The 72,089-nt window shown below is 37.0% G+C and overlaps 2 protein-coding genes across 3 annotated transcripts in view; both read left to right on the top strand.

The window, feature by feature from the left end:
* MICU3 (mitochondrial calcium uptake family member 3) overlaps positions 1-837 on the top strand; it is an 89,590-nt gene extending 88,753 nt beyond the window's left edge. The window contains exon 16 of the mRNA XM_072406190.1: positions 1-837. This exon is cut by the window's left edge and continues 5,090 nt beyond it. The gene's annotated coding sequence lies outside the window, so the exon portion shown is untranslated.
* Positions 838-12,131: 11,294 nt separating this feature from the next.
* ZDHHC2 (zDHHC palmitoyltransferase 2) lies at positions 12,132-66,396 on the top strand. Of its 2 annotated transcripts, XR_011919969.1 has the most exons (14): positions 12,132-12,358; positions 27,697-27,723; positions 32,832-32,926; positions 39,175-39,295; positions 40,281-40,350; positions 41,835-41,867; positions 44,507-44,627; positions 49,306-49,438; positions 54,821-54,947; positions 56,504-56,596; positions 57,961-58,064; positions 63,394-63,465; positions 65,193-65,248; positions 65,909-66,396. XR_011919969.1 is itself a non-coding variant. In XM_072406189.1 (13 exons), exons 1-12 carry the CDS (start codon positions 12,232-12,234, stop codon positions 63,432-63,434), a joined length of 1,092 nt encoding a protein of 363 aa, XP_072262290.1. In that variant the 5' UTR covers positions 12,133-12,231; the 3' UTR covers positions 63,435-63,465; positions 65,909-66,396. The 2 variants fall into 2 exon arrangements, 1 of the variants encoding a protein (XP_072262290.1); XM_072406189.1 differs by lacking the exon at positions 65,193-65,248 and having other exon boundaries at positions 12,133-12,358.
* Positions 66,397-72,089: the final 5,693 nt, after the last annotated feature.

Below are 72,089 nucleotides of genomic sequence, written 5' to 3'. Positions count from 1 at the left end.
AAGTCAGTCAGATGAAATGGGTGGGCTAGATGATGCCAAAGGTCTTTATTAAGGAAATGAGGAAGTGTTTATCTGACTGCAGTTTTTAAAGCATACTATGATAAGCTGACCATGCACAGTAAACAATTTCAGTACAGGAGAGAATCCCATACAACTCTGCAAGACTAAAAATAAGGCTGGAGTTTGGCTTAAAAGAAGTCTCCAGCAGGCAGTGATTGGGGATGTGTGGCAGCGAGTGGGTACATTCATCCATCCTCTATTCTGACCTAATCTGCTTAGCTAATGTTCAAGTACAAGGAAATTCCTGTGTCCATAGTCACTATCTCCTTTACAAGTCTTTAAAACTTTCGGCAAACTGAAAATTATTTAAACCAGTAATAGGGAGAGATAGATGGAAGGATCAATGCAATAAGATCAGAATGAATTACACAGCCCCAGCTTTACTGATCATTATCCACAATAGGTGCAGTTTCCTTTTTAAACACTTCACTCTAGTGACAATCTTTCAGGGTGGCCATACCAACAGGTCATATAAGAATTGATTTAACTTGCAATCATTATTTCTGAGACTACGGCTGGTCTCCATCTAATACCCACCACTTAGTGATTGTGTTAACTTACACACAGAATAGAATTAACAAATACACTACTGTACTGTACATATGCCATTTAAACATATAAGAATTTATGAATTTGTGTTCTCTGGGCTTTTTTTCCTGCATGATAACACTAAAATGACAGATATTCTGATTTATAAAATGTTTTTGATACACTTTATTGTGTTTTAAAATACTGCATGCCACATTAATATAAATAAAGCTAATGCTTTTAAATGCATTCCAAGTGTTGTTTGTTATTTATTGTTATTGTTTTTCTATATCTTGTAATATATATAGATTTATAGTCATGGCCAAAAATATTGGCACCCTTGCAGAAAATGCACCACTTCTCCCAGAATTGTTGCAATAACAAATGCTTTGGGATTGTCTTGTTAATTTCTTGTTTTGGCACTGGACAAACACAAAAAATCAGAGAAAAATAAATACTGAGACATTCCACGCAAAATGTCAAAATTGGCCTGGACCAAATTATTGGCACCCTCAACTTACTACTTGGTAGCACATCCCTTGGAAAAAAGAACTGATGTTAATCACTTTCTGTAACAATCAATGAGTCTTTTACATCTCTCTACTGAAAACTTGGACCCCTCTTCCTTTGCCAGTACCAGTACAGATCAGCGATTGAAATGGTAAGACCACTAACTAGTATTACCTAGTAAAACCTCTTATTGACATTAATGTCACACTCTTAATGATGTAGGTCAGACCTGTGTTGTTTTATATTATGCACATTGTTGCAATGTCTAAGTCGATCGGTCTGCTTTACATCATGTTGTATCAATTTTCTTACTATTCAGCCATGTCCACCAAATTAAAACTGTCCATCTACATTGTTATATAAAAAAGTTACTTTGTCAGTGCTTACACCCTCTACGTTTATATATTTGCAGTAAATGTAATTTTTTTTCAATTCTGCAAATGTTTTTTATGGCAACTGAGCACCAGGTTTGTCAAGAGAAATGGACAGACTAGGTGGGCCAAGCGATCCTTAGCCGGCCTTGGTGTCTTGTAACAGTGTCACTAAGATAGCATGTCATATTTGTAAGACAGACTGCTTTTGTTTGACAAGTTAATTCAGATACCGCAGCCCATAAGAATGCACACACTTGACAGGCTCATTCTTTGATTGCGGAATGTTGACATAGAGTATTGTAGTTTAAGTGACACACATGGGACAAAAATGCTGTAAAAGTAGGGTAGGCAAGCAAATACCCCTTTGATGGAGAGATATCATGGTCATTATTAGAAAGACTTGGTTCAGGAAGGTATTTTTATTCAGTCGTGAGGTGTTTAACTTCAGTACGTCAACAGAACTCCTAAGTCTTCAGAAATGTTGTTATGAGGAAGGGAAAGGTAAGAACAGTCACGCCATATGAGAAATTTATAAAAGTTACAAGGACGTGTGGGAATATGCTGCAGACATTGAGATCCAGAAGTTAGGAGCTGGAACAGTTTGCTTTCTAATGCCTATAGTAACTCTGGCTAAATAACAATCATTCTTGAACAAATAGATTTTTTATGAGTTGTGAGCTATAGAGGAGAAAGCAGAAATATGCTCAGAAATGAGCAGAAAAAGAGAAGCTCACGAAACCATAGGCTTTTAGACCTGCAGTAAACCCCATCAGTTTATCGCACACAACTGTGCTCCCATTCAATCATTTAAGTACAATTGTAAAACATTTTGTGTATGTGTTTGCACAAATGTGCAGCAAGTAGGAGCAAACTGAATAGGACGAGGAAGACCATTCCAGAGAGTTGGGGCAGCTCTAGAAAAGTCCTGGAGCTGTGCATGTGATGAGGTTATGAGTGAGGAAGTCATTAGTAGGTCATTGGAGGAGCGGAGAGAGCGGCTAGGTGAGTATTTATCAGGTCAGAAATGTAAGTAGGACAAGAACTGGCGAGGGATATGAAGGAAAAGCACAGGAGCTTAAATTTGACTTAAGGTGAAATGGAAGCCAGTGTAGAGATCTGCAGCGGAAGGATGGATGAGTCTGGCTGCAGCATTCATAATAGATTGTAGAGGAGAGAGTCGGGTTAGTGCAATACCAGAGAGGAGGAGGTTACAGTAGTCCAGACAAGAGATGATAAAAGCGTGTACAAGAAGTTTGGTGGTCCCTGGGGACAGGTAGGGGTGGATTTTGGAGATATTGTGCAGGTGAAAGTGGCAGAACTGGAAATGTTCTGTATGTGGGGGACCTGGAGAGGACAGAGTCAAAGGTAAGGCCAAAACAAAGTGCCTGATGGGAGGGATGAATAACAGTGTTATTACCAGCTAAATTACGATGGGTCCCATATGGTGTAGTGAACTACACCACAACCACACTAAAATGCATGACAAAGTGTTTGTCAAATGCTACAGTTGACCCTAAAAACTGGTCCTGGGTGCATAGAGGGGCATCCAGGAGCTAATAACCACACAGCTTTAGATCACATGTCTATAGGCCCCCATACAGTAGGTCAAATTGTCATGTGTTGAGTCTCCAGCTGAAAGCTGTCATTTGGGTGAAGATGGATAAAGTACTAACAGAAAAGTGCTATGTGGATAAAATGTTTAATAGCAATATTTCCTGTTTTCAGCGTTTGGCTGGAGGTCATCATATTAATGAGGAAGAACAGCAAGGAATAGACACACAAAAAGCACTAAATGAAAAAAAGTTACTTTGTTTTATATCAGTAAAACTTGTGTCTTCTTTTCCCATCACAGAAAGATTCCAATACATTGTCTGCTGGCTTTTCACAGTAGACAAAAAGTGGACAAAAAGATAATGTCTATAAAATCTCCAAATTAAAATGTTAATGCACTGAACAGATTACATATGCGGGGTCGCTGATAGACTGAAGCATTTATTAGAGATGAGAAAGCATTGCTTTTCTGCAGAATGACAGAATAATACAGAATACATTTTTTTTCCTTACAATAATTTAGATTAGAGAACACACACAAAACAAGAGCAGATGTTTCAATAGCAATGTCATCTGTGCAGTATTTTATCAGTAAAATAAATACCCATTTACAACTTAGCCGTTGTGTGATTAACACACAATGTACAAAAACACATTAAGCTACATACACACATCCAATGGTTCTCCCCCGTTATTCGGCTCAGGGCTGATATCGGATGAGAACCTGGCGTGTGTACAGCGCCTGTCATCCATCGTCCAAATGACCGTCCTGACATCCAAGGACGATGGTCGACGAACGATCCTAATGCAAGGAAAGGGGGAGAGCGCGCAGCAGGGTGCCACTTCAACGTTCTCCCCTCTCCATAGAGCAGAATGGTTCTGTATGTACAGAGCTTGTTTATGCATCGTGCAGTCCTGTTGGAAAGGATTGTGAAAGATCCTTTCCAATGACAATATTTGTACGTGTGTATGCAGCTTTATTCTTTAAGTCAGCCCATTCCTGTCACTGGATAGCCAAGGCATCCTAGTGCAGGGAAAATCAGATCTACAGCAACTATTTTGTTAAATAAGGAAACCGGAAGAAACCTTCTCCACCATTTCCCTGGAGTAAATTAAACCATGCTTTATAATGTTTTCTTTTTTTTTTTCTTTTTCTTCCTCTGGATCACCTGTGCATATATGGATTTATCTGGGATATGCTGGTTTTCCAGTATGTTTGTTTATTTCCCTAGTGGTTGAACTCGATGGACTTGTGGCTTTCTTCAACCTAACTATGTATAGTGGGGGAGAATTAAATCTTCTTCTCACCACTTGAATATAAAATTAGTAGAAGTAACTGGCAGTGGTACTAAAAAGCATTTTACTGCCTGTCTGCCCCTTTATTACAGGGATCTCACTACCCATTCTGACACCCCCAAATAAACAAAAAGATTTAAAATGTCAAATAAATAGGAAGTTGGGAAGAAATCCCCCAAATGGGGACACTCTTTACTGAATAAAACATAACAAGCCCATGTTTTTACTTATCTGTATTATGCTTATATAGCAGTAATAATCAATTCTTCAAACTTAAACAATAAATCATTGCTACAGGAACCCATTATCCCATAACAGCAAGGACACAAAGCCCTGTATAAGCTCAAAATTGTGTGGGGGAAGAGTAGTGAGTCACAAGCTCTTCAATGCATAAAAGTACCAGGAATGTCAATTTACTTTCCAAAGTTAGCAAGAATTAGAAAAGTTTAGAAAAGTACAGGATTTATCAATAATTTTAAACATGTTGCTTTGTCCTGCATTGGTAAAGCACGGATTCCCTTTAAAGTGGAGAATAGTCAAAATATCCTATCTTTTTTTTTTTTTTTTACATTTTAGGCCTGTAATTCTTAGGCATAACTCACCAAAATATGTCTAATATTTAATAAATGTAATTAATTTAAAAATAAACTTTAAATAAAAAAACACAAAAATCTGGTGTATAAATAAATAAAAAATACTGAAACCTGTAATATAACTGTCCAGTAGCATATAATATATATAAATAAATATATATAATATAATGATTACTTTGTATTGGATTCAATACAAACTCCTGTATTCAATCCAATACAAAATAATTCAAATTTCCCATTGCACTCGCATGCACCGACATCACCCAGAACTCCCGGTGCACTCGCCAGGGGACAGATCGGAGGAAGAGGCAGCCAAAGGATAAGGCAGGGACAAGGGGGCCAAAGGATAGGCAGGGACAGACAGGACACTGGAGGACGCCGATGGGACTAGGTAAGTGTTTATTTTTTATGTTTTTAGCTACCTCAAGTGTGGCTCAGGGTTACCGCTTTCAGCATGTTTTTTTACCCCGAGCCACACTCAGGATTACTGCTCAGCAGGTTAATGGAGGATGAACTGGCTTAAAGAGTGCCACTTTCATGCTAACACCGTGAGGGTAATGTTTCACTGATGTGAGAATAGATGAAGATAAGGGCAAAAAAGGGCAACAAACCAGGAACAATTTCTTTAACACATGAACTGCCAAAAAATGCCTAATTTCCTATATATAAAGCTCTTCATCTGAATAGGACATAAACTAACCACGCAATATGGCTGCTTCTAGCATTACTGTATCATTAGGATATTGTAACATACTAGATATTACATTTAGATAAAGGCAGGTAAAATATAAGAATGAGCAATAGGAAGCTGGGAGACAAGATTTTAGTGTATGTTATACCAGACTTTATTTCCAGTATATGTATACTTGTATGGCACATGTGCAACACAGAATATTATGTTTTATAAAGATATTACAATAGTCACCTTTTGACCTTCTTTTTTTCCCCCCCGAAGGCTGGTGCCATATTTGTTAAAGCGCTATTCAGAATCAAAATCTGCTTCCTGAACCCTAAATGATGTAATTACATAAACCATGGTGCCTGTGCAATGGCCTTTCCATCAAGCAGGATGTAAACCTATAAAGTTACATTGTACGGTAATACAGCAGACTTAGTTGGCCTCATTGTCCCAGCATACCTTTCCAGGCAACCTTGAGACATATGGTGGCAATTCCAAGGAAGCATTTACGTTTTTACTAAAACTTTCTCTAATTATAGCCAGCCTGTGTCTGGTTCACCCAGATTTTATGTGGACATATATCTTTTATTGGCTGGAACTGGAGGAATGGCCACATAATCTTTATGTGTCCCTAATACAACAAATGGCCACATGTGCTAAAGTGCAATTCCTTTACAGACACCCTTCAGATTGTCCCAGTTATGGATGTAAAGCTGGATTTTCTTACTACTTCCGCTTCGCAAAACAATATGGCAGCCTTGTTGTATGATAGCCTTGTTGGCTTAATTGGGACTGGTATTATCTACTAGTCATTGTCAATAATATAAATATACAAATGTCCTATTACTCTATACATTCAAAATTCCATTACCAGGTTTATTATGTGCATACACCTTCTTGAATATTGTTTGATCTACTTGATGAATTGATTAGGTAATATAATAATAATCTGAATCAGGGGCATGGTGCCCATTTACTGTACTTGTCATTATGGAGGCTTTCATCCTGTCTTTACAATAAAGTCAAATATTGACCTGGAACAAGAATAAAGTCAGCAAAGTCTAAAAACATTATTTCACACCAAACAGTGATCAGTGACAAACCCATATTTCTACCCTAAAAGTTTCCAATTATTATTGTCTGCAATATACTTTTTCACCACCAGAGGTCAACAAATGATGGGTTTAGTGCTGAGCTTCAATACATACAGAATGTGTGATTTCCCATCTTTTATTTTTTAAACAGGATTTATATAGCGCCAACATATTATGCAGTGCTGTACATTATGAGAGGTTGCAAATGACAGACAAATACAGACAGTGACATAGGGAGAGGAGAGAAGCCTGCCCAGAAAAGCTTACAATCTAGGAGGTGGGGGAAGTATCACATTTTGATTTGTATCAATTTATTGGCCTTATATAATATAAATATGTCCTATTCATTCAGTTCCAGTATCATGTATACTGTGCTTTATGTAAGAAAAGATTGAAAAAAAAACCTGGAATGTGGAACAATTAATAAAAATAAGCAGCAAAGCTATCAATCAATAGCAGAATAATACATTGATCACTTTGCTTGAGCTGTATACCAAAGGCTTCTCTTATAGTGCCTAATTTATTAAAGTTCTCCAAGATTGGGGAGGATATGCTTTCAACAGTTAACCTGGGTGAAACAGCAAACCTGAAAGGTCCAGAATTGAAAAAAAAATTGTAACTAGCAAATTTTTTTAAGAAATCCGTTTCAAGTTTGCTGGATCACCCAGGTTTACTGTATCCTCTCCATCCTTGGTGAGCTTTAATAATAAAAGTGATATTACGCCCATAGTGTCCCTGGTAGTATAATATAGTTTGTGTCACTGGTTCTTCCTTCTGACCTCTATGTCATTGCAGTGTACAATAGTGACATAGAGGTCAGAAAGAAACAATGGGAGCTGGAAAAGGCTAAGGAGATGGACACACCCCAGAAGTGTGGGTTTCCCAACAGACTTCCGAGGAACCTTTCTTAAAATTAAAGCAGCGTTCGGTGACATGACAAATATTAAAGGTTTAGTATTTATAGCCTTTTTTTACTGTAATGGCTTGCTCGAGTAACTTTTTTCATAATGACAGGGTCACATAAAGAAATTAGATTTCTCAAAACATTGTATTATTATTATTATTATTACAGGTAATGGGTGAGTCTTTTGTAGACAAGGCGTTCAAGAAGTTTGGAGACATATGGGAGAAGGGAGATGAGACGGATTATGCATGGTAAAGCATTTTAATTTGGAAGTAACAACAGGGCATGATGTAAAGCTGAGTAGCAGACAAGCATGAACACAAAGGGAGCAATTTATAAATGATTCCCTGTCAATCCCCTCAAATTTTGCTCATAATTTTAGTTTTTAAATATAGCATATTCTATTGTGATGGCTGTGCAAGTGACAAGTGACCACTAGGTGGCAGAACAAGTCATTGTTATAATAGGAACTGAAAGAAGAGATTTCACACTTCTCAGCGAATTTCAGATGAATTGACAGGGGAATGATTTATAAACAGAGTTCATGGGTTTGTAGAATTATATTATCATATTCCAATTACATAGGGTTTCTTTCATCTGAACAGTAAAAATACCCAAATTGATCTTTTTTATTTCTCAGCATAATTCAGGAAGAAGGAGGGTTTTAAGTATAAAGTAATCAAGGCTTTACGGATTTGCAGAACGCCTTGAACATGGTAAGACGAGAAGAGAACACAGAGGTCACCACACCAGCTAGTGCTGCCACACTTTCATTGTCCAATCAGCATGTGACGTGTGGGGGGTTTTGAATGATTTATTGGTAGTCATTTTTTGGTAAGTAAAACAGATCACTATAATATATATATATATATACAATGTGGACATACAATAATGTATATACATGTATCTGCTTGCTGAGAGTTAGACAATATCTGTTGAAAATACAGGTAGTCCTCAGGTTACATAGGAGATAGGGACTATAGGTTTGTTCTTAAGTTGAATTTGTATGTAAGTCGGAACAGGTACAATATTTTAATAAATGCAATTATTTTTGCACATTATTAGGCAGCATGGTGTCAGTTACTGTATAAAATCCTCACTGTGAGCTAATCAAAAACGTAGCAAAAAAAAAAAAAAAACTTTATAGAGCCTAGACATTCATTAGCTTCTGGAGCAAGCTGTGCTTTGATATGCAAAAAGAAACAACTGCAGAGTTTGTCTTGGTCAATAAAGAGTTACAAGAGGCTGCAGAAAGAGCTCAGCTCCCTAAGATCACCCACAACCTCAGCTGTGTTTAGCAAAAGATTTCTTCTGCAAGTCATACAGACCACCCCCTCCCCCCCTTCAAACCTCCGTTTGTATCTAGGAGTAGTCTGTATGTGGGATGTCCTTAACCCTGGGACTACCTGTATGGGTAAAATTAATAATCCACTTTGATAAACATGTTCATATTTCTGTAATGTGGGTAATAAACCCTGCCATTATTTTCTTGTGTACAGTATTTTATCCAATGATTTATTTCATACATACACTTAAATAGAGGTGCATTAGTGTTCTCTCTGAGAGCGTTAATCACCTGTTTCCACTTTGCTGGCGGCCTGGCAGCAGAGTCTTGTGGCGCTGGTTGCTTAGCAACCAAAAGCTTCAAGTCCAGATGTAAGCAGCGTATGCCGTAATCGGCCTCCTATTATATTCGGCCTCTTTGGCGGTAAGAACGCAAATTAACTTCTCTCCAAATAGAAAAGCTGAGAGCAATTGAAGGGAACGCAGCAATATAGGGACACAAATGGTAATAAAAACCTGACAGGTTCTAACCCTTCACTGCTCCATTCAAAAGAAAGGGTTTTAGCTGGAGGGGGCTTTATATTGGCAAATGAATTGCCTATGGACATTGTACTGTCCCATTAGGCAGCAAAGTGTAATATGGCAAGTGGATTTCTGGATAAATAACGTGACCTCTTCTTAAAGAGAAGCTCTGCAACTGGACTGTAATATACAAACATTATTAATATTATCTTGGTTTTATATACAGGAGTACCAACATCCAATCTATCACTATTTACATATAGTTTATTTTACATATATAGTTTGTAGTTTGTATGTTCTCTCTGTGTTTGTGTTGGTTCCCACCAGACACTCTGGTTCCCTTCCATATTCAAAAATACTGCTTTGGCCATAATAATTTGCCAGGCCAGAATGACATAACAGCCCTGGGTGTCCCCAGGTATCCCAAAGACTCACAACCAGCTGTGCCGACCTGAGCTATTCCCCATATAATAGAGGCATCATACACTATATTCCCAACATAATAGAGCCACATGATGGAGGCATCATACACTATATTCTCCACATGATGGAGGCATCATACACTATATTCCCCACATATTAGAGGTATCATACACTATATTCCCTACATAGTAGAGACATCATACACTATATTCCCCACATTATAGGGACATCATACATTATATTCTCCACATATTAGAGGTATCATACACTATATTCCCCATGTAATAGGGACATCATACACTATATTCCCCACATAATAGAGGTATCATACACTGTATTCCCCACATAGTAGAGACATCATACACTATATTTCCCACATGATGAAGGCATTATACAATATATTACTCCCATGATAGGGGTATCAAACACTATATTCCCCCGATGATGGAGACATCATACACCATATTCCCCACATGATGGAGGCATCATACACTATATTCCCCACATATTAGAGGCATTGTGCACCATATTCTCCACATAATAGAGGCATCATACACTTTAATCCCCACATGATGAAGACATCATACACTATATCATCGACATGATGGAGGCATCATACACTATATTCTCCACATGATGGAGGCATCATACACTATATTCTCCACATGGTGGAGGCATCATACACTATATTCTCCAGATAATAGAGGCATTATACACCATATTCCCCACATGATGGACACATCATACACTATATCATTGACATGATAGAGACATCATACACTATATTTCCCACATGATGGAGGCATCATACACTGTATTCCCCCACATAATAGAGGTATTGTACACTTTATTCCCAACATAACAGAGGCATCATACACTATATTCCCCACATGATTGAGGCAATATACGCTGTATTCCTTCCCTAATGAAGACATTATACATCATATTCCCCACATAATAGAGGCAATCTTACACTATATTCTCCCAATGATGAAGGTATCATACACAATATTTGCCACATTTGTTTTGCCTCTGAAAACCAAATTCCAAAGAATATTTTTATGCTGCCTTATCCTATCCAAAAAGGTTTCAAGCCTATTAAAGCAATGGTCGCCAACCGGTGGTTCATGACAAAGTTTTGGTGGTCAACGGCTCTGGCCGCCAGCTGGGGGGATGCACCGGCCAGAGCCACGAATCACGTTCCCATACAGATCCCAGGCTCAGGGAAGTTATGTCCAGAGACACAACCCGCCCACTCCCCCATCGCAGGCTCAGTTTCTTCAGTTTCGCAGGGAAGGTTCTTCCCCTTTGAGGGACATCTGGCTCCTGCCACATGCGCGGTCCAGAGCCGGTAAATTTAGTGGTCCGCCTATCCGAATAGGTTGGCAACCATTGTATTAAAAGGTCTGGTTTTATTATTGTAGGGAGGGGGGAAGGGGGGCATGCTGTATTTTTTTTATTATACCTAAGGCTTGGGGAATCTGGCCAGCAGACTATGACCATGTAATATTGTCTAAATTTGACTCTCTTATTGACTTCACTTGGATTTAAGTTTGGCTACAAATCATCTTTGAACACTGGGTCAAACTGTCAGCGAACCAACCAGAGGAAAACAAACCAGCACAAGTTCTGACAGCCCAGTCTGACATTGTCAGCAGCAGTTTATAAAAGTACTTTCTGCATAAAAGTCCATGAGAATTCCAGAAGTACATCCAACATGCATACAAAGATAAACTAAACCTATACTTTACAAAGTATGGCCACTAGATGGAGCTGTGCCCTAGTACCTATGCCTAGTGTCCAAACCGATAGAGGTGGCAGCTGTACACAAGTTTGTGACAGGTCCTCTTCTTTTTTTATTCAGCCTAATATTATCCATGGAAGAAGAGCTGGAAAATAACAGCAACTCACCCAGCATCTTTATATTTTACACCAATTTCTAGCCAACTCTTGACATGTTAAGTAATGGTGGTGCAGACTCAGAAAGATCAGAGGTAGATACATGTCTATTGTACATTGATATTAATCTGTGGGCAGGCAGGGGGGCACAGAAATTAGGATTTCTGATTGGCATGCATGATTTATCTGCTGCAACACAGACTTGTGTAATTGTGATCATTGTTTCAAAATCCCAGCAACTTGTTACAATGTAACATGAAGTTATTTTTGATATTGTGTGTGCACAGGAGAGGTGTCTTGGCAGAGGACGGGTCAGTGCTGGCAGTGCCCGCCTGGCATACATGAGCTGTTATTGAGTGCAGTGCCTGCTGCAGCCTGGTGTATGGGCGGTGCAGGGGGCGGGGCCACACAAACATACACTGCACTGCTCCCTCCTGCATTGCCCACACTGGGGGCAACACGACTGCTGCCACCGCTGCCCTTCTCCTGCCCATGAAGAGGCCCCGGCCGGATCATGGCGCCCTCCGGCCCCAGCAGTGTGAAGAGGAGGTGCAGGAGATGTCTGTACTGGATCCCGGTGCTGTTCATCACCATCATCGTGTGCTGGTCCTACTACGCCTATGTCATCCAGCTGTGTATAGGTAATATTGCTGCCCAACTTCATTGCCTGGCATCCTAAACCCATATAACATGTGCATGTCACTGGAGAAAAGTCAGCAGATAACTCTTGTCTATCATATACCTGTACCGATCACCTGCAGATCAATATCCTCTGATACTATTAGGGCAGACTAATCTGTGTATGCAGCTTTGCATTATTATTTCAGATCTTGCATATTGCTGCTATGTTGCAAATGAAAAATAATACAGAATGTCCCTGATCACCTGCAAAAATTATATTCTAAATGATTGCATGTATGTATTATTCTATATTAATCCATATTATTCTAAATGATTGCATGTATGTCTTATTCTATATTAATCCGTATTATTCTAAATAATTGCATGTATGTATTATTCTATATTAATTCATAATATTCTAAATGATTGCATACATTTCTTATTCTATATTATTCCAAATGATTGCATGTATATATAAGGTCCTCCTAACACTTGATCAGGTATATCCACTTAGGGTTGATCAGCTCATTCTGCATCAATATTAGTTGTCAGCCCCAGCTGAATGCAGTTTACTAGGTTCTCTCCTGTGTTTGTTTACTGATCTGTGCAGCATGCTTTTTTACATACAACCCACAATTGTTTTCTGTTTAGTATTTGTAACAAACTGGCAAATAAAAAATACTGTTGATTAGATTTCTTTATCACAGTAAATATTTTTATGCTATACAATTATAAATTACCTAGTACTGAATTGTGTTTTATAACATGGAGCAATCCATGGCAAAACACCAATCAGTTAGTGGTCTAGCCAGGATGAATGTGTAAATGCTAAAAGCAGGTTAGCAGAATTGAAATAGAACCCTGATTGTATATTTTTGGCTTTACAATGGATTTATAATGAAGAATAAATTCCTAAAGCATGCTTTTTTATTATGTTCTTTAGCTCTGTCACAGAAGTACCACTATCACTGTGGTGGTCTCTGTAAGCATTGGGACGCATCCACATGCTTTCTCAGGTGTCTGGGGCCATCTTTAGTTAGGGAGAATATGTTGGGACACATGGGGCTGGCACAAGCAGGAAAGGAAATAGAAAATGTAGCTTCATTTTACAACAAAAAACATGGAAGCTAGGGATGGGAAGAAAGGACACGAACAAGGCCTAGGAAATATAAAACCATAGTGCACTTTTTGAAATGAATATAGCAAAGGCATTTTATACATCATGATGTTTGTTTTTTTGTTTTTAGGATTCTAACCTGGGTTCCACTTTAAATGGTGCCCACTTTAAATTTTGGAGCTTTGAAGTTGCACTATGTAGTAGATGTTGAGATGAATAAAACATTTAAAGTAACTACATACCATATATACCAAAATGCTTTTAGCATCCAGATTTCATATTATAGTAAATGCATCAGAACAGTTTTTCTGCAGGAGTTAAAAAATGTGCAAACTATAGGAATCCATTAATTCTCAGACATCTCACCACTTTTCTTATTTGTTCGACATTATAATGAACATATTGGCACTTTATAGGGAGATAATCCTGCCTACTGTAAATGTATTATCTATTGAAATGTATCAGTAACAAGATCTGCATGTTTACTGGATAAATTGTTTGAATGCCTGTGAATAATAAAAGGAAATGAATATTGCATATTCCCTGAGCAGGGAATAATAGGGGAAATGGGACGTGCTGTAAGGAACACAAGCAGTGGTCATTTACTAGATGTAAAATGTATTTTTTAGGCTTCCTTGCACATACAGTTTGCTAAATTTATATCCAGGGGATATATGTGTGCCCTGAGTTTTGAGAACACATGTTCAGACCATCCAACTACATTTTTGGTAAACTGTTCTTTTTTGCAGTGTCAGGTATAACAAAAATGCTGGAAGCCTCAAAAAAAAGACTCAAAATCTGTTTGTGTCCCATTTGGGTATTGGATGCACTTCTCACCCCAGCCAAGTGTTTCAGACAACTAACAGTGCAATACAGTGGCCTGATCATCACATTACTGCTTTTTATAATGTATTATAGTTTATTACTAAGTATTACTTCTCCCATTAGGATGGTGTCAGCACACTGAGCACGGAGCAAGTCTTTATTCACTATATAGTAAAAAAATTACTACAATTATTACAAATTGGGATGTGGCATTGTGTAGCTATGATGGAAAAATTAAAGGAAAGTTTGACCATGTAATTTACATGAGTTGTAAAAGAATTTCTGTGAACACGTTTGTATTTTTATTATTTCTTTTTAAAGCTGTTTTTATGCCTGAAAATCTTCCACAAGGCGTATATATACTTTTTGAAAATTCTCTTACGTTAATGTAAACCATTATGCCTGAAAAGTTCCTTTATTTCTCTTCTCATTTGTGTATGATGTAGTAAAAAAATACACTACCAGCTTTTTTAAGCACATTTATTCCACTGCTTGTTAACACAAATATTTAATGCTATCTGTGTGTGCACGGTGGAGATTTTACCTGGATCATTCTACATGGACAGCTAGGAAAAGCTCTTATTGGTGTCAATGTTTTTCCCTACTGATAAACTCTTTATGTTTGAGCATCAAAAGGAGATCATATGTGCATGAATAAACCCGCATTCTGGTGCAGGCTTCCAGCGTTTGTAGGATTCTTGTTGATAAAGTTATGTAGGAGTGCTTTAGAAAGATGGGTCAGTGCTTTTCTTGGTGTCAGTGTCTTGGCATTGTTTCGGAAGACATTTTCTTTCTCTAGGTTACATATGACATTTTTGTAATTATTTAGAGGAAAATAGCTGCTTTTTATTTCCTTCAAAATGATCAAGAAAAAAAAATATATTTTAGTCAGAATAAATAATAAAAGTATTTTTCAGTACTCTGCAAACACAGAAGCTGTAGCTTTTTGTTCCTTTCACAAATATTTTACTTTCTTGTGATGTCCTGCTGTAAAAGGCCTGCTGTTCACAGAACACAGAGAGGCAGAAGATAAAATGATGATTACAGAGACACACGATTCCTGGAGCCAGATTGCTTCTGCTGTTCTGTGTGGGTTTTTTTTAGATTACCCATTGCCCTCTGGGAATCCTTTGTCATGTTACAATTTTTATTTTTGTTATAAAAAAATTGTATACTTATAGAAAAATAAATAAAACACATCAGTGTCAAAATGTATACATATAAAAATAAATAGATCCATTAACAAATAATGCAAACCAATTATTGATACACTTTATTAGTGAAACTCTAAAGTGCGTGTTTAAAGCCCGATTCCAGCCATCTTAGAGTGCTCCTAGCTTTTATCTGTTGCTTTTTCTTTTATCCCTGCCTTTTTTAGATGACTTTTGTTGTTTCATGTGACCCTGCAAGGTCCACTTCTGAATTGGCTTTTACCTTTACTTTGGCACTAGACACTAGTGATACTAAGAAAACTGATATGAGCGTGTCTTAAATGTTCTCAGCATTAGTGAGATGCAGAAGGTACAACATTTATGCCAGTCGTGCACATTTTACTGACCTAAAACTGAGCCGAACATGAGCAAACATAGTGTTGATTGGCTCAGGTTTAAATTAGTGCAAATTTTCATGTGATTTGTACAAAACTCAAATTTGTTTTGTAACTCATTGGGCTTCTCTGCTCAGCATTATTATATTGTGCAGGATGTTGTGGTAACACCCATCAAGGGGAAGAACCATCCACTCATGGAGAGTGGGTTGAATGATGCTGCAGCAGACACAGAAGTGAATTTATCTATACATGTACATCTTAATGTATCCAGTTTGTTTTAGTTTGGGTAATTGTACAATAAAAATGTTGCTTTTTCATTTGGGGGTGTTTTACATTTATAAATATACCCTGCAATATAATAAACCACTTTTGTCAGTGATAGGTGGGCATTACTCATTGGAAGCGCCCTATAGATTGCTTTATAATTGACAACTATCAAACTGTCATGGTTTTCTTTGGGCCCTGCTAAAGTTTATTTGAAAGTAAGTGGAAAAGGAGAAAAAAAGCATTCCTAGTGCATCTGATAACACCTAGAATTAATACAGCCCACAGGGGGCTGATTTTCCACAGCTGTTGTTCTGGCTTCATACTGTGTTGTAAGAGGCACTGAAGTACCAGAACATTAGACAAGCCCCAAAAATAACTCGATTTAGATAAATAGGTCTTCACCCTGGAATATTTACCATGGCCTGATAGCTGGACCTTATCAACTAAAGAAATGCCATGCCGAATATTGAGAAAGTACATACAGTAGTTGTTTGAACATGTATTACCTAACATGCCATAACAAGGTTTTAAATCTGGAAATCCTTCAGATGAATGGAAAATGGGATTTCATATGCATTTATGCCTGGGTTTTTTTTTTTTACTTTAAATGCAATGATTTACAGGGTTTATATATTTTAATGCTGTGTCTAGCTATTCTGAAAAGAAAATGTCACCAGCACTTCTGTTCTCCTTTATAATACAGAACGATGTGATCCATGCATATCTTTTTATGGTGTTTTGTTCTTAACATTTCAACTTATATATAATATGTATAGCTAAACACTATCTGCATCATCTGCTGGAAGGCTTAGTGTATCATTTAGGTACAGAAATCGAAATCCGCAGTCACCAACTGGTGGTCCAGGAGGATTTTGGTGGTCCACAGAAAAAAGACATTATTTGCATTTTTATGTTGTATTAATATTAAAACAAAAATAATATTCTAATAAACTCCTATATTCTGAATGACAAATTTTGCCTTTATATTGCATTCAATTTACGAACTGTACTAGAGACATAAAAACAAAGGAGGCGCAGCGTGACGTCAGTGTAGTCTTAAGTTGTATGAGACAACTGTTGCCGAGCCGTACGCTTCAGTATTGTTTCCACCATTACAACAATCACCCTGCTCCGCGAATACCAGTTCTTATCCGATTGTTTTATTTGTTTATTTTTCAGATGCTCTTTTAGGTAAGTATGACCTTAACTATGCATTTTCTTTAACTGTTATATGTAATGACATCAAATAGTTTGACTTTGTTACCTATCATTTCTTGTTTGGTCTTAGATTGGAATGAAATAAACCCATAATAAGTGAGAAAAAGCAAACAAATATTTTGCATTTCTTAGTAATACCAAATATAATGCAACTAATGATAATAGTATGAATAGTAATACTTCACTTAACCATGAGCTGATCAATAAATCAGATCCTCCACAGTCCTTGTCAGGCACCATTAGGAAGATCAGTATTTTACAAATGTATTTATCTTTTTTAAATAAAATCATATTAATGGTCCGCTTAATTTAAAATGATGATTTTTGTGGTCCTTGAGTTCTGAAAGGTTGTATTTATATTTTTATATCATTAGGAAGGATTGTAGAGATGCAGCTGAAAGAAGGGACATTTCTTCAAAACAAACAAAAGTTTAATGTTAGAGCAGTGTTTCCCAACTAGGGTTCCTTCAGAGGTTGCTAGGGGTTCATTGATCAATCAGCAGTTTGTGTCACATCAGTTTAACTGTCATCAATTATTTCTTTTGTCTATCTGTAAGTGTGACATTCTTCCCACTGGCCAGTAATGAAGAGATATTCTTCCTAACAACCACCTTGTTAATGTATTGTAAGCTTTGGATATAGTAATTAATATAGACAGAATTCCTGAAAGTTATTTCAAAGCCTCTTCCATGGTAAAAAAAAAGGTAGAGAAAGGTTGAAGAGTTAGCACCTGAACTAGTGTCATCAATAGAGGACAAGTCCCAACATCAGAATCAATTCTATTCTGGGGTCTATATGTTAACAGTGGATCCTGACCAACCAATGAGCACAACTACAATAGGACACGTCTGATTAGACCAAAAAAAGTGAAAAGTAAAAGTGAACCTAGCTGAGGGTACCTATGAGCCAAAGACCCTAACTTACCAGGATGCACTTAACAGGGGGTCACCATGAGAATTCCCCTGTGTCACTTCATACATTAATTAAACAGGAAAGACTAAATGACTTACAAATGAGCTAATCATAATCTTCAAAAAGTCATGAAATGTCATGCCCAACATGTACAAGATATTAAATACCTTTTAGGTGTTTTCTGCAACAGGGTTTCCATTTTTATTTTCCTCAACAAGAACAAAGCTTCACTAACCGTGTTAGATATTATCCTACTTGTTCCCTCAATCTTGTTTTGCTTACCAAGTTTAAACTACACAACTCCACTGCTGTAATAACCTAACCCTGGTATGCTTAACAACCCTTTAGATGGAAGTCAAATATCCCCAGAAAGGAAAAGCTTACAGTAAGCCTAATAATAGAGACAAAAATGTCTAAATTATTCCTTTGCTGGATTCTAGAAAAAGGAATGAGCTAATCGCACATGCAAAGAATGAGTTTCTGGGGGCATTTTAACCACCAGACTGTTAAACCTGACCTTGGTTTGGGTTTATCGATTTTGCAAAAATTGCAAGAATTCAAAATCCTTTGCATTGAACTCAATTCAAAAAAAGCTGTATTGAGTCCAATACAAAGAAATCCTTATATAATATATATATAATTGTATTATATATATATTATATAGGCTACTGTACAGGTACATTACATTATACACTATTTTTTTTTTTTTGGACATATTTCGGTGAGTTATGCAGTAATTCGGTGAATTATAAGTAATTATTGAGTAATTTGGTGAATTATAGCCTACAATCTAACATAAATTTCCATGCAAAAAAATTAACACTTTTTGCATGGAAGTTTGGAAAGAATTAGAACACCTGGCGTTCGCGTACGTGTCCCTCGGCGATTCCTGATGATGTCCGTGCATGCGCCCGTCGATGGGGGTCGTAGCGGGAAATTCAAATATTTTGTATTGGATTCAATACAAAGTCCTGTATCCAATCCAATACAAAATAATACAAAATATATTTATGTGGTTTTGTCTATAGGTATGTGACGTTGGACTTTTGGACACTAGGCAGGTGTTTTAGAAAAATATATTACTATACAGTATACCGAATTATCGCATTTTCAGTATTTTTCATTTATTTATGTATTCTTGTTTAAGCTGATTTTTGTGTCTTTTATTTGATTTTATTAAAAGTAATTTTTTTTTATATTCATGATATCTACTAGAAGCCCTGTTCGGACATATTTCTGTAAGTTACAGGTCTACAATTTAAAAAAAAAAATTTCATGAAAGACAGTGTACTGCTTTTGGTACAGAAATCTAGACATCAGTGTAACGCCCAGGAGGTTAAACAAAAAACTGTGTGCAGCATGACCCCAGAAATCTGTTATGACTGCTGCATGAAATCATAACACTGTAGGTTGAAATAAAAAAAGGTAATTTCTAATATTATTACATGATAAAAAATCTTGGGCAGCAGTTTTATTTATTATGTCATTGTTAGCTATTCAACAGGAACCTGTCAGAACAGAAATACTGTATAGGATGCTGCAGGTAGAAGAACTCTCATCCTTAACCTCTATTAGTGAATCACTGATACAAAACAAATGTGCAGGTCACCAGCCCTGACTTTACTGCTTCCATTCTTGCTCCAGATCATTACCTCACATTTCCACCATGATTAGTCCATGAACAGAACAAATATTGTTATTTCAGGTTTATGAGACCTTGTTTGACTCCAGATAACATGCAGCTGGTGAGTGATGATTAAAAATAAAAATTATGAATATATATAATACAAACACTGTATTATTGTAAAATAATAACTGACTGCTTAAAAGTTGTAATTTTATCTTACACAAATGACAAAAATAGAACATTTTAAAAAAGACTGAACTGGTTATTATATAGCATGGATTCTGTGACTTTGTGTAGTGGTGACTACATTGCAGATGGAGAAGATTTTTTTTAAGATAAATGCTTGCACATAATTATATGTTTAACCTTGCTGATGTGACTAATCCTCCATTTGTCCTCAAAGTGTTGGAATATAGTCACAGATGTTCCATGATTCAGGCTTTTATGAGACAAAATATATATATATATATATATATACAGTTCGGTCCATAAATATTTGGACAGAGACAACTTTTTTCTAAGTTTTTTTTTTTTTTAATTTTAAATGAAACAACTCAGATGCAGTTGAACTGCAGACTTTCAGCTTTAATTCAGTGGGTTGAACAAAAAGATTACATTAAAATATGAGGAACTAAAGCCTTTTTACACAATGACTTCATTTCAGGGGCTCAAAAGTAATTGGACAATTGACTCATAGGCTATTTCATGGGCTGGTATGGGCAATTCCTTCATTATGTCATTATCAATTAGGCAGATAAAAGGTCTGGAGTTGATTTGAGGGGGGGGGGGGGCGGAGGGTGCTTGTATGTGGAAGACAACATGTGGCCAAAAGAGCTCTCCATGCAGGTGAAACAAGCCATCCTTAAGCTGCAAAAACAGAAAAAACCTATCAGAGAATATCCCTATCCCATTATTAGGTTTGGCAAAATCTACAGTTTGGTACATCATGAGAAAGAAACAAAGCACTAATGAACTCAGCAAAGCCAAAAGACCTGGACGTCATCAGAAGACAACAGTAGTGGATGATCACAGAATCATTTCCATGGTGAAGAGAAACCCCTTCACAACAGCCAACCAAATGAACAACACTCTCCAGGAAGTAGAGGTATCGATATCGAAGTCTACCATAAAGAGAAGACTGCATGAAAGTAAATACAGAGGGTGCACTGCAAGGTGCAAGCCACTCGAAAGCCTCAAGAATAGAAAGGCTAGATTGAACTTTGCTAAAAAAAACATCTAAAAAAGCCAGCACAGTTCTGGAAAAACATTCCTTGGACAGATGAAAGCAAGATCAACCTTTACTAGAATGATGGCAAGAAAAAAGTATGGAGAAGGCGTGGAACAGCTCATGATCCAAAGCATAGCACATCATCTGTAAAACATGGTGGAGGCAGTGTGATGGCTTGGGTGTGCATGGCTGCCATGGCACTGGGACACTAGTGTTTATTGATGATGTGACACAGGACAGAACCAGCAGAATGAATTCTGAGGTGTTCAGAGATATACTGTCTGCTCAAATCCAGCTAAATGCAGTCACATTGATTTGGAGGCGTTTCATAATACAGATAGACAATGACCCAATACATACAGCCAAAGCAACCCTGGAGTTTATTAAAGCAGTGAAGAAGTGGAATATTCTTGAATGGCCAAGTCAGTCACCTGATCTGAACCCAATTGAGCAAGCATTTCACTTGCTGAAGACCAGAAAGGCCCACAAACAAACAGCAACTGAAAGCTGTTGCAGTAAAGTCCTGGCAGAGCATTAAAAAGGAGGAAACCCAGCATCTGGTGATTGAGTTCAGGACTACAGGCTGTCATTGCCAGCAAAGGGTTTTCAACCAAGTATTAGAAATGAACATTTTATTTTCAGCTTTTCAATTTGTTCAACTACTTTTGAGCTCATCAAATGCAGTGATTGTGTTAAAAAAAGGCTTTAGTTCCTCACATTTTTATGCAATCATTTTGTTTAACCCACTGAATTAAATCTGAAAGTCTGCAGTTCAACTGCATCTGAGTTGTTTCATTTAAAATTAATTGTGGTAATGTACAGAACCACAAATTAGAAAAAAGTTATCTTTGTCCAAATGTTTATGGATCTGTCCAAATGTTTATGGACCTAACTGTATATATCCCCTGTATTGTGACCCAACTCTTCAGTATCCACCCAAAAACAGCAGGGTGGTATGCCCGGTTAAAGGGACTGGGGAGAACACTGTATGTATGTGTGTGTAAATATATATATATATAACTTTTTAGTATTCTGTCAGGCTTACTTTGTTATAAATTTACATTGTGTGTTTATTAAGAACCCCAGGAAGTGTTTTGCTACAGCATATAGGAAAGTAAGTTTAACCCGTAAGTAAGACCTCCATGTTGTTCTGTGCTAGTTGTGCAGCAGTCGCAACTCTGCTGTTCACTTGGTACTCTAAATTGTGCTATTCTCAGAGTAGTCAGAAGAATGTACAGACTTTAGGCAGCAATGATCTTCTTAACTTTAAATGATTCGCTTACTGCATATGCGATGGGCCACTAGTAAACCTTATGGATAGGCAAAAATTTGCTTGAGCATAACTTGCACAATGGCCTTATCTTCCAGAATACTGAAATAAGTTGCTTCCTGGAATTTTTAAAGGCCAACTCCATTTCGGAGTAAGTTTCACAGAGATGAGCACAAAGTACATAATGCACACAATTATATTTGGCATTTGGTGCTTGCCAGTGCAATTATGCTATTTTAATTTACAGGTATGTAATACAGAAAAATGGAACACGATTTTTGAGCAGATGTGTTTGACAAGATTTGCTGTACCAAATTTTGAATAACAAGCAGTTTGTCTGGAGTTCTACCTTATGCTTTGTGTAGATTTATTATGCCCATTCTAAAATGTCATACTGAACAGGCTGTCATGCTTCAGAAATCCCTGAAATTTTCCAACAAATATAGAATTAGTACCTACAGAGAGAGAATGGCATGCTGAACTCAAAAAGTGAGTGCATAATAGATCCCCTGGGGAAAGGAAGAACTTAAAGCAGAAAGAAAAATAACAGCAAGTAAGCCAGCACAACTATAAAGCAATGCCATCATACTTTAGATAGATACATGCATTTTAAAGTATCTTACAAAATGTTTTAAATAAAGTTAAGATTTAGAGCGTATTTGTCTTATGTTGTGTGTTGCATAAATGGAGTAATTCTTACCTGCACTGTTTTGCACCTTTTCATGGAATAGTAACAACTAAGAATACACAACTTTTTAAACCAATCCAAACCTGGAATGGATCTGATCCAGAATTGAAAATATTTACCAAATAATAGCAAAATATTTTTAAAAATTCCTTTCCAAGCTTGCTTGATCACCCAGGTTCACCCATGAAAATCTACCTTCTCCAGTCTTGGAGAGCTTTAATGAGTCAGGCCCTATATATATTTGAATGGAAAAAAGCAAGGCAACAGGTTTTCCCTGAGCATGTTTATTTACCCATCCAATTAAAATAATAAAATTTGGAAAAGCTGAACCATATGTCCACTGTCTACCTTAACTACCTTAAAGAGGACATTATTCTTTCTCTCTAATAAATGTTGTCTTTGAGCACAGTTACTGGTTTTTGTATAGTACTTTGGTTTAAAAGCTGGGCTCAGCCCCTTCCTGCCCACCTCACCCACCTTATATGTTACAGGGCAAGGACTTGGGGAAGGTACACTTTTACTGCTTCAACAATTTGCCTGAAGCATATTAGAGGCTTCTTTAATGTGAAGTATGAACCCAGGGCTCCTTTATTTTTTGCTATGTATGTATAATTTCTCCTCTTTTGCAGGTTATTGGCTTGATTGATTAAACAACTATTTTTCTTACAATTTTATGTCTAAGTATTACTATTTGAATGCTTGTTTTTCCTCTGGAATGTGTACACACAGGGGAGACATACCAAAAGCAATATAAACCTTACCTAAATTTAAGTTAATGAAATCCTTTTAAACTCAGAATCTATTAAAAACCACACAGCCAATTTTAGAGTGCAGCAATATATCAGGCTTTCAGTGTTTGGGCTGTCATAATATTGTAAAGACATGGTTCTGCCCCTAATACAACTTGTGCCCTGCTATTAGCTTGCAGCTTAAGTCTGCTGCTTCATCCGCAAGTCTTTCATTCCCCGATGACTGCAGAACTATAGGTGTAACTCAGAAGGGAGCATGTTGGACTTCTGCAGGAGGACCTCTAAGGGAGAACAGCAGCTCTATAGCTGCAGGCTAGCTGCAGGACACAAGCTGTATCAGTGACAGTGTGCCATACTTATACCAGACTGTCAGTTAAAAACATCAAAAACCTGTTAAAAACAATGCTATAAAACATTAAAATACTCCATGAACCCCCTGAAAATATACTTTACTTACTTTTATAATTTCTATTGCCTTGTTTTGAATTAAACAGCAACTACTATGATGAATGTGAAACCAATGATCATGATTTGTTTGGCTGCAGACATTGGTATGAATAACATAAAAAAATCAATACAGCCAAGAGTGTACATGCAGCTTGTATTTTTACAATGTCATTTAGGGACTTTAAAATACCATAGACACAGCAGACAAAGTAGACGGCAAATCATCAAATGATGTTACATATTTAGTAATCTGTGCAGAGGCAGCCAAGACGTGGGAAGTATATTTAGTCCTCATACACCAGCACTCAAGCAGATTTTGTTATTATAATTAGACTGCAAAATAGACTTCTTAAGGTTATTAAATATAAGTAGGAAGAATTCCTGGGTAATAGATGCAATACATGTAATTTTCCAAGGTGTACTTCATACAACAGTGAGGTTACTTGATTGTTGGAAACATACTGCCATGTTGATGAGTCCTAGAATACTAACACAATACCTGAATACTTGTCAATTAGTGAATTTTTATGGTATACCTTAAAAGCCCAGAGGTTGTAAATTAGTTTAGAAGCCTGCCATGAAAAGTGTATTTTACCTTGTGGTGCCCTGTCCTCTTGGGCAGTTGTGCTTGCATACTCTGTTATTGAATAACATGCCTTTGCTGTACCTGGTTGGTATGGTTTTATGTTTAGCTTAATTTGGTCTAAGAAAAAAAAAATATTCATGTATCTTAATATTCTTGCAGGGGGGGGGGGGGTGTCTGTGTATATAATGTCACCACCAAACTAATGAAATTAATACCAGTTATTGAAAAGTCTACCTGCCTTCTCCTTTGCGTTATATTGTTGTGCAGTACATTTTATGGGGCCATTAAAACTAAAACGTTGGGATTATGGATATTAGTTAAGAACTACAAGGCTCAAAAAATATAGAGCAAGACAAACAATTTGTACTGAAGAATGGATGCAGTAATCAGTAGCAATTATCTTGTGATCCTACCAGTTGCCTTATCTTTTGTAAATGCCAAACACAGAATTGAGTCCATGTTGGAGTGGTCAGTTTGCATCCCTTAGTTTATGAATGTGGTTGCAGGATGCCAAGCCAAAACACAATATGTCTTTAGTCAGATTCACTGTGCAAAGCTGCTTCATGGGCACAGAACAGGGAAGTACTGTATTTTACTGCTGTTCTCTGTACTTGGGAAACAGAAAGTCAGTGTGATCACTTAATAAAATTTAAATAAAAAGATTGTTCATTAGGCCGTTATGACCATTTTTTTTGTACTTACAGTTGACTTACACTTTTTAATGTCATTATTGTTTTATTTTATTTTTTTAGTTTTATTGCTTGCATACCTCTATCAAGATAAGCAGCAGAAAATCTTAACTACATGGTACAGGAGGAAGACATTTTTGTATCTGTAGCTTTTGTTTCACATGATCATTCCTCTAGGGTTGCCATTCAACACTCCTTTGCACCCTTCTGATTGTATTCCCTTTGGCATCCCATGCTTGACCTGAGTACAGTGAAATCTGATTTAAGTTAAAACATTCATTTTATATGCATAATGGTTTTATTGATTTTTTTTCTAACAGAAGATTGTCTGTGTGATAACAATTTTCTTGTAATGAAATATATAATTAAACTTGTTTGTATCAATGATAAGTTTGTGTATAGAATATATACAGGGCATACATAATTAAAATAATCCATGTTTTTTGGCACATATGGCACTGCCATTGTCACAAGGTGTTATTGAAGGCAGCATGCTGACAGCCCTATGTGCAAAGTTGCTGTTGGACTGTATGGTCTCTCAATCAGGATCCTATAAAGAAACAGGTGATTACTACATTTTATTTGAAACAAAGAGCTACTTTCTTTTTCTTTTCCTTCTGCAGTGACCAGAAAAAACTAAAGAGAATACAAATAAAGAAAGATGTTTGTAAATATTGTTACCCCTCATTTAATTGTATGCAATAGAGATGTCCATTCGTACAATTTTGCCCACTAAAATGTAGGCCAAGTTTTATATATTCAAACGTCACTGTTCTTCCCTATCTCTATCGATACGAATTGCATAAAATAGTCTGTAATAACACTAAGGATGAAGCAATGTTCAGACATTGAAAAGATAGAACCTAAATGTTTTGTAATTGTGTTGCTATGGCAGATGGGCAAGTTTAATTTAATTCCAAAATAACTGTACTGTGCGGATAGGAGGGATGGTAGCTAAATATATAGCTGTATTTCTTATTGGTACATTCATAAAATTAGTTATCTGAGATGTAACTAGACAACAGGGGTGTATTAAGGACAAGGTACCACTATAATTGTAATGTTCAGGTGCATACTGCTAAATACCAGGAATAATATAGGGCATTTTACCATAAACCATGTGTTACAATGCCAGTAGGCACACTGAACAGTGTCATTTTAGAAGTAATTATGTTTTGTGTTTCTAGTTTTATGTGCAGGAAACATCTTTGATAAATGCATTGTACCAATTTTGCATATGTAGAAAATGACTGGACTAGAGGCATTGTGTTTAAGACATAAAACTTTTTTTTTTGCCTTTTTTGACTTACTTTCATGTTTTTCAACCTTTTTTAGTCTTTTTTTTTTAACCTGACTATTTTATCATTATTAGGGGTATCGCCTTCCTTTTTTATCTACTACATTTCTGCCAGTTTTTATTATCTGCACAGTCCACTTTAGTATAGCAACTTCACATGACCACTCATAAAATAAATTGTGCAGAGGATGCATCTAGAAAAGCAAATGAACATAATAGTGTGAAATTAAACGGCCTTGTATCCTTACTCTTGGAAAAACTTTGTATTTTACTGAGGGCTCCAACTAAGCAGCAGTGAAGAGCAGCAAAGGGGAGTATAACTGAGCTAGGGATTGGGCGTTGAGGAGTCTTTGACATATTCCACTTTAAGTTGGATATTGGTATATGTGGTTAATCAGAATTCTGCATAAAACAACATTGTTTATTCAATACCTAGAAGTCTCCATCCACAGAAAAATCAAATAATTGTATACTAAATCTGAAACATATTTCTTGTGTGCCCAGGAAATGATAAATAATGTAGTAGAGTAGGAGAAGCACAATTACTGTATGCACAAAAAATGCAAATCAAGCAGGCTTGGAGCTTGAAGAATAATACGCAAACTGAGAAGGGATCAAAAACACAAGTTTCTCTTGCCTTTGTGGGAGCAGTTGTGGACACAAATACTGAAAATATTGTATATTTTCAGGTTTACCACTGTGTTGCCAGCAGATATCAAGTTCAGAACTTCAGTTTGAGATAGCTGGTTTGCTGCTCTTCTGTGAAGAGCGACCTAGGTATCAGGATCTTGGGTTACACACAACTAAATAAGTAAATTAAATGACTAAGACGTGTGTGCTGGTTTAGAATGTTTACTAAATTCTGAGCCTGTTTTTTTTTTTTTTTCAGTGTCTATGAATAACATTGGAGAAAAAGGTGAGTTTATGTATGTATTATACTATAAAAACCACATCTATCTCATTGCTTGTTACTGAAGGTAGTATTTATTAACCAGATAGCAGTATTGAGGAGCAGGGTAATCTGTATTATTGGTTGCTATAATAGGAATGGTTCCAAGTGTTATGCTCAAACTACAGTTTTTTTTTTTTTTTTACATTTATGTGATCACTAGGATTTGTCCAATACCTGCAATACAGTTCTTAATACTTCAGCAACAAGACTTCACACTGTGACTTTTAAGTATATTTGCTCATTCTGTATTTAAAGATGGCCAGATAGACACAAGCAAATATCATTTCGGCATAATTGTTGCAACCACTTCTTTCATTCTTGTAATAATTAAGTTATAATTTTGGCATTGCTCATATTCTGAGCTGCTGCTCCTCCTAGTCAACATTGACAAATGGTTTCATTAGGTGAGTATAAAGGGGATGATCTTGCACTGCTTGATTAGATCTAAAAGAATGTCAACACTGCCTGGTGCTATATGTTACTGCACAGTGGGTTCTTCATCAAGCTCAGACTTGGTTGGCACTCAATGGCATTTAGGGCTGCTACATTGATAGCATTTGTCCTGTAGTGTTCCCATGTGTAACACGATTTTAAAAGATTTACATGCAAAGAATAATTCAAAAGATGGTAAAGAGAGGTAGAAGGATAAAGGAAGTCACAAAGCAAAAAATTGAGTCAACAAGAATTTTACCTACAACAAAGTAGGACTGGTTAGACATAGAGGATGGATATTTATGACAAGGGGAGATATGTGCAGGGAGAGGCACTTTGCATGTACACACAGGGCTATGCTTCCGCAATATCAAAAAATATTCCCCAGCTCAAGCAGCCTTTTGGCCCACAGGAGACAAGAGCCCTACAGAACCTCAATGGACAGCTGAGTCCAAATAGAGATGAGGTGGTGGTGGGGAAGAACAAAGAAGATGAGTTGCTGGACCACAGTTGTGGAGCAGGATGTAGTGTGCAGATCTGCTGATCTAAATATTCCATACTTCCTGAATTAATGACCTAGGATTAAAATATAAATCATGTTTTCTTAATTCTGCAATTGCTTGTAGATGAATATTCCAGAACAATTATTTAAAGTGCAGTTTTTACTTCTAATGTACTGCTGCCCCCACCTCTTTCAAATAATAAAGTAAATGCAAAGTAAATTCACTTTCAGTAAATTTTACCCTAATTCCCCAATATACCTAATCTAACCCACTCTCCACAGCATAGACCCAATGCACTGTGGACTAATGTTTTGTTCTCATAAACTTCTATATGTTTCTACTACCTTTGTTCACCTCCTCTGAAAGCACTCCATGGGTCTATAGGTTTGTACTGCATAGAAATGGGCAGGAAAGGTACAAAAACTGAATTCTGGTAACGTATGCACCAGTGGAGGTGGAAAGTGGTTTATGTTAGGTCAATGTAGTGGTGGGAAAGGGGGTGGAAAGTTAAGTATTATTATTATTAAACAGGATTTATATAGCGCCAACATATTACGCAGCGCTGTACATTAAATAGGGGTAGTGCAATTCTTCCAGACGCGGGCCATAAACATTAGAATCAAATATCACATTCTTCTTCAGATACCTAAGGAGAATGTAATGTATCAAAGGTGCAATCACATTTTAAGCAGGCGATGGCAGAAAAACTTGATTTTTCAGAAAGAGGTCAGTAATGGAAGCCTACATCTCCATTCAGTGCAGGCTTTTTTTAAAAGTCAATAACTGTACACTAAAAATAGAAGACACGGGTTTTCTAAATACACAAAAGGAAATAAAACTCTCAAAGCTAATAATGAATGGATCGTCCAATAATGTAATTGAAAGCATTATATGCCATTTAAATTTATTTGAAATGTTTTCTTAGTAGATGGTGCAGTTGATCTGGCTTTCTGCATGTTTCCAATTGCGGCTGTGTAATCTCTGTGAACAGATGTTATGGAATTAGCAGCTCCTACAGAAGAGTTGTTGTGAGTCTGGACACAGCATTGTAAGCTTTTCACACAGCTGTCTCATACGTTCATGTTCTGTAAAATGAACATTTCTGGCTTCAGTTGGTTCAAATACCAGATCTATCTGTTGTGATGATATCAAGATGAAAGTAGAGGAAACCTGTCACAAACCATTCCAACTGAGCTTATGAAAAGTACATGTCAACAAGTATGCCATGGGCTGCACAAAAAAAAAAAAAAAGCCTCAGGATGTACAGCAGTCATCTTAAAATTGAGGTTTAATCTGCTTATATTTGCCCTCACCAGTTTCTCTTCCCCAGCCTGCTGTCAACATGCACTTTTTACCTTCTAAATAAAACATTTCTGTTTCAATGGCATATTACGGCAATTATTTTGCAGCCAGTGATTCTTCTCTGTACAGTTGTGGGGTGGGCACCTTTAGGGTGTTGTACATAGCTTCCTAAAAACATCACAGCACCCTGCCTTTATAATCCTATCAAGAGCCCTCAGCCCTGATGCAAGCTTTAGGCTAGCATTTAAGAGGAGGTATACAAATAGTAGAGTAGGCCATGTAGAGTTTAGCTGTGGGGAAAAGGCAAGATGGTGCTGGTTATCCTTCAAACAAGGGCTCGTTTCCTGCAATACTTCCTATACCTACCCTTAATTTTACCATGAATTGTTATATCAATGGGTTTTTACAATGTCCTTGATCTTTAGAGGTAAATAAAACCCACTGTCAGTAAACCCTAAGGACATGGATGGAGCAATGCTGTCATGTTAGCACTGCACTCTGCATCATCCAAGACTTCTCTGCCAGGAGAAGACTTCATTGGAAGTGGACCCACTGCATCACATGACCAGCCAATAGACATCTGATATAGGTTTTTGGGAAGGGCGGAGGGCACAGAGCCTTGAGTTTGGCATAAATGTACCATTCCATATCTTTGTGCTTTCTCTATCACTTTAAGAAATACTCAGTACTTATGCTGGGGTCAACTTTAGACGAAATGCCTTGGGCAAGCAGGAAGTGGAGCTCACAAAAGCACAGTATTCCAGCTTCCTGCACAGCTTGCGGGGGTGGGAGCCCCGGAATTTTTCACAACTCTCCCACCATTTTCCCATGTATCCCACTGAACAGAACTTGCTTAACCATGTGCAGGTTATGACTTTCAGAACATCTAAGTTTGGTTGGGGACTTATGGTGCCCTCTGTGAAGCTCTTGCCTTATTTGTTTATCCCAGTAGAGTCACTTTAAAACAGGCCTGCATTTTTAAAATAATACATCTAATGCACAGTCAAGAGTAATATGTTTATAGGTGAACTCCAGTCCTACCTTGCACAGTTCTTTCCTGTACGGATATTTCCTGTACTGATATTTCCCACTCAATTCACACACTCAGCTTCTCACCATGTGCATTAAAAGCGGCAAAAAGTCAGATAGACTATTGTCTTATTTCCTGGTTGGACGTCATCCAATATCAGCTAGACCAGTGGTCCAATGGAAGCAATGAGCAATTTGTGCCTCTCACATCAGTTTAAATGACACTAATAATCTTTTTGGCTATCTATAAGGGAGGCATTCTTCCCAATGACTACCACACTAATCCAGTATATTTTGTGAATATCATATTTATAGAACTGCTTCCCTAAGACCCAAACGTTATTTTAAGGCATCACCTATGTTAAAATGGTAAAGCAAGTTTAATATAGACCCTCTCGCCACAGCTATAATGCCACTGGTCCCACCCTTATACATATTGGTTTTCAGTTCATTAAGTCATGGAGCATTACATGTGAACATTACACAGCCACTGTGTCTAACAAGTGTAATAATTAAACCTGGTTTTGTTTTATTTATATTAACATGTTGATAAGAAGGAGTGATAAACCAAGGAAGCAAAACATTTTAGGAATGAATTTCAGCTTTATATAAAATTGCTGTACATATTCTGACATATTTTGTATTTCTAAATTAAATACCAACAATTCAAAAAACTAAACATAATGTTCCTTGGGTTTGATGTTTATACTATGTGACTTTATTGTGTATTACTAATGTAATCGGTTATGTAAACTTGTCAGGATTCATAGGTTTGTCCAAACTTGCTCAAGCTCAAAAGCTTGTTACATTGGTTGTAAATGTGCAGTATGTTATCAGATTTGCAACAGATTATTTGTTCTAATGTAGGGAAAAGCAAAGATTATTTATATGAGAGTGCAGATTATGAATTACTAGCAACCCAAAAACATTGTATACATTATAAATGCAGCACAAAGTCAATGAGGTTATCTATTCAGTCAGTGAGATAGAATAATGGTGGAATCCCAAGAGCAGAGCTACACGGTGAATGTAATCAGTTTAATAAATATGCTTTTTTCCTTTTGTTGCAAACTTGTAAATGTATGTACATAAAATAAATATCTGTGCCTGTCCTAAAGTGTTCATTTAATGCTTAAGGAATAAAATAAATAAATAAAGAAGTTTTCTTCCTTTATTCCTCAATCATTCTCTTTCTTCTGTTAGAACTGCCTGACCTTGCTCAGAGCTTTATTCCTTTAACTTTAGCCATTCATGCAGTGCCTAGCATTTGCCTATTGCAATACCAGGAACATACTGTAATCACCAGCCCTGGTCCCTTTAAGAGGAAGAAGTAACTGTGTGCAACCCAAAAAGTTTTTATTTTTATAGAACAGTATACCTTTCCCTTGTGAAAATTCGACCCCTAAGTAGTGAGAATCAGAGCTAAAGATAGAGCAGAAATATTTTTTGCCTTAAATCTGGGAATAATTTTTCCTACCCCTGCTTTGTGCTTTGTCTGATTGATTCACCCCATTATTATGGATCATACCAAAAGTGTGTTAGAATTTGGGATGATACTGTGACCAGCGAGTATTTTAATAGTGTCCCTAACCTGTAAATCCGCCATGGTGATTGCATAATTCATTGAATTTTTAAGATAATTTTTTGGGGGTATAAGTCTTTTCAAGACTTGCACAACTTGCAGCACATACACTGCTTTGCATCACTTCCAGTACCAGAATTAATTTTCTTCACATAGACAGATGTAAGACACCATGACAAGGGTGTAAAGGTAGATTTGTAATATCATTCTTTTTGTTTTTACAGTTTTGTGCCTGATAGCCTATCACTTCTTTATTCTTCTGTTTGTCTGGTCCTACTGGAAGACAATCTTCACATTGCCAATGAATCCTTCCAAAGAGGTAAATTTATCTTGTGTGGTTATAGAGCGTTCCATCATGTATTTTTTATAATACTTGTTATGTGTAATATTTATCATTTGTGTATTTTGTTTTCAACTAAATGATACTGTGTACATAACCCTAGTGGCCATAATTAATTTAAAAGGGTGGAAGGAATATCTAGAACCTGTCTTCTTGGAGCAGTATTCATCAAGTTTAACTCGACAGAATCCTATCCCATATCACTCCTTTTTACACTGGACACCACCCCCACCTTAAACTCAGTTTTTAATTCATTTATGTTTACCTTGCCTTATGTCAAACAGTTGACCTGTAAGTAACAATGTAACACACAAAAAGAATATTTTCTGTGTAGCAGGAAGTGGACTATAAGTTTTGCAAAATTTCTATTTTTTTTCTAGGCTACATATCCTGGGATCTCAATAATAGCAATTTTTTGTTTACTGCCAGCAAAAAAAAAGCTATTGGTTCAAAACAAAAAAAGTGGTTTGGTAATGCTGACATATGCCCTATTGGTTCTACATTGCTCATAAATATGGGGCATTATTATATGAGAATGTTATGTAAGTATTTTTATTATGAGATTAGACAGTAGTAGTAAATATCACACGTCAAGTAACCCCTGACCTTGACATTCCACCAAACTATCAGATGTTGTTGAGGCATTCAAAGTGAAATAAATATGTAAATATAAATCTTTCAATAGAACCACACAGTTTTAAAAATTTTAGATTGAATAATTACATTCTTGCACAAGCCCAGCACTTACTGCACTTACTCTTCTTGCCCCAACACAAAGTGAATCAAATCATTTAGAAATATGCAGCTTCATATGGGAGTTGCAATTGCTGGCTTAGTTTTCTAAGGGTGTGGGCTACTAGAATGTCACCCTGACCTTCTAATCAATAACCTGGAATCACAATTTGATTTACTTTATTGATGTCATACTACTTTCAGTAACTCACTAGGTTTACTAGAGAGTTGCCGGAATAATGTGAAAAGGACCTAAAAAGAGTAATTATCTAGAGGAGTTATTTGTGCCTACCCTAAACTTAAAATTTAGCTTTTTTTCTATAATTCCTCCTGTCAAATAGTATTGCATTTCCTGGTATGTAAAGGTGCCTAGCCATTTCTATGCACACAGCCTCATAGCTTTACATCTACAGTGTAAATCTTTGGCTCTGCTTCCTCCAACTTCTAGTCTTAGGCGATATGGTGACTGTCCTGTACTGCTCACTGTTCTGCTTGCTGGGGAATCCGATATGAGGAAGCAAAGACCTGCCTCTACCAACATGGTGGCCTCTACAGAGACTGAGTGCAAGGCGTGTAGATTTGACAAGACTCAGCTGGGGTAGTTGCTAATAAGGTGCTATAAAAGGGAAAATCCATATCAGACACGATGCTGTCTTTACAGATTTCTTAGCCATAGCTTTAAAGCATTTTTTTTCTGTTTCTTTATTAAACATATATTTTACCATGTTAAAAAAGCTATATTGTTCTTTGATAACAAATAAAAAAGCACATTTAAATTCTCTGTGACATTCTCAGAAAAATGCTTGTGTTGTTGGGACCAAACTGTACTAATTAACAAATATATGCTTCCACACTTTGTATTGTTGTCATGGCGTTTGATTAATGCAGGAAATTTGTACTGCACAGCTAAGAATTGGCTTCTCTGATGTAGAAGATATTCTGTAGCTGGCATTGTTTGTATAAACACTGAACTCCCCCCTCTCTGTGTGCTCTGTGTAAGCTCTCCTTTCCAGAGGCAATTTATTCAATATTTGTTCCCTTTCATGTAGCAAAAAAAGATTGCTCAGCTGTTTCATTGGTAAATAACAAACTATGTGCCATCCATTTGATATCTATTTTTATGTGTCACAGCACAAAATTGACAGAAGTGGCTATTTATAAGTTAGCCTAAAACACTAATGACATTCAGAGGAGATGAATATGAATTATTACATTTTGGTGATTGAATATTTTTCTTCTCTACAGAGGTCATAGCTGTGACCAGTATTATGCCGCAGAATTTCTCCAGCTAAAATTATACAAATATTGTTATTAGACAAAAGCCTGAACAAAATAATTTTTCCCCCAAATAAACAGTTTGGTACCTTAACCACCATGAATGTGGCAGCTTTCATCTCTTGTTCTAAGGCATAGGAGTCTGTCACCTAAATTAGGACCAGTTTTAACAGTTTTACATTTTGTTGCATTTTTCAAACATCTTGCTTGCTGCCTGTTGCACAGCTTACATAGGGATGAATGATAAGATATAAAATACCCCAATGCATCATATAAATGCATATCATTATGCCTTTACTCTGCTACATGTTTTATCCTTCTATCACTACTCCTCTGTTACCATTAGGAATTAAAACGGATCCATCACCTAACCCCTAGCCTTCTGAATAGACTCTGGGATAAATTTATTAAAGGAATATAGACTGTTCACATCGCAAAGTAAGATATCCCCTTCCAAGGAATTTTTAATTTAGCTTAGTACATGAGACTTTAACATTCCAATAATCTGCAAAGAAATATCCTGCCTTGCTAGATTTTTTTGCATGTGATTGGGTATTCTTTATAAAGTGAACTATCAATACATTCACCTACATCATTACATTCAGCTAAGTGAATTAACCATTGCAAGGAAAGTGAACTACTCAATTCTATTAGTAAATCAGCCACAATCCGTTATATCTAATCTCTCCTCCTATCAGAATTTTCCTTGGCAGCGCATTTGTATGCAGCACACCTGTTTGGCTCCTAGTGGTGTGCTTGCCCATCCTAATATAAGTGGTGCTGTACTTACATCAACTGCATTTATATAAAGGTTTAATAAAAATGTAGATTTTATCATAAATGTAAAATTGTATCATTGTAAACAAAACGGTGATACAAGCCCAAGCACTTACTCTGCACTTTCCTTGCAATAGATAATTTTATATTTCCAAACTCCCATTCATAAGGAAACCTGCTTGGAAAGCAGTCAGTCTCCCCTTGCTTCCCGCTTTTCAGGGTTCTAAGGAGAATGCACCCCAAAGTGGTGCCAGCAGAAATATCCCAAACATTAGCATGTATCCCACTCATTCACTGTACTACTCATTCCATGTTCATCCCAACAAAGGACCAGCAGAATGCAGAAGTGCACATTTACTGTTTAATGTGATCCTGCATATATGCAGTTTAATAATGGGCCCATTAATGCCCATTAACAATGCCCATTAAATGCAGGGATGCACTGAGTGGAGGACATTGCCGGAGACATGTTTTAAGGAGAAAAAAAAAACTTGTACAACTAATTGTATTTGAAAGGACGATTTTTTTTCATTTGAGTTTATTGAATTACTATTTATTCACAAAGCGTTTTGCTTCCCTTCTGCTTGTGCTTTTCATATTTAATTCAAAAGTTGTAAGAGTTTTTTTATTTGTGTTTTTTTGTTTTTATCATATAATACATTTCCCTTCAAAATGTTCCTATCACCAATGTAAATATGGCACTGGAGCATTGGAGTTCTTTTTGTTTTATCCTGGAAACTGCTCATTATCTGTTCTCTACAAAAGACACCTTATTTGAACTCTGGACAACTGGTATTGGCAGCCAAAGACACAGTATGTATAGGAGCAAATACCTGTATATCTGTGAACTGACCTATTCATACAGAATGTTGAAACTATGAGCTTCTCAATAATATTAGATGCTCATGCATCTTTACAGTCTTGGGTAAGATTAAATATGTTACTTTAAAATGGTTTATACATGCTAATGATTATACTGTATGCATTCCACTTGTCTCCAAGGTGTTTATTAAACTGACCTAATAAAAAATTTGAGCCTACTTATGCAGAAGAGTGCTTATCTTGGAGTGATTGTGTCACATCTGCTTATTTTTTAATTGGGCTGGTCAGAATATATCTGGGACTTGCTTTCCCTGACCAGATTGTATTCTAAATCTTAGTATTCAAGTGCTATTCATATTTATCTCCGCCGAGGAGCCATCCCCTGACAAAATGATATCCAAAGCAGTAAGGCTAAACCTGCACTTAAAAATTAAACACTTATAAAAGCCCATAAAGCTTTTTTATGAACTGTTTAGCATCTATAAAGATATTTTCAACCAGGATATGTTGGCAAAGAGGAGTATAAAAAGGCCTTAAACATTCCAAAAACGTCCAATTGTCCAAAAACGAGCATTTGGGAGGTGTTTATGGGTGTTTTAACTTCTTTTCAAACCTGTTGGATGTGTTGTTTTTTACAGCCCATCAAGAGAATGCTCTGGTGTGGACTAGACCATTGAAATGAATAGGAATTTCAAACATGGGCATTTAGGCAGATTATACGCCAGGTAAACAATCCATGTAGAGCAGGGGTGCCCACACTTTTTTGGCTTGCAAGCTACTTTTAAAATGATCAAGTCAAAATGATCTAACAACAATTAAAACTTGGACTTAATGTCTCCTGTGCGCGGTAGAGTTAATTTTGAAAGGCAGGGCTCCGCGATCTACTCACGTTGCCTCTGCGATCTACCTGTTGAGCACCCCTGATGTAGACCAGGACTAAAAGATTGACAGAAGTTCTAAGCCTGCCGTAATAATTCTTTGTAATACTGTTTGTGTATCAGGGTTGTATCTGGGTAAATCACAAGGAGGTGAAAAAAAATGCAACTTTTTTGGAAGCTTCAAACCTTTAACTATACTGTCAAAAAATGAGTATCCCATTCACAAAACCAAGAACCCATGTGAGAATTAATTTAAAACCTACCACTGGTATGTCTGGTATGTATGTTGTTGTGCCATTCATTTAGTATAGTGCCCCAACACATCTACAGTAAATTGGCTTCATGAAGTGCATAATACTAAAGATTTAAACGATAATACACCACACCAAGTAGTCCTAAGGAACATTGATTCGGCTGTTTTGTGCATCAGTGAATCCTCTTGTTGTAACTTTACATTTAGAACTACAGAGAACTGTACATTGTTTTCCAGCCTTCTAGCATTGTTGTCTTATATTGAATAAATACCATAGAATATTATGTGTACCTTACAAACTGAATCATGTCAAAAGTGTTGCAGGTTGTAGTTTGATTCTAGCTTTCTCTTCTTGAATTAAATAGATGTGGAGCGATGCTCATGCAGCATTAAATATTTACTTTGCCTGCTAAATGGAAATCAGATGCCAGAAACAGAAACCGCTGAGCATCCAAATCTTCACTTTCTGCTGTGTGTATCTGCCAAAGGGAAGACTAATATTGTCAGCCATGTGCCATACTGCATTAAACAAATTACCAGAGTGATTTACTATATGTGGGCCAAAGTTCTCCACATATTAAGTGAATGAAATGCATTTAACACATGTTTGTTGTGTATGGATTCATATAATCATCTTGATGCTGATGGAAATCGCCTTTAGTGCCAAGGGATGAAATCTGACCTTCTGCTTATATAAATAAGTGTGGTGATGGAGCGGAGTTGTTGAATGTCAGTCTCTAGGCATCTGACCTACAAGAGTTCTAAGCGTTCTCTTGTTTCTAAGCAACCACCTTATATCTTTAGCTTGATTTGTGGAGAATAGCAATTAATTCCAAAAATAAAGATATCAATAGTACTCCAAGGTACAAATTAAATATCATTGATAAATTCGATAAGTTCACTGGAGTTTACAAGTAATTGGCTCTTTCAAGGGACATAATACTGACACTTTGTCCAGATTCTACAACAGTCCCCATGGCTAAAGATGTCCTCAGAACCAAGGAAACTATTTGATATGCTCAACATATAGAGGAATGGATGTGGATCAGTTCACTGAAAACATTCGGCTAAATGCTCTTGGACTGTTGCTTCTGTGAGGCTGCAGTAGTCCAGTAAAAAGTATACACTCTCAAAAGGTAAATGTCCTGGTCTTTAAAATCCCTCAGAAGCTGTGTTTAGTGCATTTTGTGTTCCTTCCTATAGGGTTTATGTATAAATCAGTGAATCTGATCTTCAACACACATCCTGTGGTGGATAATGTTCCATGTGCAATTGTTTTCTAGACCCCCATTTGAAAGAATTTTAATTTAATGTCATTTTAGCAAAGCTACTTGTATTTAAATATGGTAACTAAATTTGTGGTTAGTATTTTGATATTCTTGCATATAGTCACCATGTGAGTTCATAGTGAAAGCACAGATTGCCTTTAAAAAGTGTGTGTATCTTTAAATTCTGGATTTTTACATATATTTTTCATGACTGTATTTTAGTTTCACCTGTCATATGCTGACAAAGAGCTCATAGAACGAGAACCCAGAGGAGAAACCCAGCAAGATGTTCTCAGAAGACTAGCCAAGGACCTTCCAGTCTACACCAGGACAATGTCAGGGGGTATATATTATTTTTCATTTTCCTGAATCTGCATTACCTCAATTCAGACATTCCTATAAAAAAGAGATGGGTCAAAGTTGATTCAGCACTGTTGGAACCACTAAAAACTGAATTTAGCTGAACACGGCTATAAGCAATACAATGCAATGCAATGTCAGAGAAACTTAAAAAGTAGTGGGATATAGCACTGCTGGATTTATAAGTTGAATATTCTTTATACATACTGTATAACATTATTGTATAACCTTATTATTGGACTCACTTCTTATATTTTTATGGCTATAGTACTTAGAAACCATGTATTCTTTCAAAAGTCCAAAGAATAATATAATAATATAAATATTTAGCCTCAAGATATTATGCAGCTCTATACAATATATTGGTGTTGCAGATGACAAGCCTGCATACACAATTAGTACAATGACACAGATGGAGAATAGAAATATCCACTAATATTATGTTGGCAATTTCTATGAGGTTTTTTTTAGATACATACAGCAGGATAAAGGAATGTTTGATGCAGAAAAAAACACTTTAATGCTGAAATGCCTTTTTTTGGGCTGCTTGTCCTTCATTGCAAACACACCTCAATAGGACATGGAGGAGAAATACAAAGCAGGTCAAACACAGCTTCATCACGACAAATACATGAAAACAATGCTCATGTACAAGAGCCCTAAGCCACCATTAGTACAGTTTCTATTGTAGGCTTTTTTTTACAGGGACATGCTGCTTTAAGCATTTTATGACTTTAAAAAGCTGTTGGATCGCAGAATCCAACTGGTAATATGCTGTAATTCCTAACCTCTCATCCTTGTTACTGAAGAGCCTTCTGCAATAAAACATTGGTAACACTTTTTAGAGAACAAAGACAAGGAATATAATAAGAACCTAGACAATGATGGTGTCTCGTTTAAACTTATTAATCGTTAGGCTGAATTTACTGCCAACATGAACAATAAACTCCCAACTCTTTTTTCTGCAGCTATCAGATACTGTGACAGATGCCAGCTTGTGAAGCCTGACCGCTGTCATCACTGCTCTGTTTGTGATAAGTATGAACCCGTTTTTCCTGTGATCATTTGTACAAGATTAGAAGCTGAAGAGACTGGTGGCAGAGCTCTCGGTGCTGTCAATGTCTGCTGTTCTAAATGATGTTCTTGTTTCAGCTGGTAGGCTTATTGACAGCACTGGCCTATGCTGACGTTGATTATCTTGAATTGAATAGAGGCCAGCGTACCATAATTAGCCACAGTAAATAATTGGGTTGTGGAGGGGAAGACGTTTATACCTGGCACAAGCTGAAGGGCGCTTAAAATGACCCAGATGACTGTTTCTGAATTATTTGAGAGGTACTTCGGGATAAAAGAGAAGAAATATGTTGGTGAATAACACAAAAATAACTGATTATTTAGTCTTTATAGGGAGTACACTGATGCTGGCTAGCCATGTACTGTGTAGGAGGATCTAATTTGTCCTTTAAAGGGGCCTAGTAATCCACTCTGCAACACCCCTCTTGCCTACTAGACTTCTTTGTAAAAAGATAATCGTTTGTACGAGATTTAGAAATTTATAGTGCAAGTTACTGTAAGTGGAACTAAACCTAAATATAAAAAAATGTGAGCTGGCTGGTTCTTTGCAGAAGGGGTGGAACATGGAACATGTCCCTTCTGCAGATACACTTACCTGCCTGATCACAATTGTTTCTTTAATGTACACTAAGCTGTGCATGCCCAGCCCAGTATACAATCCTGGCATAGCTGGCTACCAGAAATGAATGAGCTCCTGTGCCCATGTTATTCTGGCCAGGCCAATCAAGATGGTCAGATCCCTAACCTTTAGAGGACCTGATAAATTTGCTGGTGCTGGAGCATGGAGAATTGAGTTTATATTAAAAAAAATGAACAGGTAGGTAAGTTTGTTTTGTTGCAAAAGAGACATAGCCTGTCCCTTCTATAATAAAAAAAACCTGTCTTACAGTTTAGTTTTTTTTTTAATTTTTAGGTTTATTTTTACTTTAACTTTAACTTAGGCTTTTCTTTTGGCTATGTTTTTCTCCATGGTAATCGGTAGGCAGCTTGAGCTCAGTTTTTATTGAATTGTGACCAATAATAGACATACATTTACATGGGCTGAAAACATTGTGCAGCAATATGGTCTGTCTGTTGGTTGGATCATCACTAATTCTTTTCCTCATGAGCAGGATCCGCACTCATTAATAGTTATATTTCTCTTACAGATAGCAGTAAATTGAGTAAGGGTTGGTTTACTGTAAATGATTGTTTACATGAATATCCTGGCCTATCCATGGCACTTGAGGATTGGCGTTAGCCCTGACCTAGACTGTGGTTACCCATAGCACCTTAGCAGTCAGCTTGCAGAGTGGCTTTTGCCTGAGTTTTACTAAATTACAATTATATGGTCATATCTACTGGTCAAATGTTATTAAAGGATCAATATTATAAACCATTATCCTTGTATGTTAACTGTCCCCAAAGAGGGATTTCACATTTAACCTGTGTTCTTTTTATCATTTTAGGTGTATATTGAAGATGGATCACCACTGCCCTTGGTATGTACCACCACAAAATATTTACTGATAATACTTAATTGAGGACACCTCTAAGCACTGGGAGTATTTTAAAGTCATCACATACCATACCATACAAGAGGTGCAAATATTTTATATGAAGTTTGCTTCTCTTAGGTAAAATTCTTTCTGCTTTCTGTCATGGTGAAATAGAATGGGACTTGGAAAAAGCTTTCAGTGTTTCGCTGTGCATAAAATTATCTATATCTGACATACCAGACTGAATGTGTCACTGCTTTAAAGTTGGATATCTTGGCTTATTTTTGTGAAACGTCATTGTGATCATTTAAAATGATAATAATATTAACCGTGTCAGTGACCTTATTTGCAGAAAGTGCTCATACATAAAATGTTAACGTAAACGGCAGCCAAAAGCTGAGTACACAGTTTAAACACATTTATTTCAATTGTTTTACCTGCTAAAATATTCATGATTCAGCATTCTTTTGTGATTTACACATTTTTGTCACTCAGCATAATCAGGATCATTATTTCAGATCTGGATGCATACAAATGTGTCATTCATATTAAACAACCAGGTTAATTCTATTTTTTTAATGCTGGCTTAGAAATAAAAGTAAGTATCTGACTTGTTGCTGTGTATGATGGGGACTCTTTCCAATTCTCATATATAGATTCTAGCTGTACTGTCTGACTCTTCTGAATTCTTTTTTATGAATAACTTGCAGAAAAAAATGTGAACTCGCAATAAAGTTTGAGTGAAATGCATAGATAACAAGGACCCTCTCTGCATACAAAATCTACAGAGACTTTGATCAAATCAGTATGGATTCAAACAGGTTTTATGCTTTCTCCAATATGAGATGAAGACACCATGCTGTTTGTTTGGTTCTCCCTGTCCAAGTTCTATCATGTGAATCATCATGAGGAAAATAATGTGTTTGAATTGAAGCCAGGCACATAGAAACTGAGACAACTTGCTATACTAATTTGAGGGACCACATACATAATAATTATGGCCAAGTATAATATATAATCAGAGAGGCAGTAACAGGGAACCTTTCCAGATTTAGTTATATAATCCTTTTTGTTCTTTGGATCTTGCTAGGTTTTGGATTTAGCCTTGTAGGTTTTGATTCTGCATGGTATCTTCTGGGTATAGTTCTGCCACAGTCCATAGTGTTGGCATTAGGCCACTGTTTTGCAGTATGATCTTCTGATGGAAAAAATCTGGAAGTGTTACAGAGCAAAATATAAATCCCATTGCAGTAGCATAATACATCTGGAAGTTATATTCATCAACCTATCTGCTGTCATTTGCTAGGGACCTATACCCAACACCTCCACATTCTGCTGCTCAATGTCCCCAGCCTCCAGCCCTTCAAACCTGTAGCCTTGTTACCCATAACAAAAGTCTGGAATATTACAGCCCTGACCTAAGCCTTGGATGTTGTTGTCATGTGTATATCTATTTCTAGAAAACACCTAGTAATATAAGTGCTTTGGGAATATACTTCATTTGGCTCCAACTGGTGCAAGAAACATGATTTACATGTCTGCCAGCTTTTGCCACCAAGTCTTACTGCTGAGCATCTGCATCAGCATAGCCTGTTGCACTGCACAATTCTTGGCATTCTCTGGGACAAATCACTGCCCATCTCCAAGCAAATTCCATCAAGTGTGGGAAATTTAAATAATGACTTCTGAGCAATGGTTTCTTGAAACTAGGATGAAGAACTGCATTTCATGATTCTATGTGCAACGTTAATTTTTATATAAACTTGTCAAATGAATAATAATCTATAAAGCAACAATGAGAAAGGAGTGCAGGTAAAACTTTTTTTTTTTTGTATTTTATTGAAAATTTTCCACAGAAATACAGAAAAAAGGAGAGGTTATGGAACAATAAACAACAATAAAGTGCAAAAAAAAACAGAACAGAGTTATTATACCAAACGTAAAACCTTTTTTAATTATCCAAACGACAATCCAACCAGCCCTAAGCCTCACTTTTAAAAAGTCCAGCAACTGAGCTCTAATATTAGATTGTTGAATTACACAGAAAGGCTTAGTGCCTACCAAGGCAGAGTTTGGGACCAAATCAGGTAAGTTCAGGCTTATTTAATGTGGACATGATGCCCAGGGACAACAGTTAATGCATTTCATGTGCTAATTTGCTGCATCAGTTTAAAATTTATACCAGCAATGGCATTCCTGAACAACAGATGTGAATGAGATATGGAAACAAGGTTTAGTACTTAGTACGTTTAAAATACTTCATACATAATATTAATGGTCTAAAGTACTGAATGTTGTAAGGCTTGAAGCTTTTAGACATCAGACTGATTTTTTTCTTTCAGACAAATGCGTATTTACATACATTTGAGCTAGAATGTAATAAATAATTGACTTCATAATTAAGAACCATGGAAGCAGAAAAAAATATTTTTCTTAGATGTAGAGTTGATAAAATCATAATAAAAGATAAATCAAGCTGAAGGATAAACCCATATTGCCCTTTAAAACAATCTTCATCATTCCACTTGTTAGTCTTCTAAGTGAAATCCCTCTGCAACAAAATGTTTTGTACATGATGCCTAGCTCTCATAATGGCTCTACCATTGCTCCATAACCTGATTTGTGCTTGTTTATTATTGTAGGGTGAACAACTGTGTTGGATTCTCAAACTATAAGTTTTTCCTGCTCTTCTTGGCCTATTCTCTGCTGTATTGCCTATTTATTGTTGCCACAGATCTTCAGTATTTTATCAAGTTTTGGACGGTAAGTTATTTTCATGTCTACTGTAGTTTGCATTTTCCCTAATCCACTACTTTGTGATCATACAGCCCACAAACATTGATCCACCATAGTTCTCTACAAAAAATTACCATAAGGAGACCTTTACATGTTCCAAGTATTGGCAGACAGAGTAATTGTAGCACTATATTATTAACAGGCCGTTATCTTTGGTTCTTCAGAAAAGGCAGAGACTTGTCAGGGATAAAAACTTCCCCTTGGAATATACTAGTTACATGACAAAAAAAACCGTTCCCCTGGTTTCAATACTCTGAGTTACTGAAACAGTAGTGTAGAGCTAAATTATTTAGTTTATTTAGATATAGACTGTTGACTTTCCCGATTTGCACATTCCTCCCAGGTTAGTATTACAGACAAAGGGTCAACATTACACATTATTGTGATTTCCAAGAGATACAAGATCACAGCTGGAGAACTATGCTTTGGTTGTATCCACCAACATCATCTATGTTTAAAAGCAAGTATGAAATGTCAAGATACTAATGGCCTTTAACTATGAAAATGTTTGAAATCACCCGTTACTATAAAATAAATTCAAAACCAATTTTATACCAGGAACACCCTAGGAGTCCCAAAACCAAGGAAGCTAAAGTATGCAAATTGTAAGACATTCTAGAGACGGCTATAGATTGCCTGCTTCCAGGCCACGCTTTATTCACCTGTTACCTGTAATATTATCTGTCATTATCTTTTGCCAACACGGAGATACAGGAGGCAGCAGACCATCTCTCCACGTCTATAGAACATATTAGAAGTTTTATATTTGGGTGTCTTTTGGTGTGAAGGAGCCTGGAGTTTTAGGTGCTTAAAGACATGAAATTAAATCTAGCTGCCTTCATTATAGTCTAAGAATCAGTTAAGCATATTTGCATTCTGGCAGGTGTACTTTAAATTTAAGCTGTTGTCCCATAGCAATTATTCTTCAACATTCATTTTTCAATGCAGGATTGAATTTAACTGTTGGCTTTTAGGCAACGGGTAATTTGTGTAAATACGGTCAGTATGATATAAAATGTGGTGGTTCAAAAAACATCAAATAATTAAATTACCAAATGCACTGAAGAGGCCAATAAGCTTAAAGTTTCTTTCCATTATTTTCTGCATTTTTTTTTACTGAATCTGCAGAACAATAGCACCAAAGATTACAGACATGAAATCCACTAGGAATTTTAAAACGTCACAATTGTAACCAAGCATAGTAAAAGTCTACCCCCTATGTAGTTGGTTGTAGTTATGGCTGAAGTCACTGTCCTTAATCTCGCTGTTAACTCTTGGCTTGGATTATATGGTCCAAACAGGTCTGGAAATCTTTTGAATTATTAGTTGGCAAGACTGTGATGTATGTGTCAATCTATCCCTGATGGAAGGGGAATAGAGAAAGAGGATGACTCTCTGTACAAACTCTGTTGAAGTTAATCTTCATACAGTATTCTAACTTCACCATATTCGGTTTTAGGAATTTAAATGTTGTAAGTTAATACAAAGTTGGAATAACTGCCACAATATGATTGGATCTTTTAAAGGAATTTTCAATGTTTAAATATTACATAAAAATATAATTGCATTTTTAATGACTACTACAAGAAATTGCCAAATGTAGATTTTGTCTGTTTACTAGGAAGTGATTTTATACAGATGGCAGAGAACTGTGTGTTTGCCTTGACTGACAATTATCAGATGCTTTTGCTTCTTTTATCCAAAGATTTCATTCCAATTTCAGTCATCCTTCTCAGGGCTGGATTTCAGTTTGGTAGCCTCCCAATTTCTTTTTGTGCCATCCTTTGGACTCCAGTTTTTTTCATACAGCTTAGTACTAAGCATACTGTATAGTATAAATTGTGTCTTTGAATTAGTTAAATATTGATTGAACAATTAAAATAGTGAATAAACCACAAATATTTATGGCCTAATCTGAATTCCTTGTAATCCACCATAGCCAGATTGAGGTAGGTGGTTCTGCTTCTTACTGCCTGTGTTTACATGGTGAGTCTTAAAGTGACCCTTTGGTCACTGGGTTTCATATGGGTTCTCTTACTTTGTTTCTAAAGACTTGTGGGTGGGCCATTCAGGCCAGACATCAAAATCCAAGTGCCACAATTTATTTTTTTTGGCCACTGAGCACCAACATTTCCCCATTGCCTTCTGGTACTTCCATGGTAGGGGTTTACATTGTGAACCAGACGGAGGATCTTTTTCCACCCATTCAGCATTGAAAAAAATCTGTTTACTTCTGCTGAAAAGAAATTGTGGCACTTGGATCTTCAATCTATTTCTGCCTGTAGCCACTCCTCCTTCCTAGGAATCCTCCCCAACTATGTCATTTGAAGCTGGATCTCCTGTCCTCTTGTTTTTATTACTCTTATGCAGGGATAAGTCAAGCTACCCAGCTGTTTTTCCAACTCTGATCACAGGGTCTGCAAGTGATTCAGTTTCTAATTTACCTGCAGCCTTAGCGGCATCTGAGCTTTTGGTTGAAGATTCACTCCCGTCCCTAAATGAAATGAGCTCCCCTGAGCTCCACTGCCAATAATCCCAAATTTAGGGATGCTACTTCAACTTTTACTGATGTGATATGCAATATTCTAAAGATCGACCCTTCTACTGGTACAATATAGGGCCTTGGGTTTATAGGGCTCCTAAGGCCAAAATAGCATTCCCTTTGTAACTGGTTTTCCAGTTATTTTTCTATGAAAATTGGAAAGAACCGGATTGTCTTTTGCTATTACTAAGTGCCTGTTGTCTCTGTACCTGTTGAGTAGGAATTTTAGTGGTCCTTTTTTGCTGTGGGAATCTCTTACCTTAACAAGGTGACTGCAATACTGATAGAAGCCATGCCTGTTTTGTTAGGGGTCCAAATGTGTTTATTGGTCTTTGCAAGAACCAGGGTCTCTTTAGTGGTTCTACCTTGTACCTGGTTCTGGAGATTCTCCTACTCTGCGTAATCATGGTCCCTCGCTCTAAGGACCTTAGGCTCTATAGTGTGTGGAACAGAAGTCTGTGGCGATAGATTTGATGTCTGTGGCTGGTACACTACAATAATTCTTCTTTAAAGGGAAGAAGAAAGCGTTTGTTAACTACATTTATTTTCATTCTTTAATTTTACTTTTGAGTGAAGCTTTTTAATACATTATATTCCAAAATATCAAATACAGACCAATGTCCACCACAAATTTCCCCAGTTTGGTCTGCTTATGTATTGACTTTGTGTTCAATAATCTGTTGCAGTGATTTTCAACCACTGTTCCGTGGCACACTAGTGTGCCGTGAGAGATCTTCAGGTGTACCATGGGAAATTATCCAATTACCATTGTTGAGTGTCTTTGCTGTATGTACTGACAGAGTAATGTAATACTCTTCCATGTCAGTGGGTGGCAGTAGGTAGCTTAATTGCCTTGTTTGCTCTTAGAGACAAGAAAATTAGCTACAGTGTCATTTTGTAACATTTTTGATTTGTGGTGTGCTGCAGGATTTTTTCAATGTAAAAATGTGCTGTTGCTCAAAAAAGTTTTAAAACACTGATCTATTGTATGTTATTATTCTCAAATGTTTTTTGAGAATGCATTATAGTTTTTGGTTTTAACTAATAAAATATGCATAGGGGACAGTCTGATACAAATGCATACGTAATTAATAACATCTTATCCTAAAAAATAAAAATATATTCTATTGCAGACCCTAGATGTGGTGGTTGCATTAGTTTTCTTTTTTCAGCATGTTCTCCTGGTGAACCTGCAACGAACAAACCTCCTGGCCTAGGTTGACCACAGTATTTCACTGCTCTATGAAGTATAGCCTGTATAAAGTATAAAAAATCCTCTATATCATCTAAGGCAGTGGTCCCTAACTTTTTGTAGCTCATGGACCTCTGAATCTACAGAGACTTCCCCCTAAGTGATATCATAATGCCAGAACCTGCCCACTCTCCCATCGCAGGCCTGAGCCTGTGATAGGAGAGTAGGCGACTTGTGTTTTGAGACACGACCCACCCAACCCCCTGCTGGGGGGTGCACCAGACCACCTGTAAGATGGGGCCGCTGATCAGGGACCTCTGATCTAAGGGCATTACAATATATTACATTTTTGTGCTTGGGCTTAGGTAAAGCCTAAATGTTTAGGGGTCCCCAGGTCTGGCCGGCTCTGGCCTTCTCCTGACCACGTTAGTGGGTGCACTGGCCAGAGCCAGTTTCTTCCCCTTTGAGTGACACACTGCATTTAGTGGTCCCCGGCCTGCAAAAGGTTGGGGACCACTGGTTTAGTGTATGAAATGTAATCATAAAAATATGATCCTGATTTAATAAAGCTCCTCAAGACTAGAGAGGAAGTTATTAAAAAATGTGAAAAGGCTATCCAAATGGCTTTTAGCTCAGCTTTGCAGTAATAATCAGTAAAAGTATTGCACATTTGCACAGAACGTTCCATTTAGTCTGAATACTGAATCCTTCTGTGTTTAGAATAGGGACAATAATAAGTTCTTATAATTGTAAATCTGAATGTTCAGTTCCTTAATGATGACCTTTATCTGCTCAGCAGTCTCCCTTGTACTTGCAGCGAAGGCTGAAAGGTCAGACCTGCTCTGCAGATAATGTATGTCTCTCGTGCCCTTTTCTCTATCTAATCACCTTTCCGTTGTCTTGCCTTACAGAACGGTCTGCCTGACACACAAGCCAAATTCCACATCATGTTTTTGTTTTTTGCGGCTGCCATGTTTTCTGTCAGTTTGTCCTCCCTCTTTGGATATCACTGCTGGCTTGTGTGTAAGAACCGATCTACATTAGGTAAGTTTCAAAGGATCTTGTGTTATAAAATGTGTGTGTGCACAGGCATTACCCAACCTCCCCACTTCTACAGCATGTTCCCTCATTCATTTCTTTTTCATTTTGTTTCTGGAGAAACTACTTTTATTCCTCCCATCGCTGAGCTTGTCATTCCAGGAGTTCAGTTTGCATTGATGCACACCCCCAGATCTACATCTACCCAGAGTGCTTTCTTCTTCTTTCTACTTTTCGTATGTGTACACATGGAGTGGGACAGGTGGAAGGTGGTCAGAGTTATTTCGGTTCACAAAATGTTTGTGTTGCCAGCTAAAGCACATTAGATTTCTGGAAGTTCAACCAGGTATTTTTGTAAGATACATGGAGGGTCCATGATATTTAGTTTGCATCTTGGAATTTTGTATTAGAAAAGCAATCACTGTCTGTATTTTAGTTAGTGGCCTGTGCAAACCATTTCAGATGTCCTAGGAAGGGAATGGAGGTCCCACTCCTCTGAGTCAACAAAGAACACTGCTTTGAAAATCATAGAACTTGTCACCTAATATGCGACTATAGGAGATGAACTGCAGACAAATAAAAACACCAGCTAATGGGGTGTACATATATTAAAAGAAAACATTAAAATACCTGCTATGATAAGTACCTAAATCTGACTTAGTATCAGGCTTTTGTAATCCCCTATACAGCAGAGCTTAGAGTGGGAGGGGAGGAGGCAGCACAGTTAAATATGCTAACTGTAGGAAAAAAATGAAGGGTGACCTCAGTGATGTACTATTCAAAGAACTGAAATCCAAGTGATACAAACTAGTGGGCCAGGGACATTAAGGCTGGATAGGTAAGGACAAAATAATGCTGGATATCCTCCAGCCTAGAAACAAGGTCAGGTCTATTTGAGTTGTTGCAGCTTCTAATGTGCACTGTGAGAAATCAGAGTAAGCAGTGTCAGTACAAGGGGGAAGCCTGTGCAACTATACAAGACTGAAGGCAACAATATGGAAATAGATGCAAACTTCTAACCCAGCCAAATGAATTTTATTAAATTTTGTGTCCCTAGTATATCTTTGTCCAGACATTAAAGCTCAACTTTAGTCAGCTTGTAAAAGCACAAAGTAGATTCATTCTGTATTAATAATACATTATTGGATTACACATCAAGCAATGTATAGATATTCTCTTCTGAAGTGCATGTACAGCAGAGTGCCGATTGGGGGAAAAAGCAGCACAAGGAGCCAATCAGTTCATGTGCCAAGAAGAAATGTAGAGAAGAGTGAAAACTGAGCTCCTCAAAGTGCTGCTTCTCCTTCACTGTCAAGTCACTGCCTGGTGCAGGACTTTAGCAGATTGGAATTAGTGGAAATGAGTTGAATTATCATCACCCTCAATCAACACAGGACATCTTGTGGCAGAAAAAAGTACTGTGGGGAACAACTCCAGGTTCAAGCTGAATATTGCAACAAAGGTTGCTTTTATTTTATCTTTATATTATACATTTTTTATGCTTTAAACATATTCCATCATCTTTTCTTCTAGGTAAGAGAACTTGTAAGTGTTCCTCTGTCTGAGCTTTGTGTTTGCAAATAACATTTTTATATAACTATGATAGGCACAATAGATTGTGAGCTCCTTTGAGGGAGAGTTAGTGACACGACTATGGACTATGTACAGCGCTGCGTAATATGATGGCGCTATATAAATACTTTGTAATAATAATAATAATATTGAGCATGGCAGTGTCCATAGAAACTGGTCAGATTCTGCCTGCCTCTTTCTTTATCTTGTACTGAAAACAGATTTGTTGGTTTGGACAACCTTTATTTTTACAATACGTGATACTTGTCCGTTCCTCTGACTTTAGAGCTATGCTGAAAGCCTGCACTGCACACTACACAGCAGTAATTGCCATGCCTGGCTTCACAAATAAGGAGCAGGCACTTAACAAGCCTTGCTTTGCCTTCAGCCTATTCCAGACTATTTCCAAGAAATTGTTCTGTTCCTCATTTGCCCGCTCTGCAGACAGAACACAGTGCCTCCTATTATGAGACTTCAGTGGTTCTGATGAATCATGGACTATTTTTATGGTTTTTACATTTATTTTTTAATGCTTGTGTATTGAATCTTTTGTACTTCTGCTGATATACACACGTTTGTGCTCTTTATTTGTCATTATAGGATGAAATATTGTTGGCTTCCTTCTGGTTGTGCCCATAGCATGGCTGGCTGTGTGCCTACATTACATTAACCCTCCGAATCATGGTGTCACCCTATAGTCTGCTCAGTACATGGCGCTTTATTGAATTTCCTAACTTGATTACTTGCTTCACATAAAAGGAAATTTCTAATATTGCAGTGCGATATAATATAAAATAAAATATAACATGAAAATGAATTTTATTACAAGCTTCTAAGGGCTAGAAATCAGCACAATTAAGTGAAACAAAAATGTCACTGTAACTTTTATAGTCACCTACAGCATATTTTTAAAAAAAAGTCCTCATTCAGTCTTTGAGGTTAAGTAGACCTATCATTACCTTTGCTTGTCTTAGTAATAACATTTTTATCACATTGCAAATAAAAGGAACAGATGGCAAGTTCCTATTTGCATAAAAAAGCAGTATTTGGGACAGATGATGTGCCTGGGTGATGTGCCTCATATAGGGAGAACCAGAAATAATTGCAGATCTATAATTAATTTATTGAACTACTTCACTTGTCATGAGCCCAATACAGCAGCACTCTGGGAAAATTGTGAAGACCAGGATTTATTCACGTTTATGGCATTCAGAAGGGTAACCACATTGGTTTCTGCTACTTGTTCACCATCAAGGTGTGTAGGGCTGAGTGTGTATACAGATCTCTTTTATGTATTGCATCGGTGTATATAGCTTTTTGTCTGGAGTTCAGCTGTTTTAGTCCTGATATATTTTGGATAGAATGCAGACATCTTGACAAATAAAGCAATGCAGAAAGTGACTTGATTTGACATTTTTGGTAGTAATCTGTCCATATAGATATGGCGTTATTAGGGATAACAAAATTCATTTTCCACAGCTGAATGTTCATCCAGGTGTTCTCCTTTTTGTTATGCTTTTGGCCATCTTTTGCACATTGTAATAAAGGTTTAATATGTAAGTAATGAGTAGTAGTAAGGGTTTAATAAATATCGATCAGGTAAATTATCTGAAATTCCCAGCTTTGCCACCTGCCATGGTCATTACATTGAGCTCTTTGGCTTCTTTACGTCATAGGATAAATGTAGGTGAGAAAAATAGGGTGGAAACTGCCAACCATGTAAGAGTAATCAAGAGGGTATATTGTGTGCCTGCCCCTAAGTTGAGCATAAGTGGAAAAAAAAAAAAACAAGAAAAGCTGGGATTTAGAGGCAAATTGTGTGAAGTATATTTTTTGGTAAGCTATATTATAAGTCATATAACATACATGCAATACAATGTCAAAACATGAAAGAAAAATAGTCAAAGAGGTCCCATCCCCTTTGCAGAGCCTCAAAGGGGGATAAGTTGGGACTGACGTTCTAGACCAAAATGATCCCTGGTGGAAAAACTTTACATCGTTAGAGATGTAGTATTCTGTTGCGGCGCGTTTTGCCTGTACTGGCTTCCTCAGGTAAACTGCAGAAAGAAACTGCATATGAAAATGACATATGTAGATACAATTCAGATACAATGCTATTTAGTTAAATTAATAAATAAATATACACTTATAAAGCAATAAAGTAAAGATCTTTATCACAATAGTAATCAGTGTTCAAGAGTTACCCATAATGTTCACACATCAAAAAAGTTTTGATAATACCATATAAATAAAACACATATGTGTAGGGATCTATATAGTGTACTATGGAATAACAGTGATAAAATAATGTAAAATTTGGTAAAGCAGTTAAGGTGAGGCTACTCTCACTATATCTGTATAACGTAAGGTTATATATCAGTCATATAACATCAAATGGAGTCTTATATCAAGCTATATATGGGTTTATTTATCAGTGATATATCAGTCATATAACACAATGGTGGTCAGTGCCTAAGGATTGTCCATGATGTTTAAGCATCAAAGAGGTGTAGGGGTCTGCCTTTTTCTATCTGCTTGCTAAGTTGTAATTTTGTAAATAGCAAATAAAGTTGTTGAAGTTTTCCTGCCCCTGATAGTGGCTTGGGGAAACCCCATCAGGATATAGAGAACCTGTGTGTTCATTTAGCTGAAATGGTTAATGTATGCTGGGTGTAGTGGTTCCTCAGATGTTTTATATTGCTATTATTATTTCTGGTTAATGTCCCAGGAAGGGAGCCCCTCTGCTAACAGAGACCCTGTCCTGGGTGGAGGCACTGCCAACTTTATTATTATCCTCACTCTTCTACATAGCGAAGGCTCAGGATCCTCTCTGTTATCTACAGGTTAGCGCCATAGCTTGTTTTGTGGGAGTCATTTACATTACCCCCCCATAACAGGGCTACAGAGGTATGCATCAAAAAGGTATGATAATGGTTAAAAACAGTAAGTTTAACTGTAGAGAAACATATTGAGTGTGATACATGAAATAAATAGAAGCATATAAACATCAAGGATAGTAGTGGTACATAATTTAAACAATGTATTTACTAATACTGTAGATAGTATTAGTACATAATTCACATATAAGCAATATCAAAAAAGTAAAGTAAAAGGGGGGTTTACTCACAGTTTGAGGTATATAACTTAAAAAAGTACTGGGATCAGTGTGATGGATAAAGGATGTAATCTCATCTGTTCATGAACTGAGAAAAAAGTGTATAAAAAAATTGCTGGTTGATGGTCAAGGTAAGATGAAGTTGTGACAAAGGGTTGGGTAAGCACTTGAATGTATTTGGAGTCATAGTAAATAAGCCTACCTTTCTTAGGTGAATAATTTATGATGACAAGCGCCTGGTGGTGGTGGTACTGTAGTATGATGGACACAGCAATTGTAATGCTGCATGTATGCTGCATCTAATGCTCAGGGATAGAATGGTGTGTGGCGTCCGTAAGTGGCTACTACGCATGCCCAGTAGAGGGCGGAAGATAACTTCAGCCCCGTTTCAATGCCCATACCAGAGAATGAAGGGTGGGAACAGCCTCCCATTCCCTCACAGCGCAGGCGCCCCTTTCATTCTCTGGTATGGGCATCGAAACATACCAAAAAATACACCCCACACAATTTGCCTCTAAACCCCAGCTTTTCTTGTCCTAATTTCTTCACTGAGAATGAGGAGTAAAACTGAGTCCCTGAGAAATGTGGAGGCTCCTCTCACCAGTATCTTGTGACAACAGTCCATTTTGGTTGGACTGACTATTACCTTTTGTCTGCCTTGTTCTCAATGTATTTTCACATTTTTCTACCTTTTCTCCTAGAGGCTTTCAGATCCCCTGTGTTCAGGCATGGAGCAGATAAGAATGGATTCAGTCTTGGCTTTAGTAAGAATCTGAGACAGGTATTTGGCGATGAGAAGAAGTATTGGCTGCTGCCTATATTTACAAGGTATAATAGGGTAGAATTCAGATTAAAGTATTTTCACATTTTTCAAAGATTTCAATGTATGCTTCATGTAAATGTAGCTCAAAACTGTCTTCAAGGGCCACATACAGACTTCATTAAATGTACTGCTGTCTGTTGGAGAAAAAAATAAAAATGTGTGCAGATTCTGGCACTCAAGAACTGTAATAGGGCAGCTCTAACAAACAAAAAACTGTAGGCTACAGTGGAAATGGTTGGAACCTTTCATGGATTTTTATTTCTGTCTGAGACCCTGGGGAATTGGGAGCTTAATTCTCATTCTGTACTGATGTCAGTGGTACACTGCTAAGAATGCTAAGGAAGTATAAAATAAAATTGTAGATGTCAGTGGAACATGGATATAGGGTAAAACGTTTAAAGGAGTTCCCATTCCATTCTGGCCCTATCCTTTGAAGGGTAGTTTACCTCCTTACTACCTCCGGTGTCTTTAGGGTAGGAAGTAAGGACAGAACCCACAAAAAAAACTTTTGACCAGAGACCTTCTTTAACAGAGGATAGAATGATAATATTGTAAAACTAAGAGCCTCATGACTCTTTAGAACAGGGCCTCTACATATGATTGTGTATCACACAATCTTCAGGGGTCATGTTCAGAACCTAAATATTCCTGTTTTTTTCCAATAACCTAATAGGCTTGCTAAAAAAAAAAAAAAAAAAAAAAAAGAATGGAGTGCCTTTACATGCCTTTACTATCATGTAATGTAGAATCTATTCTTTAGGTGTATGTGATCATCAGCCCTGGAGCAGTCTGTGCCTCTGTTCCCACTGGGATGTCACACGTTAGGGGTAGCCAAACCTTGAGAGGTGGATATCCACCTGAACAACATGCAAGATTACCAAGATTACCAGGGTGGCCTTCTCACCTAAAGTGTTTCCTAAAGTATATACTATTTTTCGAGCTACCCTATTATTCATTATTATATCAAATATTTAAAAATATCAATTGTTTAAGGCTGATATGTGTAAAAATACAGTCAATGAACAATGCACATTCAGTAATGGACTTGTTTCCAGCTTAAAGATTTCAAAGTCTGATAAGTGATATAAATGGTCCACTGCTGCTGACAGCATTTCTGATTTTTAGTCAGAAACAGATAAATGGGATACATTCCAGCACATACCATTGCAAGCCTGGTGTACAGGGCCCAGTCAGTGGCAGTTATTGGAAAGTGCAGAGTCCACCACTTCTGACATAGAGAAGGTACCTGTGGGGTTACAGTCTGCCTATCACATGACTAACGGGTAGATTGCTATGCACCTGTTGCACTTGCCCTAGGTGCTATCAGGGCCTGTGGGAATAAAGGTACCTTACTACTGGAAGGATGGTGTTCTTGTTACCCAGACCTCATATATGCAGACTGAATTTGCAAAGGCTTTTAGTTTTTTATTATCTGCATCCTGAAAATATGAAAGTTTATTTTCACATGTATCTTCATCATTTGAAACAAATCATTTGTGAGTAAATAATATATTTTTGCAGGGTACACTTTTGGTGCTAACATTTTTCTTTTAATTTGTAGCCTGGGTGATGGATGCTCATTCCCTACATGCCTTGTGAACCAAGATCTTGAGCAAGCTTCAACACCTACTGGAGTTATTGTAGGGCCAAAAAGGTGGGTAAGAGATAAAACCCAACAGGGTATTCTGGATCTGCAGGGTATTCTGGATCAGTAAAGCACAGTGTAAAATATAATTTATGTTTCATGAAGTTTTGGGTAATAGCCTTTCACTCACTGTATGTACTTGAATATAAACTGACCTGAATATTACCCAAAGTACCTTCTACATGAAGAAAGAGGAAAACTACATTGACTCATGTATAAACCTAGGACACAAACTGCAACCATCACTTAGAACATTTAAAATAGCAATTTAAGGAAATGCTTTACATTTTATATGAGGACACAGGACTATCTAGTGACATGACCTAACTGCAAATTAAGATCCTTTTTCTAAAGGCATTTTGTGGTAAAAAAAAATGAAAAATGAATTAAAAAAATAGGAAATCTGAAAAAGTTCTGGCATGCTGTGTTGCAAATTGATGTAGGTGTTATACACTTCAAGTTTACAAATGTGATGTCCATGTTTAATGTAGTCCAAGGACATTGTGTTCAAGGGGGTGTATGCATGGATATCTTGCCACATATCTGACATCTTGCCAAGCTCACCCTAGTATGGATACACTGTATGGAAAAAAAAAGGTTACTTACCTGTAATCTGGCACTACTATTTTTTTCGGATTAGGAATTAATCATTTAGTTTTAAATGACTTGGTTATTTTAGGGGGATTTTTTTGGTAGGAGAGATTTTGGATATTGTAGTTTCTTTCCTGTGTTCTGTGTGTTTGTTTTTATCCCTTTTTGTGTATTTGTTATTTTGTATGTTGTTTTAAACTTTTATATTTTCCATGAGAAAGATAATGAGGCTAATGTGGGATCCACTTACAGTATGCCACATAAATAGGTCAACAATAATTCCAAAGTGCTTCTGTAAACCTCAGGAGACATTTAACATTACTTACACTCCTAAAACCTACCTAAAACACACTAACTACCTTAACCTTCTGCAATCACTAAAATACACTACCATATCCACTTAGTGTAGAATATTGAGGCAAACTCCAATTATGATTAGTGAGCACAATGCTGTAATCTGGCCAATGTGAAATCTAGCTGCTTTATAAGGCCACATCCACAAGCCTGGTTCTACTGTCTTATAAAATAAACTTACCTGTGTTTTCTAATGCAGTCACTCATAGCTACTGTAATTAGGACACTCTAATATCTTGTGGTAATCAAGTGTAAATCGTGTATGTTATAAATCCCTAAAGAATAAAGCCTTGATTAGAGCAACCTCTGAATGAATATTTTATACAGGAAATTGTGATCTTCTGATTGTAAAATTGATTTGTCTGTAATAAACTCCTTACTGATTTTCAAGTGTCAATGTTTAATGTTTGTTTCCTGTTTTGTACTAGTATTGAGAGTCATCCATTCCCAGCCAAACCTTTGCGTGAGTCTCAGAGCCATCTTCTGACTGACACCCAGTCCTGGACTGACAGCAACTGCAGTGATGAGAAGGGTAACTTAGGAAGATGTCATACTAATTTATTTGACGCTCCTTCTTTTACACATTAGTACTATTATTGATATATTTAGCATCAATATTTTTCAATGTAATGTAATATGACCACACAATGCTGAAATATTAACATAGGAGTGAAAGTGCAGACTAAACAATTTTACCATTAAGGTTTCAAAACATAGTCCATATTGATTCCAAATGTCTGAAGGTCAATAGGCAGTCATCTGTTGTCAAATAATCCTTTAAGGCTCCTGTAGAACTCTGTGCCAGAAACTAGTCCTGAAGGTGTAGTGCCTGATGGTGTTACCCAAGGTCGCATGGTCAGTCATCAGATTGGCCTTGTGTTGTCCCTGATAACTATAGGTTGTTTCTGGCCTTCTTTACCACTTTGCTTTGTGTTGTGTGTCTGTGACTACACCCCTACTTCCAAGAAGGATGTACATACTTGTTCACTTTCTGTACTAACCCCCCCCCCCCACCTTAAACTATGTTGAAGAGCTAGTGGGAACATTTATAGCAAAGGAATGGTAAGAAAGAACTAACTGATGTGCATTTACCAAAAATGTATCTGTATAACAATAGCAGCTGCTACCAAATTAAAGTGTTAATAAGATGTACAAACATGTCTTAAATGATTTGCATATAACAAACATATTTTGAAATGAGCAAACTGAAGTGCAAGGCTGGTATAACATGAGGGAAGTAAGGTTTGAGTCTGACAGCAAAAAACTTTTCTGGCAAGACTTTCATACCATTAAAATAGTGTTGTTTTCTAAAAATAAAAATTGATAGAAAAAAATGCTCCAACTTTGTACTCTGCCTTCTTGCAGTGTACTTGTGCCAGATTTGATATTACTTTTAGTAAGATTCATTATATAAAATAGAGAAAAAAACATAAAAAGACAACGAGGAAATAGAAAATTAGAAACCACGCAGAAAAGTCGGATAGTATAAAATAATAAATTCATAATAATTACCTACTAGATGCAAACCTTAATAATAGTTTTTTTTTCACTGGCTTAAGTAAGCACAAAAACACAAAATGTTTTCTTCAGGAACCCCAAGGGCCACACAATATTTGCCATAGGGCTGCAGGTTTGGCACCGGGGGTCTATGAAGCAGTGTGCCTATGTCTCTAAATTAAATTAACTGACTATACCAAACTTCCTTATGCTTAATGGTTGCATTATGTTATCGTCAATCACTGTCTGTAATTTAACTATAAATGTTGTCCAGAATGCCCAAGGTTTGCTTGATATTTCCCAGTATTTTGAATCCCTGTATTTGGATTACTTGATGTGTTAAAGTTAGGACTTTCAACTACTCCAAGTGAACTTACAATCAAATCATTGCATATAAAGGAGTGCTCAATAGCCAGATTTTGATTTGTCGTTTTCTGAATCTTTAAAAACCATTTGTTACTTAATTTACAGCTGTCAGAGGAATACTAAAAAATGTGTGTGGATCCTAACCTTAAGGACTGGAGTTTAGTAACCTTGAGAAATACATGATCTTGGAACTCATTTGGTATACCGGCATTTTCCTAAAGGCTCCAATGAGTTATCTCTTGTGTACAGTTAGCTGCTGTGCTCTATTAGTCTCTCTCATTGCAAGTATGCTATTTTCTGAATAGTCTGTAATCAGAACATGTAAAAAAAAAAACAAGTGCTACTAGGTTCTCAGGTTCATGGGTTTCACAGAAGCTTAGAGCACAAATAAACCCATGTTATTCATCATCTTTTATTTCTTCTCCAATCTTTGGCCATCCTGATTGGCCAGGCTGGGACAACGTAACGTTCATTCATTCTCTGCATGCGCAGAGAAAGCCAGGAATGCCGGGATTTGTGGCAACCAAAGCTGATGCTGCGCACGTATAGCTCAGCTTTTTAGCCAGACACCCAGGGCGATCAGGCAGGAAGGAGAGATATTGTAGAAGGCACATTACCTGTCCCTTTCTGCAATAATGACCTGCCTGGTCATGTATTCTCAAAAGTGGAACTTTAATTCTGCTTTAAGCTTGATAGCAGCCAAACGTGTAGGAGCAAGCTGTGGACCTTCTCTGATGCTCTGTGTAAAACTCAAAGTACTTGGGTGCAATGGGGCAAATAAAACTCATTGTTTGGCAATGCTTAGTTTAACATTGCAGTGTTTTCTGTAAACCATTACCTATTACTGATTCATTTAACATTACTATAAATGAGTGTAAATATTCTGCTCAGTATACTTATTAGCAGCTGGTTGTGGTATGTACAGTCTGTGTCATGGTGTTGATTGTCCCACTGAAATGGAGTTAGTTCAGAAGGCCATTGTTATGAGTCTGGCCATTCAGTGCTATTTCTGTTGGTTTCAATTAGTGTAGCTGCAGAGCACTGCACTTTGTATTGTCCTGCCATTGCTTCCCCCAGCCAATGGTTTTCTATGTTCACACAAAGAGCAGTACAACACTAAGCAAATAACTAGAAAGACTTTTAATCAATACAGGGTTTTCAAACCTTAACAATTGTTGGCAATATAACTTAACATATGGTTGATAAATGTAATTCTAGCCCACTGGCTGTGAAATGACATATCTCCTTATAAATTAGCTGCAGTTGTAAAAAAAAAAAAAAAAAAAAATGTTGGGAAAACGATTGTTCTTACACACTTTACTGTATTGCATAGTATTAAATACAATTAAATCCAACAATGATAATATGGTGCCTGTATTATTCTAGTATAGATTGTAGTGGAATTATAAGGGTACCGTATTATCATTTCTGTACAGTCAACCTGTAGCCAAGCTATGAACATAGACGTATATACTGTACATATTAACTAAAGCTCTAACCAAGCCCTTACTGACCTCAAGCTGCACACACTGGAGTTCATTCATTCTCCATGTTCACTGGAGTGGGCAGATTGGTCTATGCCTAAGCAGTTCAGCTCATCCTACCAAGCTATTTGGTGTTCACATTAGAAGATTAGAAGTCCAACCAAGGCACTGCTAGGAGAGTGACAACTAATGACTTACCAAGATGCAGGATTATTGTTGCTCCAAACTTTGGAATGTGGTAGGAAAGGGTTTAAATCTTTGTCAGGTTTAATCACTATGCATTAATGTAACATCCACAAGTCATATCAGATAGATTGAATAATAATCTCCTGATCATTCTTTAAACAAACATATTCAGTTGTTTCTTGTTTCCTGACTCTACTCACATATGGACATTACTTCTTTGTGTCTGGATCCAGTTCCTCTCTTCCATATCAGGTTTACTGATGTGTATAAATTAGAGGGTCTTCTTTCTTTGATGATGTTCCTCTTCGCTTAGTTTCCCATGTCCTTGTGTATCCGTCCTGGATAAAAGTTCTGTAATGGAGCAATGACTCAAGATAATGTGCACTGTATACCTTGTCAGAGACTTAGTGATATGCTGTGCTAGCTGCATGAAGATGTACACAGTGGAATGAATTACATTGATGATTTGCACTATAGATGTCAGTTGTATAAAATATTCTGCCCAGACAGCATGGTCCTTTTTTTTGTGTCTAGGTGGTGGTAATCTGTGACCTTGATGTCCTAGCAGTGGATCATTACATTACATTACATTGGGCAGCACGGTGGCTCAGTGGTTATCACTCTTGCCTTTGCAGCACTAAGTCCCAGGTTCGTATCCCGGCCTGGGCACTAGCTGCATGGAGTTTGCAGGTTCTCCCTGTGTTTGCGTGGGTTTCCTCCTACATCCCAAAAACATGCAGTTAAGTTAATTGGCTTCCCCCCAAAAAATTGACCTTACATTAGTGACATATGGTAGGGGCATTAGATTGTGAGCCCCTTTGAGGGACAGTTAGTGTAATGACTATGGACTTTGTACAGCACTGCGTAATATGATGGCGCTATATAAATATTGTGTAATAATAGTAATAACACTACACAGAATAATGTGTCTGGGGTCACGCTGTGTGATAATAGACCTCAAGAACAGCCTTTTCCAGGCTATTGGCTCACGCAAATGAATTCATGTGGAATCCTGCTCTACCTAGGAGGAAAACAAAACCAAATTACAGGTTCCTTTTCATTTTAAAAAGGTAGTAAATATGTTTATTGATAAGGTAATGTGTATAATTATATCCTTGTTTACAATTTTTTTTTTCATGTTTTAACCTCCTTGCGGTTAAGCCCGACCTTCGCTCGGGCAAAAAAAAATTGCAAGGATGGTTAAGCCCGAGATTTTTCACATCCTTACTTACCTGGTCCTCCTGTGCTCATCCAGCGTCGTCCTCCATCGATCATCGTCCGCCGATCTCTCCAGCGTCGGGTGCCTTCGTCGTGTGCCAGCGGGACCGGCAAGAAGCCGGCCAATTTCATAAAAAACAGTGGATCACTTTTGGTACAGAAATCTAGACCTCAGTGTAACGCTTAGGTGGTTAATGTCACTGACACAAAAATATTATTGATACATTTAAAGGCCATAGTACATTGATCTCTATGTTTATGCACAAGTAAAATATAACTGATAAATAACAGTGCACGTCGTGGTAAGTGAGGGTGCCTTAAATGTATAGATTTGTAATGGGAGATCTAAGGCACTGCTGCCTCTGATTGCTAATCTTACAAGATTTAGATTGTGGTTGGAGATGTAATGTGAGTCAGGCAGCCAGACTAATTCATATATAGGCCACTATGGCCAACCTCTATATATAACAATTCTTCTTACATGGCTCTCTGGTTCCACAGAAACCAGCAAATGGTGAGAGCAGTAGATATGCATCTTTGTTTTGTGTTGGATGCAGACCAAGCTACAGCCGGGGAACTGGCATTTTCAGGAGAATTTAGTGAAGATAGTTACTATAATATTATTATTATTACACAGTATTTATATAGCGGCATCATATTACGGAGCGCTGTACAAAGTCTATAGTCGTGTCACGAACTGTCCCTCAAAGGAGCTCACAATCTAATGTCTCTACTATAGTCATATGTCATTAATGTAGTCTGGGGTCATTTTTTTTTTAGGGGGAAGCCAATTAACCTAACTGCATGTTTTTGGGATGTGGGAGGAAACCGGAGTACCCAGAAGAAACCCACACAGACATGGGGAGAACCTGCAAACTCCATGCAGATACCTGGACTTAGCGCTGCAATGGCCGGAGTGCTAACCCCTGAGCCACCGTGCTGCCAAATACTATAGTTACTATAGATAGTTACAGCAGATGTTACATATCCCCTGAATTACTGGAGGACATTGGTCCTTTATGACAACTTGCTGGGAATGATAATAGGAACTTTGATTACATTTCTCATGTATTTTTTGACCACTGTTTTTCTGTCTTTGCCCTTCTGCAGGAATGAGCAACCCAGGAATGACAATCGAGAAAGAGACCTAGCCAATCTGAATGTTGGCAGACGATGAAGAAAGTAAGTTCAGTTTGTACTAAAACAAAATGTGTACCATTTCCAGAATGAACAAAGGAATATTATTAGAAAAATGCTGAAAACTGTTTTTGTGGTTGAGCTGTGAAGGCCAGGGACAAAGATGTGGGGAGGATGTTCACAGTATATGTGTGTTTGGGGTATGGGGGATGAAGTGGCATCGCCAGCTGATCTAAAAATTGCTAAGGTCATGGAGGGGTTAGTTGGCATGGGATTCAGAGCAATTCAGTGAGCCAATTAAACCTTTACCTATACTTGCAGTTTTCACACTGGGAATGGGTAGAGGTGTGGCTGGCACGGTGGTATAAGCAAACCATAATGAAAGCTGGAGGGAGCTGATGTATTGGTTTGGTGAGGGTGGGGATTTAGCATAGTGATGGTGACCAGGAATTGTGTCATGTTCGTGAGAGCAGGGGGGCCTAGCTGAATTTGTGGTTACAATGGGCTAACATGGCCCTAGGTACTAAAACAGGGGTCAGTAATTGTTGTGTTGGTAGAGGTACCTGCAAGATTAAAATGCATACACTTAAAAAAGTGCTATTGAATATAGAGCATACTCCCACACATTTCATCTCCAGCCTAATGTATTTCAACTGAAAAGGAGTTTGTGTGGCAAATTAAGGTTCAAGGCACAATTTTTATAGAAGAAAAGCTTCACTTCAGGGTCAAATTGCTTTTGCTGGAACACAATAAAGTATGTGTTGTTTTGCAGTAGGGTTTATTCAGTACTGAAAGAACAAATTTAGAGATCATTAGATAAAAAAAGAACATATAAGGATAATTCTGAAACGCGTGCCTTCATGTTCCGGGAAACTGTGAGGGGGGGGGGGGGTCAATATATTTGTATAATTACTAAACATGTTTGAAGGAAAAAAAAGACCAGTGCAATATACAACTGCATGAAGAGCCGTGTCTTGATTATCAGGTAGTGGCCAGTTTTAGGAGTCACAACCTAGATCATGTAATTCAGAAAAGGTGTCTGTCGATCTTGTGTGATTTCTGCTTTTCCTGAAGATTCTTTATGGTCCCTTCAATAGGGTTTGGAGATGATATGAGGACTTAACTTACTATCTAAGTTCTAAGGAATAAAAGTACCAAAGAAAAACTTCCCAACGTCTTCGTCAAACTGCCATCAACTAGGGTGGTGGACCTGTTAAACCCACCCAACTTGATATATTATCTCAGGTAGAGGACTGGCCCACTTGAAGCAGCAATACAAATGGGGAGACTTCCCCATGGCTTTGTTTGTGTGCTTTTTTGAACAGAAAAAGAGAATATTTTCCAGTATCAGACCTGTATGAGACAAATCTTGTATATAATTTAAAGTGGAATCTTGTAGAAGGATCATTGTGTAAGGAAGTAATGCTGAATAGCACTGTTGTGTTGTTGTCATGAGTACCTTTATACTTGGAAGCAATTTTGTTAAAATGTATCTCAGGAATACATGACAAGGAATACCTGCCCAGGACTTTGTTTTTTTTTTTTCAATTTTGTCAAAGTCCAAATACATCCAGTCACCTGCCCAGTGTAAAATTCTTTGGTTCCAGGAACACCTAATTTATATCCATTAGGTAGGTAAAATTAAAGTGCCAGTGGCTTTCTTTCTATAAGATTTACTTATTCTAGAAATAGGAAAGAAACATATATAACAATAGAATTTGAGCAGACTGCATTGTATTAGCACTCATGTAAAATATTTTACTTTTTGCCAGTTAATACATTTGGTGTTGCTGTAATTAAACATCTGACTGCAAGAAGTTCTGGAAAAGTAAGTGGATTTTGCAGGATCCTGGTAAATTTCAGCATCCCAGATCCTGCATAATTTTGTTTATTGTTCTGTACAAAATTTGTAATTCTAAGCTTTTTTAAAGATCTCTTGTCTACCCAATCTATCTTTCCTTGTCAACTTACTATCTTTCTATTCTACTATCTACTATATTCTATTTTACTATTTTTTTTTCTATCCAGTTCTGGGTAGGGGGCCCAATTTTGTTTTTCTCTATGCACTTTAGGATGGAAGCAGATAACTGTAATTTGTGCATTGCACAAAGCAGTGTTATCCTTTAGATCAGTGTTACTCAACCTTTTTAACATTGGGTAGCCCCATGAAATACCTTTTAAGGTCTTTTGGGAACCCCTGCTATAAATACTATATCCACAGCTCACATTATATTAGTGTGGCGGTCAGTAGGAGGAATGGCACACCCACAGATAGCCAAAAAGTTCATTGGTATCGGTTAAACTGACCTGAGAGTCACAAATTGCTTATTGCTCAAGGAACCGCTAGCAACTTCTGGAGGAACCTTTCTGAGGAGTTCCTCAGAAACCCGGTTGAGAAACTTCAGAGGGTTCTTTGTTTATTGATAGAACATTAAAAATGATATCTGTCCATCTTTAACTCACCAACTGTCTCTGGTGTTTTCTTTAGGTTGAGACCCATGTGAAGGTGTCCATGTGAGGAAGAAGTCATGCTCTCATTGGCTAGCTTTACATCAGATTCCAGAGAAGACAGCAACGATTGGCTCTCTCCATCGCTACTACAAACATGCAGACTATTCCTCCCATCTGGTATAATACAAACACCAGGGAATGTGAACATGCAAGCAGTACGCTGGGGTACAGTATTACAGAGAAGGAAGGAAGAGGAAGTTTATGTAGTAAACACTTGGCAGTTCTGTGTTGTATACAATGTACGGTTGTATTTGACTGTGTTTAAGATATTATAGCACAAACAATTATTATCATCATTCCTCTCCTAAGAACGGACATTCTTATATATTTCCTGAATGCAAAGCACTTCTGTTGAAAAGCAGTATGATTGCAGCATATTTTCTATGTAAATCCAACAGTATATTAACTAAAGAGGCCAATTACATGTTATTGATGATCTCAATAAAAAGAAATACCCGATGACAATTAGTAATCAGTTTCTTTTTACATATTCATTCTCTGTATGGATTATATACTGAATATCATCTTTCTAAATACTCCTTCATTGATTACAGATCTTTAAATATAACAAAATGTCAACGTCTCATTAAATACATTTTTACAAAGCATTTTTTCCTCAATAGTCCTTGTAAAGAAAATTTCTAATAATATTCCTTACCTATATCACCACTGAATATGGTTTCCTAATAAAAAACATTTTGGGGTTAATGTTGCAAATAGATGTCTCTTATCCTATTCCTTGCAAACCCTTTTGCAGTGTGCACAGAGCTGTGAACATGAAACTAGTGTACAAATCCAGTACTACTTGTGTGCCAGAATAAGTCTGCTCCCGTGTGAATGGGCAGAAGTAATATCATCTCAGCTGGCCAATCAGGATGCCCAAAGATTCTGGACTTGGAATAAGATCTAGCAAAGGCGTCCAGAGGGAAACGTTGCAACAATAAAATGTAGACATTTAAACCAAAAAAACAAGATGTACTAGCAGCGTACCAGTTTAGATACAATGGCTGATTTAGTTTTAATTTTTAGGCTAAGAAACTTTTTCAGAAAGTACAGAAGTTTTGTTAATTCTAGAAATTCAATTTTCTTGTGACTTTGTGTCAGCTGAACTGCACCATTTTTTTGGGAAACTAAAATTCTCCTTGGGGGTTCAAAAACACCTCTCTGGCCACCACTGTGGAAGGGAGTGAATATGTAAGAAAATATAAACTTTGTGTCACTTTAAACAAGTCTGGCCATTCTTTTATGACCAGTCTAAATTGTTTTTTTTGTAACCCCCAGAGACTAACTTTAAAAAATTAAAACTAAATATGGATTCTAAGGTGCTGCAACCAACAGAGTTTAGCTCAGATCATCAGTTTTTACCATTTAAATGTCTGGTTAAGCAACCTAATGCCAAACGCATTAACTCCTTGTACCTAATAATGTGGTACCTGGCAATATGATCTACTAATTATCACTATCTATATGTCCATTTACATTGCAACCCATCAGAGTGTAAACACTGAATTTATGAGAACACAAGAACCACAAATAGAAAGGTTTCAACTCAATGTACAGTATAATTGTAGTTTTACAGTAAAATACGAATATTCTTTGCACCTTAACTTATCAATTGGGATGTGTCATTCGGTATATATGGTGGCTTGTTACACACCCAGCCCTTGTCCTCTCATGTAAACACTCCACAGACAAGTTACTGCACACACCTCCTAGATTGTAAGCTCTTCTTGGCAGGGTCCTCTCCTCTCCTGTGTCACTTCTGTATCTGTCTGTCATTTGCCAACCTTACTTAATGTACATCGCTGCCTAATAAATAAATACTGTTTATTAATAATGCCCAAGCTTGAAAGTAGATGCAGCTGCTATTGGGCTTTTCTCTGGTAGCTGGGTGCACTCTGGTGCGGACACATGCACAGGGGAGCTCTGCTGGAGTGCTTACATAGGAGAGTCGGGGATACAGCAAGCCACACATTTTTTTTTCTAACTAAACACCATGGAGTGGCAAAGGTAAAAGAAAAAAATTCCCTTGGTGGTGCAAACATCTCCACAAAATCTTTGGACTTTTTATGTGGCCAGACTGGAATTATGTATTTAGGCGTTCAATTATTCTGGGACCGAGGTATAATGGGAATGTACTCGGAGCTATGCATAGGCCGTTTACATTAACATACATCATTACAATTAAACCTACAGAATAAGTCATATAGTATGTCACAGTATAGCAACAAGCTGATTGACGAGGAGGTTACCAAGAACCCATAGAAGTCACAAGAGATATCAGAGATGTTATATATCCACCAGATGCTTCCTTTTTAACCCTGCCATATTTTATTAATATTATTGTTGTTTTATATGGACAGCACGCTCTCTCTTACTTTTTCCTCCTCTAAATCATTAAAACACAAAGTGTGGGTCTCTATCTTATCAGGGGCAGCACATTCAATCACCAACACAACATGTAATTACCAGCACATAAAAAACTGATGTGCAGTGACCCAGCGCAAGCAACTGGAAAAAAGTTTTCAATAGGTAACTTCATTACTTGAAAACTGTACATTGCTGTTCTCTGCAGTTTAAATAACTTTCTCTAGGAATGACAGAATTATTTTTGTCCCTAAAGCCAATAGAAAAAAAATGATTTCTGTAAATAAAAAAACAAAAAACTTGGTTTTCAACTTCATGTCTGCTTATAAAGCTGAAGGCAGAGCAAGTCTTTCAAGTCAGTGCCCTCTAGTGGTGGCCAGGCGCAGTCTCTTTATAAAAGAGTTGTCATATATTTAAGAGACAATCAACAGTTCAAGTCTGGTAGTTCCAGCTGGCTGACAGTTCTAAGCCCAGACTTGTAGTAAGCTAGCCCACACAGCCATGGAATACAGAAATGTTATACTTTATGTTACATACAAGTCTACTTCCTTTTCCTTTTTATTTTGTTAAAGCAATGTAGTTTTGGCTGAACAATAATCTCTCTGCTGTACCAGGAAGACTCAGTACTTTGTATTCGAGAACAAGTCTACCTCCAGGTTGAATGACACTTTGCATACATCCTATGTGCCATTGTACATAAATCACTTGCCCCAATGACCCGGTATCTGATCTGGGGGGCAACATCACAACACCACGCACTCACAGCACAGAGATGATGCAATACCTCTGCACCATGTTACATGCTTTGAAAAATAGCAGTGTGTTTAAAAAGTGAATAAAGCCTAAAATCCCTATAATAGCTTGTATTTCCATAGACGTAAATGCTTTGGGAACACTGCATATTCTATTCCAAATCAAAACAAAGAATTTATCAAACTTGTGTTATTCCTAAAGAATGTGAAGAAAAGGGAATATGATGCTTTTCAGAATCTCTGCATTCTTCTTTACAAACATTCAGTATATAAAGTAAAAAATGTTTCAAGATTTTGCTTTTCAGATGTTTAGCCACTGTTTCTGAGAACTGCTGCACATCTGTGTTGCATGGAGTTGACCAGTTTCTGGCACCAGTAAACAGGTTTTTCAGCCCAGGATGACTGAACTACATTTCACAATTATGCTATTTTTGGTTTTACCTCAAAAACAGAATTTTTGATGTCATCCCACAAGTTTTCTATTGGATTAAGGGTCGGTAATTGGGCTGGCCACTTCATAACGTCAAACTTGTTGACTAGCGGTCTAATTTCTTCCAAATTTACATGCAAAAAGCGGTACAATTTTTTGCATGGAAATTTATTTTTCATTGTAGGCTGTAATTCTTAGGCATAACTCACTGATATTTAATACATTTAATAATAACATTTAAAAACCAAGACACAAAAATCTGTTAAAAAAAAAAAAAAAGAAAATAATTAAAACTTGTGACGTAACTGTATCGTAGCATATAAAATTATATATAATATGAATATTTATTTGTATTGGACTCAAATGATTTGAATTTCCTGCCGCTAAGCCCCGGCATGACGACGCATCTACCAACGTCATCGAGAAACCCCGTAGATCGAATCTGCACTTTGCGGCTGGAGATCCGAGGAGGCAGATGTGTCCCCAGGACCTGCGGGGACCATCAGGACGCCGGGGGACAGCGACAGAACAAGGTAAGTGGGTTTTTATCCTGCTTTTAGGTACCCCAAGTCTGACTTGGCATTTCCTCTTCCGCATGACGTGTGAAGTATTTTGATGTGCTCAGACTGATCCATGGTCCCTGGTATGTGATAAATAGGTCCAAAATCATAGTATGAGAAATCCCTAAATCATGATGCTTGCACCACCATGCTTCACAATGTATTGTGGCTTGAAGTTGGGGGTCATCTGACAAACCGTCTGCGGCCCCATAAATCCAAAAAGAACAATCTTGCTTTTATCAGTCCACAAAATTGGGGCTTTGCGGGGGCTTCTTGCCGATAGTTTGGCTTCACACAGACTTATTCTAACGGTAAGAATACTCGCAGGTAACTTTAGACCTTCTTTGGTCTTCCTGGAGCAGGTCATTGGTTGGCTTGTTGCCATTTTGGCTAATCTTCTTTCCATGTCATTTATAGTTTTCTTTCACATCTTTCAGATTTTGGTTGTCATTTTAAAACATTTGAGATCCTTTTAGCTGAGCAGACTATCGTTTTTTGCAGCTCTTTATATGTTCTCTTTCCCCTCTCGAATCAACTTTTTCAGGAAGTTGCTGTTCTGAATAAAATCTAGAACAACCCATTTTACCAAGATTTTCAGGGAGAAATGCACTATAAACATTATGTACAACCTTAGCTGCCTTCCCCTCTATAATTGACATCTGTTTCTTCACAGAATGAGTGACCTCAATGCTTGAAAAATAGCAGTTTGTTTAAAAAGTGAATAAAGCTTAAAATCCTTATAATTGTTATTTAGACATTTACCTTTCATTGAATTTGTTTGTGTTATTCCTTTACAGAAAATGACAAAATTGAATATTGGGCTGTTTAAAATATTAGCAGTGTAGACACTGCTAATATTTTAAACAGCCCAATATTCAATTTTTTCATTTTCTGTAAAGGAGTAACACAAAATTGTTTTAATTTGGAATAGCATAATCAGGGAATAGGACAAAAGAATACTCTTTTTATGGCACTGATATTACATTTGAAAAAATAAAAAATACATTTTATTTAATTGAATACATTATAAAAGCATTAAACAAAATCAATGAGTGGTAAATGTCTAAATAACAATAAAAACAAACTTTGAAGGTTGTTCTTAATCAGAGAAAATCCCACTTCTCAATATAGATTGTAGAAGGGTCTTATACTGTATCTGATTTTTTGGATGGCTGCTGACAGGCTGCCCCTTTTTACCACCAGCAAGATTACAATTGTTTTTCTTCTTTTTCAGATAATACCTATTGTGGTGCTCCACTCATTAACTCTTGCCTTAGATATAAGAAATATTCCTTTCCCATCAGGAAGGCACACTTTGGCTACTATCACTAAATAACAACATTAAAGTGACATCCCTTTAAATAAATACCAAATAACTGATGAGCACTAGTCTTACCTTGGAACACGTTCCTTTAGTGGTCCTTTATATGCATCAACACTTATCTTTGTGACCCTTGATTACCAAAAACCACCTTAAACTATATTTAATTTATTGATCGCTGAGGTAGTTTGCATCCCTTCCAAAAATATCTAAGATATTTCAATCATTTCTGTTTACAATTGAAGGTTACTTACTTTCCCAGAGGTGTTATTCAAAGATCACCTTGAAGCCCATCGAGGGCGAACCACGTCGGGGAAAAAGATAACAGTATAACACCCTTCTTCAATCTATATTGAGAAGTGGGATTTTCTGTGATTGAGAACAATCTTCAAAGTTTGTTTTTATTGGTATTTAGACATTTACCACTCATTGAATTTGTTTAATGCCTTTATAACGTGTTCAAATAAATAAATTTTTTATCTTTTCAAATTTAATATCAGTGCCATAAAAAGAGCCTTCTTTCGTTCTTTTCTCTGATTATGCTTTTGAGCTAGGCTTGGCACTCTCTTGAGAGACTTAAGAGTGATACATTCCCCAGGTGTTTTGCTTTTCTCTCTCTCATTGGATTTAAATTTGGAATACAATGTGCAGTGTTCCCAATGCATTTGCGTAAATGGAAATTAAAGTTAGTATATGGATTTTGAACTTTATCCAATTTGTTAAAACAC

Source organism: Pyxicephalus adspersus, chromosome 3, assembly GCF_032062135.1.
Source record: "Pyxicephalus adspersus chromosome 3, UCB_Pads_2.0, whole genome shotgun sequence".
Classification (NCBI taxonomy): Eukaryota; Metazoa; Chordata; class Amphibia; order Anura; family Pyxicephalidae; genus Pyxicephalus; species Pyxicephalus adspersus.
Note: the sequence above shows the minus strand (reverse complement) of the source record. Positions and strands in the feature narration are given on the sequence as shown.

Coding starts and splice junctions, on each gene's coding strand:
- ZDHHC2 (XM_072406189.1), top strand. CDS start 12,232: ATGGCGCCCTCCGGCCCCAGCAGTGTGAAGAGGAGGTGCAGGAGATGT. Junction 40,351..41,834: donor CACTGCTCTGTTTGTGATAA/GTATGAACCCGT, acceptor TTATCATTTTAG/GTGTATATTGAAGATGGATC. Junction 49,439..54,820: donor TAAGAACCGATCTACATTAG/GTAAGTTTCAAA, acceptor CTTTTCTCCTAG/AGGCTTTCAGATCCCCTGTG.